We start from the raw sequence: 72089 nt of genomic DNA, 5'->3' as shown, positions 1-72089 counted from the left end.
ACTTCTAACAGCTGTATCATAGATAGGTCTCACTGATGCTAAAGCACATCTCTCTCTTTCTAGTCTCCAGGAGCTGTATCATGAAAAGAGAGATTCTAGCAGCTGTATCATGAAAAGAGAGATTGTGGATTTTCCCATTATAATTAAGATGGCCTATATTCCATAGATCCATTCAATCTTCATTCATTTAGATCTTAAAAAGAAGGAAGCTAAGGTATGTTTCTTATCTATCATTTTAAATCTTTATGCTGATTAACAATTTAACATTACAATAATGATTCCAATTCACATTTATATGTTGATTTCAACGGTAAATATTGTTTCACAAGATAAGCCAGATACATGACATTGCTCCTCTTTAACCAAGAACAAACATTTATACATCGGAAAAGTCTTAGCCACCATGATTGTTTGAGACTTTGTGCCTATCAGGCTACCATGCAACACTAGTTGACTTGATCATATATCTCCGGAATTCTATACACATGATATGGAAATAACGGAATTGTAAAACAACAGTGACATCAATCGGCATCATGTGTACCTTAAGGAGCTGACAGTAAGCATTAAACATGTATAAAATTGCTCTAAGATTATGTATAACAATTGGCCCTAAGGCATCAGGTGTCCTGCCCCCTAATTGTTCTGTTGAACTCATCATCGATTAGGCTATTATCTAAGTTCTCAACTAGCAAATAGAGCATGAACACAAATCAAAAGATTAATGGACAATGCTGCTGTGATTAACAAAGGGCACAAACATGAACATACTTAGATAACTCAAACTGATAGTAGCTAAAGGAACTGAATCAGTATCAACATCATACATAAACAAAATTAACAAGCCTCCTCTGAACCACAATAGCTCTGAACCACAAGCTTAAATTCTATTGTACTTAGATAAAAGGCCCAATCTCAATACAACTACTCATCACAGAGCAATACCCGCAAGCAACTCACGGCACGAAGGCCGGCAGAAGTCATCGTAGCCGGGACAAAGTTGGACTGAATTGGAGAAGTCCTAGGAAGATTTGCTTCACCGAATGGTCTGATGCTATGGATGTTGAACTCACCAAAGCATATTTGACAAATGGGAGAGAGGCCTGAAGACCTCACTGGAAGGTCTGATGATTAGAGAAGATACACATCGGAGCATTTTGTCCAGAGAAGGTTGCAGCCATTGAAGTTGAAGATCAAAGCATCGAATTGTCCGGTGATCAATGTGTTGCACACACCGGACAATGACAATGCAAAGAGGCAGAACAAAGATCAATGCATCGAATGGTCCGGTGATGAATGCTGTGCACACCGGAGTATTATTTTCAAAGAGGGTTGCATTGGCTCAGTTGGTTGAAGTCAACTCACCGGATAGTCCGATGATGAAGTGATGTGCACCAGATGCTTTCACCGGAGCAGTTTACACAGAGAAGAAGGAAAAACTCTGATGGCTTCGGATAACTCACTGGATAGTCTGGTGATGGAGATGAAGTATACACCGGAATGTCTGGTATTCATAGAGGCTTGAGTGGGGTTCCAATGTCTAGTTTGTGAGAGTGTACTCACCGGATGATCCAGTGTTAGTACTATTTTTATCACTAGATCATCCAGTATTAACAACTTTTCTGAGTCGTTGGGTTAATAGCTAGTGCACAGGTTTGAGGCTATAAATACCCCTCCACTCAGTCATTTGAAGGTGTGGCATGCTGCTATAGTCCAGAGAAGTTTATGTACACCTGAGAAGACATCTAAGCCACCAAAGTGCTTAATGTGATTATCCAAGGCGATTAAGCACAAGATTGATGAGTGATTAGTGCTTATAGGCCGAGAGAGTGTTGCTAGCTGATTGCTTCCTAGAGAGTGGATCAAGGAGTGATCCAACCATGTACCAAGTGGTACGCCAGCACCTTAGAGTCTTGCTGACTCACTGGAAAGCTTGTTGACCCTCTGACTTGGTGTGGAGCGGCGACGAGAAGCATGTACAGGGACACGAAAACCCTTGCCTTTGTAGCTTAAGCTCCAAAGTGATCACAGCAGTAAGGAACCGGAAGAGAGGCTAGTGGTGAGACCTTGCCTTGGTGGCTTGGTGGCTCATTCGTATGGAGGTCTTGTCTTTGTGACTTAGTGGCTCAAGAGCCGTGACCAGGTGCCAACCGGGGGTATATCCTTTATGGAGCTCTAACGTGGACTAGAGGTGATATTCATGCCATCGATACCATAGGAAAAAAAATCCTTGTGCCGAGTTTGCTCTCTCTACCTTATTTTACGTTTCCGTATTTACATTCTTACAATTTACCTTCTTAGATAGGTTGTAAGTGTTTTAATCGGTAGAGTAGACACACTAGATAAATCTAGAGCACATCTAAATAGAATTTGATATATATTTATCTTGTGTTGTTTTTGATCCGAAATAGTTCTAAGTGTCCTAATTCAACCCCCTTCTTAGGACGTCACACTAAGCAAGCCGTTTGGCCCCGATCTTCCCGCCGTCGGCAGCCAAGTTGCATCCATCGTCTGCACATCACGAGACAAGCACACAAATATCTCCAAATCCATTATCAATTAGTCCATAATCAAAATCCTCAGTTAAAGCACATCTTAGAAATATCATGAACGCTGGATGTCTGGCATTGTCACCTACTCAGTGCCGGATCATCCGGCATGTTCAATCCAGCAGACCGACCATTTTGCAATCTCTCTGTAAGAAATGCTCCAACAAAGTATCCAACATTTATCCCTTTGAACGCTGAACCATCAGGTTAGTACAAGTCCACCAAAACCAATTTACCACCTATCTACAAGAAAAGCTCTATTTGAAGGGGTAAGGCATTATTAGCCCTTGGGTATCATAACACACGCTCATATACCTATTCTTCGAAGGGTATTGATACTGTTAGATTTATCGATGGTGACATATCCGATGATATGTTAGAACGTCTTTTTAGATAATGGAATAAATTATATCACAACCTCTGTATCCGAAGATGTATGCAGCCGGTAAAGCTTGAGCTATAGGCTAGAAAAAGAATATGTAACAAACAGCCAAAGTTCATAATAAAATCAAAGGTATATGGCGACATCAGCCCGTAAAGTTTTGTTTGAACCGAATCATATATTTTGTATGTTTGTATGTGAGTTTCAATTCTGGTACGCCAATCAAGGTACCAAGAGTCGATGATAACCAGTCGGTTACAGACTTACAGTAGATAACTGGAAATCATGGAGGGTACCAAGTTTAGAAACCAATCGCGACTCCATTTAGAGAACTTCAACGATACCTGAATTTAAATACCAGTGCGATGATGTCTCCCGATGATGCAGTTTGACCCGAATTTTGATCTGACCATGCGACCGAGAGGCCGGAGCGGAGGAAGCAAGTGGTTCAACCTTCAACGGAGCACGTGAGCCCTCCAACTTTGATGCCGGCCGCGGCCGGGCAGGGCTGGCCAGTCTACTCTCCATCGCCGTGCTCCCACTGACTGCTGACCGGCAAGCAGAGAGCACCACAGGGCTGGCTTGACCACACCATGAGGATTTGTACTGTAACCCCAAACATAACCTTGCTGCCTAGATTAAGAGTAAATGCAATGATTCATCACCATAACATGTCATATGGCTATAAAGCCTACAATAATAGGATTATTACAATATGAAAAACGTACTTTAGGGGAGTAACGTAGATTTTTTCCAAAAACACCTAAAGCTTGAAACCATATCAAAAGCTTCGTCTTTCTACGGCAGTCCTTTTGTTTTTGGCCTAAAGCTTCGCCAGAAGGAGTAGAAAGACTGCAGTATGGTCTTCGGGATAATTTAGTTTTGCATGGCCCACCACAAGAATTAAGCAGCTTACTTCCTAAGCGAAGGACCAGCATTTCCAATCATGTCATTATCACTCTTCAGTCTAAGTTTAAGCATCCTAGTGGCATAAGCCGTTCTGAAACAGAAACACATAGCAGATAACCTGCCGCTGCGGCAAATGTAGAAAAAGAAACGATAATAGTGCATCCTAGGTGACAAACATACAGTACTGGAATAATAATAATATTTCGTTCGATCATAAATATTTACACTTTGGTCAAGATTTAGCCGTTAATGACTTCTAAAATATTTAGTTTAAAAATATAAAAATTATATGTGTAGATTTGTTTTAAAAAATATTTTTATAATATTATATTTGTGTTAGATATCTTTATAATCTAAATCCTCTTGGATTCTCGACTCGTGATTAAGCCACATCAGTAGAGAAACATCGACCATCAGACGAAGCTACCAAGGAAGCATCACTGTCGCTTTGTGGTCTGTGAGCGTCGGTGTTCGAAGTCTTTGTGGAAAGCAAATTTTATAGAATCTTATCATACGAAAGATCTTCTCTCATGTGATGATATATGTTCATTTATTTTCTCTTTTCTTAAAACTAATCATTAAATCATGAGATAGATAATATGAATAAAATTTATAATATATTATATAATTTGCTTGCGTCTTCATGGGTCCTTGCTGGTCATCTTTTCTTCCCTGATGCGGCTGCCACCTTCTCCGTCCCCATGCGCGACGGCAATCTCCACCACCGCTGTCATCGCTTTTGGCATCCCTGCACGCGATGGCCATCTCCGGCGCCGTAGGTTTCTTCTACCCTGCACGCGCAACCCTGGGACTCTCCGCTTCCAATGTCTCGCCCCCGCGCGGCATCCCCAAGGATCTATCTGAGCTCACAGGCACCCTAGCGAACCACTTCCAGTGCCTCACCTCCTTCCTCGCGCCCGCCGCTCCGGGCGGCGCTCCACATGGTCCTCTCCCACGGCCTGCGGGAGGACCTCTGCCTCATCCGTGTTGGGTCCGACCACTGGATGACGAGCACAACAACTTCCAGATTCGCGACAACACAAGCGACTAGGCTCCTCGACCACCCGAGCGACCAGAAGAGTGACCAGTCGTACGTGCTCTGACCACAAGTAGTCTGGCTATCCGCCGTGTACGTACTGCTCTCGATCACGCCGATCGACTAGCAACGTTCAACAACTCCAGAGTCGCGTGCTACTCAGCGAGAACGAAGATCAACAGGAACAAAAAAACATGTGAGGCTCTCTAGAGGAATTTTCGACTCTATTAACTTGTGACTTGCAAAACTCTACGTCTTACTTACAAATTAGAGATTACAACTCATATTTATAGCGACCTACTAACTCCGAATCCTAACACGAATCGTGCCATCCCACGATCCGACTCCGACTCGAACTCTAATCTACTCCAGTGTATAACGTACGATCGAACCTTGCAAGTTACGACCAGGACTCTAGACTTCAATTGAGTCCCAGAGGCCCGTAACAAGGATTAAGTCCAACAATCCGCGCACGGGCCGCGGAGCTCGAGACCCTCCTCAACATGCCGGTCCTAGAGCCTGAGTTCTTCGAGGCTGATTGGCGCACGTACACCTCTTCCAGCTCATTGGCATGGACGCATCTAGATCAGTCCGCGATCGGCAAGGAATTCGAGGCTGAGTCATGGAGGGGCACGAGACAGCCATGTGGAGGTGGTCAGAGGAGACCGAGGAGTGGGAACCCGTGCGGATGGTCAAGGCATGGTTCAGGGAGCTCGAGCAGAGGAGGCAGGGACAATTAGCCAGCGACATGCTCTAGAAGGTCAAGCTAAGCTTGGTAAGCTCCCGAAACCTGGGATAGTATCATTGCTATGATAGTTAGTAACACTCTCCAAATCCAACACACAAATTGAGTGGGACGATGAACTGATGGTGTGAATAATTTGGTTCAATTGTATTTTGGATGTTGAATTGGAAATTTTGGTTCATTTTGAGATATTTTGCGGTTTCCTTGGGTCCCAACTGAAGTTTTATGCTTGCGGTTTGGAGGGAAAATGCCTATTGTGTGATTCGAATTGCGTTTCTTGGTGAACCAAAAGTTAATATGGAATCAGCCAGTTGAGACAACGAAGGTGTGAATAGTGGGGGCTGCGGAGGCCGGTTGCATGGTGCTCAACGGGTGCGGGCACGAAGAGCTCCAATATCCTCAACTTCATCTCCATCGACTTGCTGCTCCAAGTTACAGAGGTCAGCAACAAGGATTATGTCTTCGATGACAGTCGAAGGCATGCAGGTACCAAAAGTACCACCGCCGCAAGGCGCATGAGAAGAAGACAACAATTATTTCTTAGTTTCAATGCTGGACAACAATTAGCAATAGTATATTATTAGTTTGCCAATATTCGATGACAATTAGAGAAGCATATGCAAGCTTTTGAGAAATATTCCAAATCTTAGGATACTAGTATTTGGAATTTAACTTGACCTTTTTCTTCCTTGCAGTTTACTACTGAACGTTGCACCAAACATCAAGCAATGTCCACTTTTACTTGATTTCTTTTGATGGAAACTTGAAGATCCTTGAGTTAATAAGAAACATTTTGGAACTGAAAGAGCTGCAACAAAGAAGGCTGACTTGACGGTAAAGTCGAAATTTATTTGGTTAATATTTAATCAAGTAGTCATTGCTGCGCGTATGCACTATATACAGAGAATAAATGTTTAAAATAATCTGTAGTATTAGTGACAACTAAATCCTAAGGCAAATATATATTAATGTTAATTCTATCCCATTACTGATCCTTTTAGCTGATTTTTCTACACTCTTCAGACTAGGCACTTGATGATAGCTTTGTGGGTGGTAATTTAATATATTGGAGTGAGGAATTATTCAACTTACAGGACATTTATTGTCACGCCTGATCTTCCCCTCCCCTCCTTAATCTCTCCCTTTCTCTGTCTCTCTCCGTTGTGTGGGACCCAGCCGTCAGCTGCTTCCTCTTCCGCCGCTCTTTCCTCCTTTGCCACCCTCCCGTTTCAATTCCACCGAGCCCGCGCGTATTCAAGACGAATCATTGCTGAGAAATGCTGCCAAAAGGAAACCGTCGACCCTCCATCAAGGCAAGATCATTGTGGCGAAGGAAATCGACAGGAGAAAAGGAAATTGAGCCGTATTTTTTACCACCGTATCAAGACTCCGCCAATCGATTCAATTCTTCCTTCCCCCTCTATAAAACCTCAATTGACCCCTCGACCGAGCATCTTCGCACTCCACCATGTCCAATTCCGCAAACCTCGTCGAGTTTCCTCAAACCGTGAGCTTTAGCGCCATTGTCGGACCATTTCTGGACCCCGCCTGTCACACCCGGTTTTAAGACCAAAACCAGATGTAAACTATATGTATGTCAGGATCAGTTATTCATACATATAGCGACTTCATTAGTGTAACAGACACAGTGATTCTTATTACATCGCTAAATTATTACAAAATGACCACACACGGGTCTAAAGAAAAGAACACCACAGCGGGAAAAGGAACGGTGCAGCTCCAAGCCAACAGGCAACCGACCGAGAGTTCCACAAGCCTAGAACTCGGCATCATCCTCGGGGAAGTCATCCTCAGAAAATTCTTCAAAGGTTTCACCTTCTGAAACATCAAACGTGAGTATTTTCAATACTCAACAAGTGGGGGAAAAAATGAATTTAATATGGTGGCTTGAAACAAGGTTTCCTAATCTAGGGTTTCATTTGCATTAAAAGCCGATTTTTAACCCTGAACTATGGAAAACGAATTTTATTTTAACCGAGAAAAGATGTACCAAAGATTTTCTTTAACCTCCGGGAATTCAACCCAATTCCCAAAGATCTTCTTTAACCTCCGGGAATTCAACCCAATTCCCAAACCAAGAGAAACACCCACCCGACTAATCATGCGAGGGTCCATGCTGCTCATAACCGTGAGCACGGCTGAATATTCAGTTTGACACTCTGCAGAGTTTGCACACTTTACCCACGAGTCGTGATCTTCTCTATTGCTGGCACCTGAAGGTGCCTTACACACTTCTGGGGTGTGCGCCAAGAGATCACTACGAGACTTTTCCAAAGAGTCTCCCAGTTATGCACTTGCCCACTGAGGTTTCACCGCCGTACATAAGTGGAGTAACCCTCCACCCCAGAAGCCCCCTCTTGTGCCGGGTAGAATCGGGAAGTAACCCTTCCTTATCTACACATCCGATTGGCTCATACAACACTGGGAGAACATCTAGTTACTAGGCCAAGCCGTACCATATTGATCTCGTGGTTGCTTTGTTTGCCATGGATGTTCGCTCCATGAACCGGTCCTTAAAATGGTCTGGGCAAGACCTCCAATAACCCCATAAGGGTATACTACCAAACAACCAATGATGCTGGGAAAAGTAGCCCTTTCTTGCCCAAAACCCCAATTATCTTTGTTGTTAACTCCCTTAACAACATTAGTTTCCATAATATTCTTCCTATATCAATTTTTAGTTCATAACTCAAGATTCATCACCTACACGCTACATGTTCATCTAAAGCATGGCTAAGCATAAACATGATAATCTTGTATGGATAAAGCATATATATCTAACACTAGTATTTGCTATACTACCCATTTTTGTAAAACAGCATGCATATTTTGACAAAGACTAGCTTTATGTAAAAACTGGGTTTGTAACATGGTCAAGACACTTGCCTTCGTCAAAGTGTTGCACAGGTCCTTCAAAATCTTCCTCTTGAAAGTTGCCGAACTCCTGAACTGAACCGTCTACATGAGCACACAATCTAACATAAGAACAGTACACCAAACATTCCTAAAACTAGATGAAAACCCTATAAACAGATTCTACGCGACGCTACGATCGTTTGAGCGCGAAAATCGCCTAAATCGGAGCCACGAACAAAAAGTTATGATTATTTGAAGTTCCAGGGGTGTTTCTGCAAAATTTCGTTATTATCAGAGAAAATCCGAATTGTTTTTATACTGGAAATTGGATTTATGACTTCATAAAGCGAAACAGATTTATTCCTCAAAACAAAATCGTATGGAAAAGGTCTACGGGACCATGGACCATGGTCCATGCCTACGGTGCACCGGATTCAAAAGGGGTTTGCACCAAATAATCTGGGCCGTTGGATCTTGATCGGGCGGCCGAGGTTGAAGGGGACTTGGCTGGTGGCACAGGGACGCACGGGCGGCAACCGGCGGCGGCGGGGATCGCCGGACCTTCACCGGAATGGCGCAAACGAGCACGGACCTCGGCGGGGAATGGCGCAAAAGATAGAGGAGGCAAAGGGGAGTCTTACGGTGGGCTTCTTGCCGGCGGAGAGGATCCGAAGGTGGCCGGCGGCGAAGAACGGCGGTCGACGACCTCGGAGCTCGGTGCGACGGCATTCCGGTGACGGGGAGAAGCCGAGGAATCGTCGGGAGACTTCACTGAGGGCCCTGCGACGTCCAAGAGCAAGAGCCATGGTCAAAAGAGGGCTCGGACAAGAAGAACAAGGGTGGCGGTGAGCTCTCACTGGCGGCGAAGAAGAAGACCAGTGTCGGGGTTGATTCCGTGCGGGAGAGAAAGAGGAGATGGGTGGACGGGGTGCTCGAAAGGATGGAGAACTTGGTGGCACGGATTTTATAGAAGGGAAGGGTGAGAGAGAGAGCTGCATGGCCGGTCGAACCTTCAATGCCGGAGCTACACCGTGCGGCCGGAAATGGCATCGGGCGGCCGTTTCACAAAATTGATGAGGGGGAAAAGGAGGGGAAGAGCATGCGCATGCGACGGTTTGGCGCTCGGGCGGAGAGACGAGCGGGGCGGCTCCAATTGAAACGGCAGCGGCGGCGGCGTTAATTGGGCAGGCGGGCGGACTGAGGTTGGAGAAGGGGAGCCGATCAGGCGGCGGCTCGGCTCGCTGCTTGGTGGGTCCCACACGGCAGCGAGAGCGGGGGCGACGGGCCGGCTGGAGTGGTCGGCTCGGCGGGCGCTCGGCGGACTTGGGCTGGAGCTCGGTGGACTTGGGCTGGCGCGGGGAGAGAGGTCGGCCCACGCGGGAGGGGAAAGGAGGGAGGGGAGGAAGGTAAAATGGGCCGGAAGAAAGAAATCGGCCCAAGCGCATTTTCTTAATTTCCAAAACCTTTTCCATTAGAATTTTCAACATGTGAGCCCTGGTGGTCATCGGAGCAGCTGCGCGTCCGCGGGGTTTGAAGAAGAATTAGCCCGTTTCCCCATGGATGACATCGCAGAAAGCAAGGTGTGCAAGCTTGTCGTGCCCACCATGAACATTACCATCACGGTGGCTATGGGGTAGGTCGACCAATGTGTCGAAGGAGCTCTCTTCAACGATCTCCCGATACCATGGGGATACGCTAAGGTCCACGTGGACTCCGTGCGAAAGTCGTACCGTAAGCTTGACATGGATTACCTCGGAGAGACGGGTTCCAAGAGGCTCGGATCAAACGTGGGTGGCTTCGTTCTGTGGCACAAGCACTACATATTGTTTGAAGATGAGATAGACGAGTCGTCTAATGCGGAGTCAGACCCAGCACACAGAAGAGATCCAACTCCTCCACGGTCGCCGCCAGTGCCACCATCACCAGGAAGAGATCCAACTTCTCCACTGTCACTGCCACTGCCACTGTCACTGAGAAAAGAGCCGACTCCTCCCCCATGCAAGTCGCCAACAAGAGAGTCAACTCTTCCCCCTTCAAAGTCAGCAATAGTGCCACCAAGGGAGCCAATACCTCCCCCTCTGAAGTCAGCACCAGTGCCTCCAAGAGAGTTGACTCCTCCTCCTCCGAAGTCAGCAACAGTGCCACCAAAATTGCCAACTCCTCCTCCGAAGTTGACAACACGCTCTCAGTCTAAGAAGGTGGCAGCACCTGAGAAGTTGCCTTATGAAAGAACTGCAGAGGAAAACAGAGCGATAGTGAACGCCGAAGTCGAGAAATTTTTTAAAAAGCGAGAGCCTGAGAAGAAAAAACCACTCACTGCAGAAACGAAAAAGTTTCTCTTGACGCTGAGCAAACCTGCTGTGGCTAAGCATCAATCAGACTACGATCATATCAAAGGAAAGAAATCCTTGAGGCAGGCTTCTATTGACCAGGTACGGGAAGAACAACAACTAGAAAGATTCCTTAAGGATGCCAATATGACAAGAGAGCAAGTTTTTAGCGAGTCCGTGGCACCCAAAGTAGCCGAGAGATGGCAATTTAAGCTGGGCGAACTGTTGGTCGCACCGGACGAGTGGGCTAAACTGACATATCAACTTCGGAAATTTCATGCGTGGTACATGAATGAGTCGAAGGAGGGTAGGGAAAGTTTCGAGGCCAGAGTCAAGGAACAAGATCTCCTCCACGGGGATGGCAGTATTTTTATATTCTTCTTCGAGGAAATGTATCGACTGTACTAGCATGATGCCCTCGACGTGTCTATCTTGAGTTGTTGGACTCTGTAAGTGTCGTATACGTATAATTCACAATATACATTTCTGTACCATTGTATTGAATATCTTAACTTATTCCTTGTGTAGAATGGACGTACAAAGATGCAGGAAGGAGTGCATCATGCATGTGGGATTCATCGACCCATATCTTGTCAACTCGACAATGATGAAATCTGCTAACCTAAAAAAACCGAGGACTATGTATTGAAGTGTCTTCTGGAGCTACAATTGAAGAAATACATACTTTTATCCTACCACTGGGGGTATGTGTTTCTACTCTTTTTGAGCAATACATCGTTAGAAATTAGGACCAACTAACCTATGGTGACCTATGTACAGTTTTCACTGGATCCTCCTTGTCATCCAGTCAGATATTAGCAAGATCTTTATTTTTAACTCACAAAATAATTTGAAAGAAACCTACCAACCCATCATTGACTTGCTACAAAGGTAAAAACCGACCATTTCGTTACTGCTCTTGTAATATTTGATTTGATTGAATCTAAGTCTACTTACGGTAATAATCACACACATACAGAGTGTACCCGCGATACACCAAGAAGAGCATTAGATACAGGCCACACATAAAAGAATGGACAGTCCGACATGGCTTTCCTTGTAGGAAGCAGGGTCTGGGCAATAATTTATGTGGTTTTTATGTAATGGAATTCATGCACAGCTTCAACACAGAGGATTCGATCTTGCCGGAAGATCCTGAGGTAGGCGGTATACACATTGATGACTAATTTTCAAGTTTGATACGCCAAAATCATATGTATTGATTTCTTCAATTCTTGAAATTGCAGATCCTCGAGCTGTCCAAAGAACGTCTCATGCCTCATGAAATCAACGCACTTCAAGAACAACTTGTCGGGTTCATCAATGATGAAATCATCAATCCAACCGGCGAGTTCCATGAAATTGGATCATCTTTCTCGTTACCTTCAACCCATAAAAAGGGCAGAGTTCAGACCCATCGGTTCACAAGAAATCTTAAACTCCATAAGATTATTGTAATGAAACTTGATAAGTATGCGGTGTATATATATATTGTGACGAGACTTGATGTTTTATAAATAAAATTTATATGTGCTTGTGTATATATGCTGTGATGAAACTTGATATGTATGCGTGTCTATTGCCGGCAACGTCCAAAATTTGAAAATGGTACGGTACTGGCGGCAACCGCCACATTTTTAAAAAAAAGGCGGGAAACACCTATCAGTGCCGGTTGGTAACAAACAACCGTCACTGATAGCACCCATATCAGTGCCGGTTGGTAATACTAACCGGCACTGATAGGTGCACTATCAGTGCCGGTTCTCACTTAGAACTGGCACTGATAGTGATTTTCAGTGCCGGTTCCATACCAGGCACTGATAGTCACTGACTATCAGTGCCGATTAATCAATGCCGGTTCATAAACCGACTCTGATCACGTTTTTTGAACCGGCACTGATCACCTGTTCTGCAGTAGTGTTGGGTTGGTTCTTCGTCCAAGGCCTCATGCAGAACGGGCTCGAGCTGTACTTGGGAATACGGTAAAAACAGCAATATACTACCAATTGATGAACACTTGCACATATACATTGCAACTCACGTAAAACTCACATATAATAGAACTCGATCAAATTGCATTTTGGCCAAAGGTATGTATTACACCTCCTCTTTCTTTATTTCAAGTTTTTGTTTTATCTTGCTTGGTTGAAAAATAGACCCCTCTGCTCTGCTTATATACATGCAGGTTGAACTTAATATGATCAGACTAGAATACGTACTTGACTCCTACTTTAACTAGAAAATCCAAATATATTTTGTTTAGGACTCTAATTCCTAACCAAAAGTAACTAGATTAACTCAACAATCTCCTCCTTAACCTTATTGTCATTCGTCGATGATCCGTTCACCGATCTTTTTTGTCATCTCCACGAACTTCAATTGTCCCAAGGACTTAAATAAGATATCAACAAGTTGGTCTTTTGTGCAAACATGTCTAGCCTCTATCATCCCTAAATCCAGACATTCTCTAATGTAGTGGAACCGCGTATCAATGTGTTTACTAATTTTATGGTGGGCTGAATTTTTGCTCATATAAATTTATGACTGGTTATTAATCTTTAGGGTAACTTTCTTTTCCTCTGTAGTTATCACATCTACCAATAATCATCCCAACAACACCCCTTGATGAGGACATGGCTCCTTTAGGTACAAGCAATACTAGTAATAATCCTCAAATCCTACAAGGGCCAATTTACAAGAGCACTTACATGACAATTAAACCACCAGGTGAACTCGTTCCTCGCTGTTCATATTTTCTTGGATGGATTACTACCAAATTCTCATGATGTTTTAATAATTAGGACTATAGGAGAAGAATAACAAGCTCACCTCGACATCATGACTCGAAGGCCAAGTCGACTCAGAGTCAAAGTCAAGTCTTAGTCAAACTCTAAATTCTGCTCAGAGTCCTAGGACATCACGTCAGTAAAATGGGTATAACTCTCTCATACGAAATCCAATTTATGCGATCTTGCACATTCTGGAAAGCTTATGAAGAGCCTTTTTCAATGGATCTGGGCTTGATCAAATATTCCTTACAGTTTAGTTAGGATCAATGAAATAAGATGTTGTGATACTGTTTTAGGCTCTGTCGGGTCTTGTAATCGTGTCGAGGTCAGAGTCCAAGTTGTGCACGCCCCTCTCCATGGCAGCATAACCTTAGGTCGACCTCCCCACGTCTGACCTATATATACATAGTAGCCATCATAGCTTAGGCTCGAGTTTTGCTTAAATTATTTTGTTTTAGACAGTTTCACTCTTTATCGGTTTGTAAAGCCCCAACTCAAGCGCTTCATTGGTAATTAGTAATATTTAGATTGCATCTACCTGTTCTTGCTTGTGTTCTTGATTCGATTGTAGGAAAAACCTTATTTGTGAGGTCAACCACGTATTGACACGGTTGATAACCACCGAGTAGTGGGGTAGTGGTTGCAAAGCTTTTTGATCTATTCTGGTTAGAACTTTTGGATAAACAGCAAAGTATCTAAAACAGAATAATCTAAGCAAAACACGAGCCTAAACTATGATGGCTACTATATATATAGGAGGGATGTGGGGAGGTTGATCTAGGGTTGTGCTGCCATGGGGAGGGGCGTACACAACTGGACTCAAATCTCGACACGATTACAAGACCCGATAGAGCCCAAAACGGTAGCACAACATCGTATTTCATCGACCCTGACTAAACTATAAAGAATATTTGCTCGGGCCTAGATCTATTGGAAAGGACTCATCATAAGCTTTCCAGAATATCCAAGATCATCTCAATTGGACTTCGTATGAGAGAGTTATACCTGTTTTACCAACGTGATATCCTAGGACTCCGAGCAGAATTTGAAGTTCAGCTAGGACTCAACTTTGACTCTGAGTAGACTTGGCCTTTGAGTGATGATGTCCAGGTGAGCATGTGATTCTTCTCCCATATTCCTAAGCATTAAAACATCACAATAATTTGGTACTAATCCATCCAAGAAAACATAAACAACGATGAATGAGTTTACCTGATGATTTAATTGTCACGCACGTGCACTTGTAATTGGCCCTTGTAGGATTTGAGGATTATTAACAGTGTTGCTCGTATCCAAAGGAGCCATGTCCTCATTACCCCTTGACATGCTGCTGCACAACCTGCAATGTATTATGCTTCACAAGAAGAAAGAGTGACTACCTTTTGCTTTTGTGATACCAACTATGGGGTTCGACCTAAGGAAAAATACCATGCCCGAAGTGCTCTTACTGTCATTGGTATCACCGGCTAGAACACTATTAAAATAATAAATCAGTTCCATGTCTCCTTCCTTCTTTTGGTAGACACAACCGAAGTTTAGAGTTCCTTTCATGTATACAATATGTGCTTCTCGGCTGTCATGTGCCCCATCGTGTGCTTCCCCATATATCTTGTCAACATGCTAACTGAGAAAGCTAAGTCTAGGCATGTGTGTAGCAGATATCTCAGGCTACCGATAATACTTTGGTATAGAGTGCAATACCGTAAATATGAAGGAAATAAATCACGAATAATTTGGAAATAAAGTGTTTGGCCCAGCGAAGTTCCCATAGGGCAAAATTTTGACTTTTTGATCTGTAACTTAGATGGACGATCAGAGACTGCAGATATGTTGAGGCCGTCGAAACGAATCCATTTGACTATTCAAACACCCCATTTGGACAATGGGTGAATCTATAGCGAGCCCAATAAATTTATATCTCGAATTGAAGAAAAAGCCCAACTGCCCGACTGGGTCTTACTCCACTCCATCGGCCGCCACTGCTTAAATATGCCCCACGCCTATGCCTAAGCCTGAGGCACCCAAACCCTAGTGCCGTGTTGTCACTCATCGCACTACGCTGCTGCCACTACGTGAAAAAGGGATATGGGTGACGGGTGATAACATTCATGGGTGACGGGTACTGTACCCGTCACCCCGAACGCGTCACTAATGACTAGTCATTGGTGACGGTTCTGTACCCGTCACCAATGATGAACAAAGGTGACGGGTAATAACTGTTACCCGTCACCTATGACCGTCTCCTATGTGCTGGGGAGAAATTTATAGGTGACAGGTGAGCTCTTCACCCGTCACTTATACCCGTCACCTATGGATTATTTATAGGTGACGGGTGACTTCTACACCCGTCACTTATGTTCTTTATAAGTGACAGGTAATACCCGTCACTTATGGCTGACATAAGTGACGGGTAGATATTTTACTCATCACTTATGTTTCTCTTGCTTGGTAGGAATGAGTTGTTTCCTGGCTGCATCCTGGAACGTAGCCAGGATTTGGCAGCTGTCTTCTCCCTGCAAACAATAGCAACGCATCCAAATACGTATCGACAAACACAATTGTAGGAGTACTCGCTTCATCACAGAATTGCAAACATTACAAATTTCAAATGTATTCATTATAGAATCACAAATGTTACAAAGTTTCGATCAACTCATAATTACTTAAGACTTCACAACTTAAGGCTTCTGTAGTGGAACTCGCCCTGTGGGCTGATAACGTCAGACACCATAAACTCAGCGATTCGTCGTCGAATATACGGGAGTGCACCGGCGTCGAGAAACATACACTTGTATTGCTGCATAATTTAACACGTAACCAGTGTCATGTTACCATGGAATTAAACTAATTACTGAAATTAGTTATGAATAATCTTGTATTGAACTTACATCGGGGGATTTGATATTCTTTGCTCGGAGCGTGAGGAGCATGTTCCACGCAACATAGAATCTACAGGTGTTGCTTGATGGTTGTTGGTGGTACTGCTGAAAAGAAACTTTACTGTTAGATGAAAAAAGAAAAAAATAGCAACTGAGAATATTTGGTATTTTTTTGGTAGCACTTACCGCGTACCTGGTCTTGTGTGTCAGCCTACGACCGGCTTTTGCGTCGTAGTCAGGTTGTGCTCAAAGGTACTTGTCGAAAGCCCTGCATAAAGAGGGATCGATTATGGAGCCTTTGAATGTTAGAAAAGTTTAATATGTTAACTAAGACAGGCAGAACTTACGTGTCAAGGAGTTGTTTTACAACGCTATAATCACACGATCTAAGTTTGCCTTTTGCAGATGTTGGTCTTGACGAGTCGACGTAGAACACCAAGTCCCACTCGAGGAAAATGTTAAGTAAGATCCAATGGCCACCAGTGTTGTGGGTGCCCATTAGGTACTTCACTTTTGAGTATTGTTGCATTGCCCTGGCCACATGATTCGCAGCGTAGTCGGGTGAAGTTGGATGACCGATATTGTAATGGCCTCAGGGTTAAGAAATGCGACGAGATCCTTGTTCTTGTTTCTTTCATCAAGTGTCTACAGACAAGGACACAGTTAGATTCAAGTCTTAATGGTATTAATTAATGAATATCTAGTATCATGGGACTTACAATGTGAAGACCCGTAATAACGATACATCCAGGCCATCAAGGTTGAAGAGGTCGTATAAGTCATTGAAACCCACAATGAAGTAGCCGTCTTGATCACTTAAGAAGTGTCGTCGTTTGTACTGTACGACTATGGACTGATCATTGTTGTCTCTACAAGCCTGTTCGTAATAATTATGCAGGTCGATACATGCTTTTCCTGCCCTTGCTAGCTCATCTACCATCATCAAGGGCTTCCCATAGTTGAATTTCGTGTTGGCCTGAGTCCACACTGGTGCAATGTCCGTGGACTTCTTCATCGGTACAATGGACTTCGACTTCGCCTGTACAATGGCCTTTGACATCTCCAGCAGGGGCTTCTTAGAGTCTTTCTTCTCAACCTCTTTTCCTTCTTTTTTGGGCTCTCTAGGGGAGACGGTATTAGGTCTGGAAGCGAGGTTGTCGGATGTGGAGGAGAATGCAGTGAAGCCGACTTCTCTGGGGGAGGAGAAGGCAGTGAAGCTACCTTCTCAGGAGGTGATCGATGCGGTGGTGGTGCACTTGGAGCTTATCCAGATTGGGATGCACTAGAGACCACGATGTCACCTGTCTTCCACTGGATCCATTGATGAAGAGCTTCACCGAGAGTTATGACTTCCTCATTGGGGGGACCTCCAACACGTGATCAGTGGCATTGCTATGTACCATATCCACCGTAACCACGGCATAACTTGCACGTATCGGGACCGTATGTAAGATACGGACGCCTGGAAGCACCTGGCCCCTTGCAACCTTGATGTGATATCTGCCAGGCCTGATTACAAGGTTGCAGGACGTGGGCCCTTCTAGCAAGTCGATTGTATCCAGCTCAGTCTCGGTAGCAGCTACTTGTTGCTCAACCTCCCTGGAGGCGCACCTACTCTTCCCTGCAGCTCCAGGGCTAAAATCCTGTGGCATGAAAATCTCTATTCCCTTTGCTGTAAGCTGCCCCATGATGCTTGAGTAAACTTTCTGGGTGATGTCCCGTGTCAATGCATCCACATCCACTGCATCCGACCTCTTCCTCTTCTTGAACATCCCGATGTCTTCGGGAAAGCCGTATTTCTAGCCCTGGGAACTTGATACACCTCGCACTCGACCTGGGTGCTCCGGGTTTCCTAGTGCCGCTGTGAGAACATCACTTTCCCTGACCCCGGTGAAAGAACGTTGGCTGGCTTTTCTTTGACTTTTTTTGCGACTGCCAGGGTTTCACTGTTTCTGAATGTGATTCCCCGCTATCGGACAGATCACCCCTTGCACGCAAATATGACTGCGATCGTCCCAAGAATTGGTTCCAAGGATTCTCGCGGCCTTCTCTGGCTAGTTTCTCGTCCTCTGCCTGCCATTTCACCCTTTTCCCATCGTAACCTGCTGCGCTGGTCCTGTGGTCATGCTTGTTCTTAGCTCGAAGTTGCTTCTTCTTCTCACTCTCCATCTTGAACTGCTCTGAGCTCTTCATCTGCACAAAAGCATCCCAATCTTCCGGTTTCAGGTGTTTGTAGCTCTCGTAGGGTGCAACCCCTTTTGCTAAGTAATGATTCACAAGCTTGCTCTTAAAGCTTCGGTGAAGTTTCGCGATTGCTTTCATTGCTGCATTGACCGCAGTGTTCTTTTGACGCTTGCTCATGTTTCCAGGGTACTCCAGATGCTCCATGATGACATTATTGAACAAGTCCCTCTAAGCTTCATCACTGAGGTCATTGAACTTAGTCATTATCGGCACCCTCTCCCGAGAAATGAGTTCTGCGACCCTCCGAAATCTTTTCAGGGCCTTTTCATCCGTAGGCATCCCATCAGCATCGATTCCTATGACGGTAACCTTGTCCGTCGGCCACTGTGTTTGTGTCCTTGGCTTTCGGGCGCGTGCAACACTACGAGCTGTCTGGCTTGGAGACTGCGTTGCCGCCATCTAGAGAGAAAAAATGGGAGCTGACATAAACAAAGAATATTCCTCCATTCAACAAGTATAAAATGTGTTGACTTGCTTGTATCAATACCTCTTCGGCGGGATTGTATTCTTCGTCACTTGCCCAACGTCGGCTCTCCTGATTCAGTGACAGGTCAGGGCTCGGGCTGTGATACTGGCTTTCGCTGCTGCTTGAGGAGGACATCGGGTGTGGACTTAGGCTCCTATCCACCCCATCTTGTGCCGGGATGGCCTCTAGTGCTAGCATCCTCTATGCTTTTGGTTTTTTAGGAGTGACAATCCTCTTCTTCCCCATGATTTCTTAGAGGAAAGAAAAGGAATCAAGGTTAACGATTATGATCCAAATTTCACCATTGGCTCCAACTAATACCTAACGAACCTTATCATGCAACTAACATATATAAGTAACCGAAAAGTAACACTAATAGCAGATATACCAACAGTCCACCAATATCCCATTTCTTAAGTCACAAAAGCACATATAGGCTTTTTTTGGGCAAGGAACTTTGAGGATCAAATAACATACACTAAAATGCCATTGCTGATCCCATCTAAAATTGGAGAAGGCATGAAATTTTAATTTTGAAACAATATGTAAAATGTGGCTAACTGGTGCCTAACTGCTAGCTTGAGTACTAGGCTGCATCCATTTTGTTGCAAAGAGGCATGGGGCATCTGCTCTCAATTCAACGCGTCCTGATGGAGGAAGTGTGATGTTGGGGTTTTATAATTGATAGTCAGTTAGGGGCGTACAATATGAAGCATAAATTGTATAGGATAATCAAATTTGTTGTCAATATACTGTCCAGGTGTGACTATTGCCTGTATTAGTTTGCTATTGAGTTATTCTTGTATTGTCTTACATCTTGTTTGTAGTTAAGATGTTTCTTCGTCCCACTCCCCTACTTTGTATAACCCTAGTTAACATGAGCATGCAGCAGCTGCAGTTTTATTTTTTTAGGTAGGTCCAAGAAGGCATGTAAGTTTATCAGCATTTAGGCATGATATATTTTGCTCTATTACTGTGCAGTATACACTGCCATTTTATGAGCTTCATTTGTGCACTAATTTGCGATAATATATGCAGGGAGGCATAAATGCTGCTCTTGGAAACATGTTCGAAGATGATTGGAGGTGGCATATGTATGACACTGTTAAGGGAAGTAGTATAATAGATTGGAAACATGTATACACTGCTCTACATGAACTGCATGAACTCAACCGCATGAACTGAACTGAGCACCATCTCCTTCTCCTTGTGCATCACACCTTGTGACTCCTCTCTATCTCCTAGAACTGAACTGCATGCAGCGAGGAGAGGGTGCAAACCTTAAAGAAGGCGACGGGGTCGGGGGGCGACGGCGCGTGGTGACGGGGTGACGGCGATGGGTCGGTGGCGACGGGGCGACGGCAATGGGTCGATGGCGACGGGTGGATGGCGACGGCTCGCGGTGGTGGGTGGAGGACGACGGCGATGACGAACCCTAGCTTTGCACGCATGGGGACTAGCTAGGGTTATATACAAAAAAGTTATCGGTGACGGGTGGTAATATTGCCCATCACCTTTTACTTCAACTTGTCCTGTACATATCAGTCATAGGTGACGAGTAATAATATTATTCGTCACCTGTAATTATAACCCGTCACTTATTATAAGTAAAAGGTGACGGGTTATAATATTATCCGTCACCTTTTACTTTGACTCGTCCTGTACATGTAAGTGATAGGTGACGGGTTATAAATGTCAACCGTCACTTATTGTGTCTAAAAGGTGATGGGTTATTAATATCACCTGTCACCTTTTACTTCGACTCGGCCTGTACATACAAGTGATAGGTCACGGTTTATAAATGTCACCCGTCACTTATTTACTGTAAAAGGTAACGGGTTATTAATATAACCCGTCACCTATTGGAAGTAAAAATTAAAATTTTACATTGATATTAAAAATTCAAATTTTAAATTAATATTACAAATTCAATAACTTTGAAACTTAAAATTCAATTTTGACATTAACATTAACAATTCAAATAACTTAAAAGTCAAATTTGCCATTAATATTACAAATTTGACATTAATATTACAAATATGTCATTAATATTACAAATTTCACACTGAAATTCAAATTCGTCATTTTCGTGCTTTCTTGACATTGATCCCTTCGTTATGGTTGGGGCGGATGTATGGAGTTTCCTCGATCGGCGAAAGGCGTGGCACGACTACAGTAGCAAAAGGGGGGATTTCATCGAATTGATTGAACTCCTCCTCATCAATGACGTTTGCAACTCCGACAATGCGTCTTTTCCGAGCGAGAACCACATGGCATTTCTTCTTTGTTGTGTCAGTCACATAAAAGACTTGGCGAACATCTTTAGCGAGTACGAAGGGTTCAAACTTGTATCCAATATGTGTGAGATCAATGCTAGTAAACCCATACTTGTCATTAGTGACGCCCTTTGCTCCACGTACCCAATGGCACCGAAATAGGGCTACCTTGAATCCCAAGTATTTCAGCTCCCAGATCTCCTCTATTTGACCGTAGTATGTGCCTCTCTGCATGTCATTGTCATAAGCTTCTATACGGACACCACTGTTCTGATATATGCTCTTCTCATCTTGGGCAACCGTGTAAAATATGTATCCATTTTTATATCGTACCTTTGATATGATATAATTGTGTATATAGGGCCCAATGCCAGTTTTTTTATCAGAGCACTTGTAGAAGTACTCAATTTTCTGATTCGATCTTGGAACCAAGTCGTAAACCTTCGCATATGTTGCCTCGCAACCCAAGCTTCAGTCTGCCCTGGATTCTCTTCAAGCAGCATCTGCTTGTGCTCATCGACATATCAGCACACTTTGCTCATTTGTTGCAGCACGAGGAAATGAGCTTGGTCGTAAGCCTTCGGATCAGGAGTTATTGCCATCTTCCCTAGAACTCCCACACCTGTGAGCCTCCCCTCATGGCGAGACTTAGGCACGCCAAATGGGTTATTTGGGTCAATGTAATTAAGAGACCACTCAAATGCCTCCTTTGTCGTGTAACCCTGCACGATGCATCCCTCAGGAAAGGCTCGATTCCTTACGTACGACTTGAGAATGCCCATATATCTCTCGTATGGAAATATGTGATGCAGGAACACGGGGCCAAGGTAGTGTATCTCCTTCACGAGGTGAGCAGTGAGATGTACCATGATATCAAAAAATGATGGTGGAAAATACACCTCAATAATACATAGAGTCTCAAAGTGTCTTGTTTTTAGCTCCTCCAGCGAGTCTGGATCAAGCACCTTTTGTTCAATTGCATTGAAGAAAAAGCACAGGCTCAGGATAGCCTTGCGAACCTTTATTAGGAGGATGTTCCTAATTGCTACCGCAAGCAGTGACGTCATCATCACATGGCAATCATGGGACTTCATCATAGCGAAATTCATTTTTAGCTCTTTCACCGAGAAAAGTCTTGCAATGTTGGACGAGTAACCGGAGGGAACTTTCACACTGTGCAAGAACTCGAAGATTTCTTTTTTCTCCTTTCTAGAGAGAGTGATAGCTGCTGGGGGTAGGTGTTTTCCTTTATTCGTATCTTGTGCATGGAGCTCCGGCCTTAATCCTATTTCTTCAAGGTCAGCTCGTGCGTTCTCATGATCCTTTCCTTTTCCCTTCATTTGGAGCAATGTACCGATCAGACTCTCACAGATATTCTTCTTTACATGCATGTTGTCGATAGAGTGATGAACATCTAATTTTCCTAATACTCTAGCTCGAATAGTATTGATTTCTTGTTCCACATTCCTAACTGTTCATCATCCTTAGAGGATTGATTTCGCTTGCCAAGGACAACATTGATATTCTTAACCTGATTGTGGACATCTTCCCTGCTAAAATGCCTTGGAGGTAACGCTTTCTCCCTTGTGCCATCGAACTGCTTGTCCAAGTTTCGGTATGAGTGTTTCCTGAGAAGGAAACGTCGATGCCGCATGTACACTATTTTCTTTGAGTTGTTCAACATCAAACTGCATGTGTCATCTAAGCAATAGGGGCAGGCTTCACCTTTTCTTTTACTTTGACCTGACAAATTACGAAGTGCTGGCAGATCATTGATGGTGACGAACAACATAGCGTGCAAGGTAAAGTACTCTTGCTTGTACTGATTCCAAACCTCGACGCCTTTCGACCAGAGTTTTTTAAGATCATCGACTAAAGGCCTGAGGTACACATCTATATCGTTGCCAGGTTATTTTAGTCCTGATATCAAGATCGACAACATAATATATTTTCCGCTTGTTACAAAGCCAGGATGGAAGGTTGTAGATTGACAATACAACAGACCAGGTGCTATGTGAGGTACTCATGTTACCGAATGGATTCATTCCATCCGTGCTCATAGCAAACCTAATATTTCTCAATTCTTCGGTGAACCAACCAAATGTGGAATCAACGATTCGCCACTGAGCGGAATCTGCCGAGTGCCGTGTCATTGTGTCGTTCTTACGACCATCCTTATGCCAACACACCAATTGGGCCTCCTTTCTGTTGGCAAACAGATGCTTCAAACAGGGAATTACAGGAAAATACCACACCACCATCCTTGGACCACCTTTACTTTTCTTACCTTTGTCCCTGTCACCACCGTCATTTCTACGCTTATATCGATGGGTTCCACACATGGGGCATTGATCCAGCTCTGCATACTCTCCACGAAACAAGATACAATCCTGCTTACATGCATGTATTTTTTCTATTTTCAGTCCTAAAGGACAAATTATCTTCTTCGCGTCGTAGACACCCTCGGGCACCAAGTTCCCCTCCGGTAGCATGTCCCTTAGCAGATCGAGCAATGCTTCGGAACTCTTGTCATTCCAACCATGGATTGCCTTCAACTGTAGAAGCTTTAGGTTTCCAAAGATCCGCGTGTACTTCTCCTTACCGTTGGGGTAAAGGGGCGTTTTGGAATACTGCATAAATTCCTAGAATTTAGCAAACTCACCATTGTTATACTCGTCATGCCGCTCAACATTCCGCACCATCTGGTCCACATTCTCCACAAAATCCTCGAGATCATTATCATTCAAACGTAGTATGTCCTCATCCTTGAGATCATGATCCATTTCATCGGGTGTAAGCCCTTGATCCACACTGTCGGCATGGAGGGCCCGATCCATCTCTCCCTCGTTAAGGCCTTCTTCGCCCTGTTTGTTCTAACATGTATAATTCTCTTTAAATCCACGCATGACCAAGTGTGCATGGATATTGTCTGGTTTCGGGAACTTCTTTTCATTCCTGCAGTCGCTACAGGGACAATACATTGCCGTTATACCATGATCTTTTATATTCTCCAAGGCAGCACTCATGAAATGCTTCACCCTGCTCAAATACTCCGTACAAGTCTGGGTCTCGAGGTACATCCAACTTCTGTCCATCATCTACAATTAATGTAAAAACATTCATTCTTCATTAATAATGACCTTAATTTTGTGGTTAAGCACGCGATTAAAATCTCCAGCAAATACACTAGATCTGTGGCATCTCTCGGTAGATCGGCCAAACCTAGTACCAAATCTAACATAAATACAATTCACTTGTACTAAGATTTTGGATAATAATGCAAAATGACCAATTACAACTTAAAGCACAACAAATCTACCAAATAGGGATTAGAGGAGAAGTAAAGGGGGAGATACAAACCTTCAAAGACCTAGCACCAATGCAAACTTCAAATTAACAAAATATTAGAGAGTCTCTAGTGGAACCGAAGAAAATCGCCAGAACTATCGCGCGGTATTGTTGACTACTGTTCGGCCCGCACAGTGGCTGTCAGCTAGTTTCATATTACGACCCGTCACTTATTACTGGACCAGGGAGACCCGTCACCTATGCCACGTCATAAGTGACGGGTTGTACCATGACCTGTCACTTATGACTGGTGCCGGGAGAACTGTCATTTATGACCAGGTTATAGGTGACGGTTTTAATCGTCACCCGTCACTTATGACTGGTGCCGGGAGAACCGTCACTTATGACCAGGTTATAGGTGATGATTTTAATCGTTACCCGTCACTTATGTTATATGTGATAGGTAATATTATTACCCGCCACCTATTACATGTTATAAGTGACGGGTATACACCCGGTCCCGACCAGAGACGACATAAGTGACAGGTACTGTAATGAACCATCACTAAATTATGTCTCTTTTGTCTATTTTTCACGTAGTGCGTGCTGCTACCTAGTCATCCGCCTGCGTGCCCTGGCCATCCATCGCCGGCCGAAGCACCCTGCCAGGCATTGCCCGCCTATGACGCCACTGCTGCCAGCCGAGTGCCCTACCCAGCCGCCACTATCGTCTTGTATTGTTGGTCACTGAAGCCGTTGTTGTCGCCTAACGCCATGGTGAGCTGAAGCTTTGTTGCTGTTAGTTCGTCAATAGAATAACAATGACTTATAAGTCATTGATGGAATAAAAAAATTGATGTCTTAGGCTCATATGCCGATGCTAAAATCGGTTTAGTAACTCATGGATGGATTACTAAAATCGAAAAACATGGCTGCTTTGTGAAATTCCACAACGAAGTTCTGGGTTTTGTTAGAAGATCTGAACTTGGTTTAGAGGCATGTAGTAAAGCTGAAAGTGTTTATCATGTTGGGCAAGTGGTCAAATGTAGAACTGTCAGTGTGGTCCCTGCTTCAAGGAAAATAAGCGTTAGTTTTGTCATATCTCCTAATAGTGTTATTGAAGCTGAAACTGCAAATTTGGGTAGTATTGTCTTTGGTGTTGTGGAGCGGCTTACACCTACAGCTACTGTTGTCAACGTCAATGACTTCTCCAAGGGAACAGTATTAAATGAACACTAGGCAGATCATAACGGTCAAGCTGCTTAGTGGAAGAATTAGCTGAATCTAGGGATAAGTTCAATCCACTCTTAGTTCTCGATTGATTAAAACATGAGCACAAACTAATCAAGGGAACGCCAAACCAACTGGAGCCTAGTATGGTGCCCAACTCACTTCAGTGAAGGAGAAGTTAAGTACTTCCCATTCAGGACGCATGTTAAAATAGAGGGAAAAGGTGGGGATTCAATACCTAGGTCATCCACGCAAGAAACTATTTCTTTCTTCCTTCCTTCCTTCTTCCTCCTTCTTTTCTTCTTCTCCTTCTCTTTCCTCCCCTTCTTCTTTCCCCATCTTCTCCTTCCTTCTCAGTAGGGGGAAGTAACAGGGAGCACCATGGGGAGAACCTAGGAGTAGGGGGGGGGGGAGAGAGAGAGAGGTGCAGGGTGGAGATCGGCGGCTGGTGGGGATTTGGCCAATAGGGGTGGCCTAGGGTTGGGGGGAAAGGGGGGGGGGGGGGTCGGCTAGGCCCTAGTTGGGCTGGCCTGGGCCCAGGTGGGGGTGGGAGGCCGGCCTCCCTCTCCGGACAGTCCATCCACTCTCCTCTTCTTCTTCTTTTTTTTCCTTTTTAAATAATTTAGCAACACGCACTCGCTTCTGTGATTCATCGACAAAAAAAGAGAAAAAAATCCGTGAATCCACCAAAACTTCTAGTAAACACTGAACTGACGTATAGGACATTACTAGAACTGCCATCATCAGAGGAGGAGGCAATGCATTACTCCTTCGATGGGTCCATCTCCCCTGATTACGTCTCGGCCTCCTCCCCAAGCATTGAGGTCTAGGAGCACTTCGTGGAGGGCACTTCAGCCCCCGCCACCTGGCAACAAGCTCGAAGGAGGCGGAGGTGGTCAGCACTGAGGATTCCTCCACCAATGATGAAGAGGAAGAAAAGGAGGACATGCTCAACCTCGAGGGCTCAACCGAGGAGGAGGCTGTCACTACTGGTGGTCTTGGTGACTCCATCATCATCAACAACAACAATGATGACAAGCTGGAGAAGTCATCATCATTTTAGTCGGTTGATTACAGCCCGCCACCATCGTAGAAGTGGTTGTCGTCTTCATCGAAAGATGATAATTCACCGGCAAAGTAGCCTAAGCTAGCATAGGAGGAGTTGGGTGGCTGTAGCATAGGCTTAATCGATCTTTTGCAATCCAGATATTGGTTTTTGTGTAATCCAGTTTTCTTTTGTAATGACAAGGACCTTAATTACCTAGGAGTATTTTGTAATCTATCGATCAAGACTTTAGTTATTAGTGTAATTATATATTTTTTGTGTATAATCATATTTCTTAGTGCAATTAAGAACTTATTTTGTAGTTAACTTCTTAGTCTAAATTTTTAACAAGCTTGCCTCAAAAGTAAACACAAGCTTTGGTCATTTTATTATCAAAATGACAGAAGAGTAGATATGCAAAAAGAATACAAATATAAAATAGAGAACTATACATACGAAGATAACTTTAGAAAAGAAGTACAACACAAAGATCTAAGTAAGGAAGAACGAATTAAGTACTAGATGTTTGAAAAGAAAACGCCATTCGTTCACATACCTCCCATTATCTGTACTCTCAATTGTGGCGGAGAGAAAATGACAGAGCCAGGAGGATTCAATAGAAGGAACAGGAGGGCATGCAACGGATGCGTGCAGTACACATGGAAATGATTTAAACCGATCAATTAAGAGCGCCTATTACGCCATAAATTGATTAAGGAAATGGTAACAATAGCCCCTCCCCCCTTTGCAACATATTTCAGTAGTTTCTTGTTGGAAACCCACTGTATCAGTCCAAATATTGTGGTCAGTTTGTGACATGAATTGACTGCAACATATTTCAATAGGTTTTAGCTATAAACCGAGTGTATTAGTGCAATTATTTTAGTCAGCTTGTGTATTAACTGACTATAATGTATTGTAGTTGGTTCTTATTATAAACCAACTGTAATAGGCTATTAGAGAGTTGGTTCTTTGTCAGGTGGCCAGTTTGAGTTGGTCTGAGCTAAGGAACCAATTGCAATACCTTTAATACTGTCTAGTCCAAAAATCTGACTGTAACACGTCTCTGGAAAAATCATTTTTGTAGTAGTGTCTTGTTAAATAGTCTCTTTGCATCATCTGATAATTATGCTACATGTTTGAGATTAAAAAATTATACCATAATACATATTTTTGCAGTAAAAAACATGTGTAATTTCTTATTTGTATGTGTGCAAGATAAATGATGTACAATATTTCGTACGAATATACCCATTGTTGTCTGTGGTTTTTGTCCTTTTCATTGTCCTAGTACTTTCATGGATATTTTTCCTTTGTCTTTTGCAGTAGTAAAAATAACTCCTTTTCATGGATATTTTTTCTTTGTATTTGGCAGTAGTGAAGATAAGTACTTTACTTGGATATTATTCAAGTACCTTGTGATTTTTTTTTAGTTCACCAAGCTTATATGTTGATTTGGTGTAGGTTAAAGCAATTTTGTCGTCTCTATTTTTCAGCATAGATAATTAGGGTTATAAATACTTTATTTTCTTCTAGGTGTATTGTGAGAAGTTTCTATTCTTAATCAAATATTTTCTGTATTTTTCTAATGTAAAAGGAGTTTATAATGTTATTTGATTTTTTTTTCTTATCGGGTGTGCATATTTAAGTTTTTTAATCATGCAGCCATGAAACTTGTTATTGTATTGTGAGTTGTTACTTTTTAATTGGATTATGCATGGCAATAATAAACTTGATTATGCATAGCAAGACTAAAAACAATTCTGCAGTGTTTTTAGTGAAAGACAAGGCCACTAAATAGGCCACAACGGAAAAAAAATGCCCACAGAGAGCTCTGTACCACAACACGCAACAAGTCCATACGACATATTAAAAAATGCGAGTTTTTTATTTTTATATTTTCTATTATTAATATTTAAATAAATAGACTTCTAATTACAATATTTGTATAAATAGGCGTATACTACCTTCTGAAAGAGCTGTGTCTACCGCTTTCTAAAAATGTTGCAGCCCTTTTAAAGAGCGGTAAGGATGTCATAATGATAACGCCACTCCTTACCACCCACTTTGAGGGCGGTTAGGGCCCACCTTCGAGTGTGCTGGTTACTACCCTCTGAGAGGGCGGGTATGCTCCACCCCCCACGTTCGTCAGCCGTATCGCTCCTTACTACCCACTGAGAGGACGGGTAGCCCCCTTGCTGCCCTCTCAAGGGGTAGTTAGCCCCTCGCACCCACCCCCTCCCACTACCCACACGCTATAAAAAGGCTAAAAATCAGCCAAAATAGCTATTTAAATCTAAAAAAAAAGAAAGAGAGAGGGAGGAGAGGACAGGGTGGTAGCGTGGCTAAGCATACTGTTTGTGATATGCACATTTTGAATCTCGGTTTTCGATAATTTTTCTAGACTTATGTTTTTATTAGTAATTAAAGTACTACTAGATTTAGGGTTTAGCGACATCACAGTAGTTACATTATATGAGACCTAGGGTTTAGAAAGGTAATCAGAAAATGATGCTTTTCTATCTTTTGTAGTATATTGTAAAGATCAATTTTAACATGGTAGGATAGTTATTAGATATATAGTAGTATTTAGAGTACAGTAGTTTCAATTATCTAGATTTTGCAGAATAATGATGTAGGTAATAATTATAGATAATTAGAAATTTTATTATGTAGACGGATGGTTAATTAGTTTAAATTGGTTAGTTTGCTTAGGAGCAATATTGATTGTAGTGAACTAAACATATTGTTAGGTGATGATCGGTTCCGATAATTTTGTTAGAGTTTTGATAATCAGAAGTATAGTTTTTTGGTATTAACATTAGACATATTTTTTGGATATTTTCAGGAATGTCCGATAAATTATATTTTCAGATATATTATGGTGAAGGTCAGATTGGTATGGTCCTAGCGGTGTAGATATCTCTAGATTTTAGCATGTCGTCAAGGGACTTAGTAGAGCCAATGAGAGGACTATAGTGGGCATGTGCAAGTGGATGATGCGCCATTTTCAACAGGATCCCCAGCAACATGAGCTTATGCTGAGAGTTGTGCTAAGCCATGCTACTCAGCGGTACTTTGGGGAGCTTGTCCCGATTAATGCGATAACTACTTGGAGGCAGTATGTAGATATATCATGTAAAGTGGTCTTCATCTAGCGCTGCTAGCTGAGGCATACCAGAAGGATCTAACAGAGATAAACATTGCGGAAGTAGTAGCAGGAACAAGTCAGGCAATGGTAGATGAAGTAGACCCGGCTACTATAGGGGACGAGCAAGATGTTGGGGATGTACGGGGGACATGCAACCGATGGGTGTAGCCAATGAGGAGGAGCGCATCCTTGGCATAATTGAAGAGATGGAGAGGGAGGATCAAGAGCTAGAGGAAGCCATTGCCGATGAAGATTCATCCGACAAGGAGGGAAATGCTCATGTTCCTGCAGAGTGGAGGAATCAGGAATTTCAAAGCTAGTGGTGAGTGAGGGTCATCAGGCACCATGGAAATATCATGAGAATGAGGTGTCCCATGGTGCTACGTACCCTAGTAAGGAGGTTGTTATTAATGTAGTGAAATTCTGGTCGACTATCTCTTTGGAAGTAATTCAAGGTTGTGAAGTCGAGCAGAAGGGAGCATAACGTCAAGTGTTTGGTGCCTGATTGTCCATGGTGGGTGCACGCACTCAAGGGGAAGTGGGTTGACTATTAGGAGTCCTCAATAGTTAGGGAGCATAACTATCACATTGAGGAAATAGAGTTCTCCCACCGGAACATGTCATCTGCTTTTGTTGCTAATGTTATTTAGGGAGAGATTGTGGACAACCTAAAGTATGAGTCATGATCAATAATCGTGCTATTGAGGAAAGGTTCTAGTACACAATAAACTATGCCAAGGCATGGAGGGTGAAACAGAAGGCTATTGAGATGAGGTTTGGGACATACGAAGATTCATATGACAACTTTACACATCAACTAGCCACAATATGTGCAAGAAACCCTAGAAGTTACTTTGACATCAAGCATTACCCCTCGACTGATTTGAAGTATAGAGGGAAGCAAGTATTGCAGCGTGATTTCTTTTCATTTGTGGCAAACATCAAGGCATTTAAGCACTGTCGACCCATCATTTGCTTGGACGTGACGTTCCTAACTAGGAAGTATAAAGGATAGATATTGTCTGCAATTGGGGTAGATAGGAACAATAAAGTCATGCCACTAGGGTTTGCCTTCATGGAGAGCGAGAACGGGAAGAGCTGGTATTGGTTCCTTGAGTGGGTCAAGCATGCTATTGTTCTAGACCGGCTTGATGTATGTTTGATTCATGATAGACATGCAGGACTGTTGCATACTTTGTTGGATATGCAATACAACAATGTTCGACGGTGTGTAAGAGCAAAGTGGCTCGACTTGAAGAGCAGGTGGTGCATTAGGCATATGGGTGCAAACTTTTATGGACAATTCAAAAACAAGGACTTGATGAATCTTTTCAAGAAATTGTGTAGCCAAAACCAGCAGAGAAAGTTCAACGCACTATGGGCAAGTGTCACACCCGGTTTTAATGGCCAAAACCAGATGCGGCTTATGTGTGCCCAGAATGTTCAACACACATAAGGACGTCACAGGTGAAGAAACAAAAGCAATACTTTTATTAAATAATGTTAAACTCTTACAGCAATTGACATATATCGTCTTCTATAAAGATATCTACAGCGGAACAGAAGCATTGGTGCCCAACAACACCGCAAGCAACCGACCGGGAGACACGTGCCTAGAACATCACAACCTCGTCTTGATAGTCTTCAACATCTTCACTCACCGAGCAGCAGCACACATGTCGCATGGGGTAGGAAAAATAGCAAGTGTGAGCACATAGAGTACTCAGCAAGTGGGGGAAAGTAATGATATGCAGACTTATACCAAGAATAGGCTAACACATGGTATATTTGCGTAAATGCGAGTAATGAAAACATATTTGGACTCAAAAGTATTAAGCAATTATTAAGTGAATGTAACCCATACAGTCCAACACACAGCATACAAGGCTCCCCACCTTGCATACCATAACCGTCTAGTACTCCTTGTACTATAACCAAAACCACGACCATCTAGTACTCCCTGTATCAGAACCATAACCACAACCATTTAGTACTCCCTGTACCAGAACCATAACCACAACCATCTAGTACTTCCTGTACTAGAACCATAAAAACAACCAAACTCATAACCACAACCATCTAGTACTCCCTGTATCAGAACCATAACCACAACCATCTAGTACTCCCTGTACCAGAACCATAACCACAACCAAACCCATAACCACAACCCACTAATCATGTGAGGATCCAAGTCTCTCATATCCGTGAGCACGGTTGTTATAACAGTTTTACACTCTACAGAGGTTGTCCATCTTTCCCCACGAGTCAATGAATTCTATATTGCCGTGTTGTGCAAACACTTAACACACGCTAGTGGTGTGCCGCAAAGAATCACTATATGACACTTTCCACTAATCAGAGACTAACCCAGTATGTGTCTACCCACTAGGTTTCACCGTCAGGCTTTACGCGAGTTCAACTCCTACCCAGAAGCCACCTTTTGCACTGACACAACACACACTTGATAGACTCTAATCAATATGTCACGCCTTACCTATATCAGCCTCGTGGTTGGTACGTTACTTCTTGGGTTGTCGCTCCACGAACCGGTCCTTACTTAGGTTACTTGAGCAAACACTAAACCAACATCATAACCATGACAACCATCAAAACCACTTTACTCAAGGCTTAAGGTTCCATGTTGCTAGACCATTAACACATTAACCACCATTGTTGCATATGTTCATTACTCAAGATTATGACACTTCCCAGTATTCCAAAGCATGGCTAAGCAATCTACCCATGAAAGACACCTAACCATAAACCATCTAGGTTCCAAGGGATGATAAGGGAAAATCTAGGAAAAATCCTAACATAGGTGACTACCCATCATATTGACACTGCATGCAATTTTGTAAAACAAAATATTTAAAAACATAGGTTCAAGATGATCAAGGACACTTGCCTTTTACCCAATACTGCTCAGTGTTGTTGAAATCTTAGTCTTGAAGTCCCTCGAACTGCTTCGGAACGTTATCGGCTAATTGCGAGAACTACCGACAAACAATACAAAGGAAAACACTAAGAACAACATACCAAATATCATCAAAACACTTTAAAAACACTATGGTTAGATAGGGATGATTTTAGAAATATTTAAATACAAGAATCACCTAAATTGGAGTTAAGATGGAAACAGAACAGCTTTCGAGAGATGGATTAGGCTGAAAAGGAAAAACTAGTTTACTGGAGTTGTCTTCCTGTAGGAAAAGAGTTTATTGTACAATCATTGTGTCAGGCTTGACAACATCATTGCACAAGATTCAAGAAGTGTAGAGCAGATTAGACTTCACTGACTAGGCTAAGGAGAATGATGGGACGCTGACTTGGCACGCTATGCAAGTAACATCTTGGATTAAAGAAGGGATACACTAAGATCTAGTCTCGACCACCTATGATGGATCAAAAAGGTCGAATGTTTCTTTTCTAGGTTAAGGATACTGGTGACTCTATATAACGGTGGTGGTTTGGATTTTGTCGAAGATGGCAATCGGGCATGTGGCCACAGACATTGATGTCGGCTGCAGTGGTGTTTTAGTAAAACGAGGGAAGCATGGCATAGAACACAGAAAGACTAACTTAGTTGTATGGTTGGTTTTGGAAGGAGTCATTCGAGGTAGCGGTAAAACAACGATAACTGCTTCTAGGTTTGGTGGTGACCGCAAACAGATTCAGGAACAAAGACGCTAGCGTTCCCAGAGATTGGCTATAAAATTTGAGAAACCGTTTGAACAAAGATGTTTATATATCCCGGGAATACAATGCTATGGCATAGTTTTGGGTAGATCATCCACTGAGAGGAAGAACGATCAGCAGAGATGAGACGGGTGATGGATGCGATGTGCTGTGGTTGGCAACGACGTCCTGGTCGTGACGCTGCACAAACGTGGATGGGCTCCTAGGGTCACGTATAAGACTCAATGGGACACGCCGTGACGTGGTTGGTGCATCCATACGGCCTTTGGATTGACGGGGAACGCGAACACAAATCTGGTGCACGCGCAGAACGCGTCCAGAAACCGGACAGCGGGTATGTCGACCTTGATTGCGGTGGTTTGGCTACTCTAATGGCCGACCTGGTTGGTGAGGGTGTGGGGAACATCATGGGACATGTACCGATGAAATGGCTTGGTGATTTTACCTCTGGTCGGTTGGGAACATCGATACCAATCGGCTACAGCACGGCTGTCCGCGACGGCGACGAGCGTGGCGGCGTAGATCGGGCTTTGGCCAGGGCTAGGGCTTAGCTAGGGATTTAGTATGATGCTAAAACGGTAGTAAGGGAGGAGAAGAAGGGGTCATCACCTTGCTTTGATGGTCGAGGAAGGAGGATTCGCGGAGAAGACGACGTAGCGCATCCCGGGCGACGGCGGCGGCGGCTCCGGCGAACGGCGGCGCTCCGGCGATGCACGGACATGGCAGCAGCAACTTCTAGAGCTTGGGGGCATGGAATAGGGGTAAGTGAGCATTCAACTCATATTTATAGGGCTAGGGGCGGCTGGTTGAGGTGGAGTCCAAACTGAACACGAATCGGATTCGAGTTCGAGTCGGTTACGGTTTCTTTTTTCGTAGCTCTGCATTCCGAGGATGATATCTCTATTGTCCGGACTCCAAATTGGATATTTCTTTATTCTAAATTATACTACTCGAAAAGATCTACAACTTCTAAAAACGCCATCTTGATTTCTAAAAATGCACCACAAGATAAACTATTTGAACTCATACTTATCTGCGCAGCACTGCTTTCGTGGGCCATAACTCCTAGCTCCATTATCCAAAAGAGGACTTCCATAGGTTCAAATCGAACATCTCGACGAGACCTACAACTTTGGTATTGTCAAGATTTGCTTTTGAGGCCGTTTTGAACTCCGAAACTTCATGAGAAGATGAGTCTGTCCAGCACTCCACGAAAATTTACAGATTTCGTGGATCCTTTGTTGGGCCATCTAGAAGACTTGGCTAAGGGTTTGGACTTGAGCAAGATTGAGCCCAAAGACACTTTAGGTATATCTAGGGTTTAGAAAAGAAACTTTTGCAGAGAAATTTGAATAGAATTTGAATTTTAATTGAGTTTGGAGTGAATTTGAGAGAAACGAAAAAGATGAGGTTGAACAAGAATAGGAGTAAATAAGGAATTTGAATTTGGATTTGGGTAGAATTTGAGAAAGAGAAGAGATTGACTTTAAATAAGGATTTGGATAAGATTTGAATTGAACTGGAGAAGGATCAGGTATGATCAAGGCTTGAATAGATGATGAATTCAAGGATTTTGAATTCCAACCATTAAGATCCTTAACTTATTCACTACTGAGTTTTGTAAAAATCTTTTCAAAATCTTTTTCACTCGAAACACCAAACAGAAAGGAAAAAAAGAACTTTAATACATTTACCTGGCTCCTAACAAAACTCAGCATGCAATACATAAGAAATAATAACCTATATTGATTAATTGATTAAGAAAATAGGTTTTAAACCTATACTACTGGTGAAGCTATTCAATAATCTTGGAAAATTTTAGAAATTTAAGAAATCTGAAAATCAGGGTGTTACAGTAAGACTAGACGAACTAACCACAAAGCAGACGGCTGAGCTAGCAGACACAAGAGATGACCCGGTTGCTCTTGGGCCCATCCCAACAGATACTCCCCAGATAGTAAGGAGGTCAGGGTCAGCTATTAGGAACTTTTCACAGTGGATACAAAATGAACCAAGAGAGAAATGAGCATTGATGTACGATATTGGAGGGGCAAGGTATGGGATAATGAAAACTAATCTTGCTGAGATCTACAACTAGGTTATGCAGGGTATGAGGTCCCTCCCACTTGTTGGAATTGTTGAAGGTATTGTGCATGGAACTTGCAGATATTTCATTAATCGCTACGCAGCTGCTTCAAAGGAAATGGCAGATAACCATATACTGTATGGATCGATGCTATGTGAGTACATGGAGAAGGCCACAAAGAAGGTACATATGTACCGCGCCAATGAGGTAGAACTACAGAGCACAAGTTCAGTGTCTTGTGCTATGGTAAGGGTCGTAGGGGTAGCAGCCGTCAGTGCCATGTGCAAGAGTGCGTGCTTAGGATTGGAACATGCATCTATACATGCCAGAAGCCACAATTGCTGAACATGTCGTGTACACACGTCATAGCTACATGTGGAGAGCACAATATGCTACTCAAACAATATGTTTCCCACTACTTTATGAAGGATCATATACTGAACATATGGAACCATGAGCTTTATAGCTACAACATTGTTAATACATTGACAAGTAATTCAGGTCCCTCACGAATCTATGTGCCAAACTTTGAGAGGATGAAGTACATGCTGGGATGTCGACAAACTCAACGGATTCAAAACGATATGGATGAATCTTAGGTAGGTCCAAGGGTGAAGCGATACAGTAAGTGCGATGAAACATGTCACACATACAAGTACTGTCCAAAAAATACACCTGGTGTGTAGATGGGGTCCTGATGCCAGTCAAGTGTGAATGTGTTTAGCATATCTTGATGTTATATTTGCAAGGTTTTTTCCTTACACATGTATGTTTTATTTGGACCATACATTTGTATTTGATTGTGTACCTATATGTTGTAATATGTTCATGTAACTTTGTGTACCTATATGTTATATTATGTTCACATAACTGTGTGTATATGTTCACGTAATAGACTGTTTATATTTGGTTTCAATGTATATATGACGCACACACCGATCCCCGAGCTTCTTGACCCTATAGTGGAAAGAAGCACCACAGCTTATTGTCTGCCATTCACCAGACCGAGTTAGGAGTTTTTCGACCACGTGGCCCCGGGGAGCTACTTATGATCGATGATCATTGGAAGCACCTGTGTCATGAATTAGTGGCGTATGTGCCTGATTATTTATTTATTGCATGCTCTACATTCACTTAATATTCCAAATAGTACAGGTCGATAGCATCTCGACTCCTACCGTTGGGTCATTTGGTGGAGGCTCAAGTGACAAAGAACCCTGAGGCAGCCGCAACATGATTCTATTTTGATCGCTTGCTGATCGCTGCATTGGTCGACTGGTGGAGGCCTGAGACCCACACTTTCCACCTCCCCTGCGATGAGATGGCTCCAACATTGCAGGATGTAGCCTACCTGTTAGGCTTACCTTGCGCCGAAGCCACCGTTAGAGTCGTTGACTTGGATGTAGACTAGATGAACGTCATGCTCCAGCGGTTTCACTCCTCTTCAGCGGATGGATGATGCACCCGCCTACATGTCCGAGTTCCTGTCGGATCCACGAGGGCCCGCGAAGAAGTGGATCCTCTAGTTCTAGGTACCTTGCAATTTACCTTACCATTTACTTTATGATTTTAAAGATATTTTATTCATCATCATTTACATTACTTCAAGTCTGCATACATCCACCCAGACGCCAGTTTGTACTCAATCTCAAGGCACTTGGAGGCCTAATTGCTTTGGTTGTTCAGCTAGGTTATGTTCACCATCAGCCAAGGTCACCTGGTGTCGAGGAACCTTGTTCTGTATGCGAGGGGGTTCGCAGATGCGGAGCCCGATGATGTCCCCATGTTGAGCTAGGCCTCCACTATCCTGGCGGTGATGTATCGGGCCTTGTGCAATGCGTGCATGAAGAAGAAGCCACAACCCATATTTGTAGGGTGCCCACTATTGCTGCAGTTGTGGTCATAAAAGTGGTTTACGATCGGCCGGCCTATTGTAGACCAGTCCCTGTACCCTGAGGAATGGTATAGGGAACCAGAGGAGGACAGGCCCACCATAGGCTCGTTGTGGTGTCGACGTCGGGTACGTATGAAACATAGCTCTGCTTCACTTGCCACATATTTTAGTTCCGGTTTCTTACTATTGTTCTCCACAACCACACTAGGCGCATGAGTAGGCCCACCGTGCGTACGATCTTTTTAGGTCGCAGTTCGACCGTTTGTGTCCAAAGGACATGGTTTGGACCCCCTACAGCCACTTTATGATACAAGCCCGTGCACCTTTTGGTCTATCTCCGTTGTGCAGCAGCGATGAGGACTACTGGCTTATGAAGAAGCCGCTCGCCTTCGACATCTACGTCGAGGAGTACTCACCCCATCGCTTGATGAGGCAGTTCGGATGCTTCCAGGCGTGCCACCTCATCAACATTCGCACGGTTTCGGGCCATATTCATAGGTAATTGATATCAAATATATAATCCATAGCATTCGTCTCATTTATAGTCTATCTAACATGGTTGACTTGCAGGTATACACGAAAGGGCCAACCGGGTGGCAACATATAGGCAGATCGCTTAGCATAATACATCTTGACATGGGCCCATGCCCTTGAGGATGTTGTCAAGGAGCCTCATCCTTTTGCCGACCTGAGCTTCAAGGAGTACCTGCGATGGTACGTCCCACGTACACGTACACAGCTAACCTACACCCTAGATACTATCTGGCAGCACGTTGCTTTGACTACGGTGGCCTACCCAGACCATTGGGACGAGGACGCTGCATTAATGTCTTGTTTATTTATCATATAATCCTATAAGAACCGCTATAAACTGAAATTCTCATTTCATATTTGTTTCAACAAGCCGATATCATATACGATATCCATAGGGACACGACTGGAACCATGGAGCGCCTTAGGAAAGGGATGCAGCTTAGTGCGACGGATGTAGCTAGATTTGTCAAGCGGGTTTTTGACAAGACTGTGTGGGCCCTGAAGCTTACCTCATGTTGATCCACCGCAGGCATCGCCTGTGCTCCTTCCAGGTCGAGTGGGGTCCGCGTAGAGTCATCTAGGAGGTATGATGTGTAATGACCTCCACCAGGACCCACATCCACACTGCTACGTCGACCACGACCTCCAAGGCCAGACACAATAGGTACACATTTTTCATACGCATGGTGGTTAGCGATATTCTTTTGTTACTGATGCATTAATTTTAAAAAAAATATTAGGTGCACCTACATACTTATCGACGCTGACACCTAGACCATGGTCAGTGTTGACACCTTCACCCTGTTTTCATGTATTTCAATGAGACTATTCCAAATATCATATACATTAGTGAGCGAATAAACATGATTAAATGCATCAACATTTAAAGATGATAAAAAGGATACTCTTCACCAATTCATCTAATTACCTCTCCTTATTGGTGATGTCAGGTCTCATCTCTTCCTTGGTGACTCTCCAAACATCTAAACCTTTGGCTTGCAAAAAAACAAGACATTAGAATTTTCCAATAGAGAAAATTTGTGCCATCAAAAAGTGGAGCACTATAGGTATCCATCCCAACCTCTGATGTCACAACTCTAAGTTGTTAAGCCTATCACGAGCACAAGGCTCTGATACCAAGTGTGAGGAACAGTGATGTCATAAGAGGGGGTGAATTAGGACACTTAGAAACTATTATACTCCAAAAACTTCACAAGATAAATCTATCTCAATTTCTATTTAAATATGTTCTTGTTTATCTAGTGTATCTACTCTACTGTATAAGAGGATTGCAACCTAGTCTAGCAAGGTAAATTGCAAGTATGTAAATGTGGAAATATAAATAAGGTAGAGAGACAAACTCGACCTAAGAGATTTTTATCCCATGATATCGATGGCATGAATATCACCCCTAGTCCATGTTGAATCTCCACAAAGGATATGCTCCCAGTTGGCACGACTCTTCTGGTCACGGCTCTTGAGCTACCAAGTCACCAAGACAAGGTCTCAAGCACGATGATCCACAAAGCCACCAAGAAAAGGCCACACCACTAGCCCCTCTTATGGTCACTTGCCACTGTGATCACTTCAGAGCATGAGCTACCAAGGAAAGGGTCCCCGCGTCCCCGTACACATCTTACCACCGCTCCACACCAAGTCGGAGGGTCAACAAGCTTGAGCCACCAAGGCCCAAGGTGCCGGCGAGTCACAAAGACTCCAAGGCACCAAAATACCACTCGGTACAAGTTAGGATCACTCCTTGATCCCTTCTTCAAGCTATAGCACCTAGCTACAACTCACTCTAGGCCTATAAGCTCTAAACACTCTCTAATCTCGTGCTTAATTGCCTTGGATGATCACTTTAAGCACTTTGGTGGCTTGGATATCTTCTCAAGTGTGTAGGAGCTTCCTCTAGACTCCAGCAGCATGCCACACATCAAATGACTAAGTGGAGGGGTATTTATAGCCTCAAACCTGCCAACTAGTCGTATTCCCAATGACTCAGAAAGCTGTTAACACTGGATGATCTGATGAAAACTAGTATAAACACCGAACCATTCGACGAGTACAAACTCAGAAACTAACCGTTGGAACTAAACTCAAAGCCTCTATGGACACCAGACATTCCGATGTGCCTTCAAATTCATCACCGGACCTTCCGGTGAGTTATCCTGAGCCAGACTGCGCCACTTCTTCTCTATGTAAAATGCTTTGATGTATTGATCTTCAGAACACGGGACCTTTCGGTGGGTTGTTCTTCATTCTTCAACACTTACAATCACCTCTGCAAAAAATGCTCTGTTACTATAATCCGGTGAGCATAAACCAAACACCGGACCTTCTAGTAGGTTGATCTTTAGTATTTACACTTTCATTCTTCTCTGTAAGAAATACTTTAGTGCTATCCAGTGCAGATCACCGGACTATCCGGTAAGGTCCTCAGCCTTCTCCCATTTATCATAAATGCTCTGGTGAGTTCAACACACAGAGCTCCAGACGTTCTGGTGAGGCTAACAGTCTCTGAACACAAACCTCCGGTGAGTGCAAACTTCTCTGCACCGAACTATCCAATGAGGTCAATTCTCCTACGACTTCTCCAATTCAATCAAACTTTATCCTGACTACGGTGTCTTCTTGATGTATTGCATTAATGAGACCTACTAACATATATTCTTGATAAATATGTTAGTCCCAATGACTATGTTGTCATTAATCATCATGGCCTAATAGGGCCTTTTTCGCTACAGCATGCTGCTCTACTGCGTAGTGTGCTTGTGCCATGTGTGTAGCTCTGTGTTTGTGGATGTTTGTATGTATGTAGGTGAAGGGAGAGGAGAGGAGCATAGGACATGAAGTTGGCTTTTGCTGCTGGTGAGAAGATCAGAGAGGCACTGTGAACAAGAGGGGAAAGTGGTGGGAGCACTCTAAGCGGACGAACAATACTTGTGACTTTCAAATGATGAACAGTAACCGACGATGAACACAGAGAGGAAAGATCTGTGAGGTAGAGAACAGAGAGAGATTAAGAGAGAACACAGAGTGAGAGGAAAGTTAGAGAGAAAGAGAGATCTAAGAGTGAGAAACTTGAATGATAAATCCATAAAAATGTATTTGAATTTGAATTGAGATGAATGATGATTTAAAAATGAATAACTTGAATTTGAATTGAGTTGGGGTAATTCAAATGAATTTGAATTTGAAATTATTTTTGCACGAGGATTTAAATATGAGATCCAAACATTAACCTTGATTCGAATCGAATTGAATTGAATTTGGAAATGATTAAACTGGAATGTATTTGATTGTACCTCAAACAATTCGAATTTACATTCGAATACGAAACCAACGACGATTCGACTGAGTCTGGATTTGAGATAGGATTTGAAATAAAGGAAAAGTCGGGAGATTATTCTCGTGTTCAATATAAATTCAAATAGAATATTTGAATTTGAAACCAATTTGAAATGAGCCATGATATCAAATTAAGAGTTGAATTTGGATTTGGTATCAATTCAAATAAGAGTATTTGAATTAGGATTTAATTTTGAAACCCTGGCTTCGGTAGAGGATTTGAATTCAAAATATTTCAATTAATTTTGATTTTAGTTGAATTGAATCTAACGAATATATTCGAATTTGAGAGACCTTCAAATTGAAATCTCCACTCAAAAAACCATTAAAGCAATAAACCAAAATGCATATGATTCAAATTATTGCAAGAATTAAATTAGAAATTAATTTGGTGCTCTTTTGAATACTTAGCCAAAATAATATATTTTAATATATATATTCAAATATATATTCCCTTGATTTTATGTTGTTCTAAATAATTAGATTTTTTTTTTAAAAAAAGGAGTGAACTTTTGCTATTTTCTAAATGCTAAAACTCAAGATGCTATACACGAAGCGTCCAAGCCTGGCTCTACATGCTTCTGATGAGCATCAATAGTAGATGTCAGTGCAGTCTCTTCAGGGACAATTGTAGGTTTGTCCTTCGCTGTAGGCTTCTCACTCTCTTTAGTTACAATTATGAAAGAAGGTTGAGGTAGCTCGACCCTATGCTGTTGCGCGACAGGCCACATTGAAATAGGGGTAAAGCCAGCATCTTGAGCTTGACACGGTCTTGAAGCCAAGCACTCTAATAGGAAGTTATATCTCAGGTTCTGCTCAAGGTTCGGCGTTAGCTGAACACCCATTCTGCCATCCTCCAAGTGCACTTGGCCATCTGCCCGAATACGGACTTGCACATGACGTAACACGAAGTCTTGCAATTCTTGGAACCAGGCTTGCTAGTTTCTCTTCCTTCGCTCGTGCCTCCGCTAATTCTCATTGAGAGTATATGGGGCTCGGTATCTCATAGGTGAGAAGGGACGACGCGCCGATCACGTGGGGGCCTCACGCCTCAAGGCCTCATGACTGGAGGAAACTGCTTCATAGGGGGGCCAATCGCACCCAAAAGATCTCCTCGGATATGAGTAGTCTCGATGACATAGCTCTTGATCCCATCGAGTAGGCGGCCGCATTTGGCGTGGCCAATAAGACGAAGGCAAAGGACCTCTTTGTCAAGGAGCCTTGGCGTGTCAATCTTCCTGTGAATGAGGATTTGCAGGACAGGAACTGCCCCAATCCGCGAAGTCTCCAATGCAGTAGTACTATGAAGCTGTCTCTCAAGACCATTCATTTGGTCTCTAAGCTGTTGTAGTTGTTGTTGAACCTCATCCAACGAGGTGCCAGCACTTCGCTTGAAGGCTTGATGAACTGGTTGGTGTTGGTGTTAGATGAAAATGGGTCGAGCATCATGCCGACGTGAAGGCAAGGTACCCAGTGCTGAAAGCTAGCTAGACTGGGGTTGTGGAGCCTGCGCCTCCTTCCGAGACGTTGAGATAGGAACTCTTTAACGATAGCTTCTAGGGCAGCAAGACGGGATCGCTACGTATGACAAGTCCATGCACTGGGAATGGCTTCACTTGGAGCCGCTTCCTCTTGTGAGTGTTAGCTGGAGTGAGGCGAGAGACAATCTGATGCCAAAGTTTCTTGACCTTGACGAACTTCCGCCAGCAGTTCCAGTGCGTGTGACGGCTTCCGGCTTGATGGGCAAGGGTCATGCTTTGACGCATGCTCTCACAAACCGCATCTAAAGCCACTACTATCTTAGCTTTGGTCTTCTTGGTGAGGATGGACTCCTCTAGCATGGCAATAGCCTCAACAATAACGTTGCGGCACTCTACCTCTCTGCAAAAGTTTGCTTCTAAGCCTTCTTCATTATATGAGCTTGCATTAGCTCTTGCGTCAAGAGAGTCTAGACTTCACCCTCATGCTCGAAAATGACCACGGGCAGAAAGGCTCCGAGCTAGAGGGTCATCGGTGTTGAGTCGGGGGCAGGGATGAATTCACCTGCAACAACAACGTCTCTAATTAGTACTTTACCAATGACCTATTCGCAAGTAGCACGTGGAGACTCGAGCGACCATTGTGATGACCAATACAGCGCAGCAAATATGGGAGGAGAATCATATCCCACCGGACATGCCAATCTGTTTCATGGACTCGAAACTCGCGTCGAATTGTACATAAGCTTGAATATAATGAGTGCTGGCGTGCTAGTAAATACAAGGTATACAAAGAACAGGCTCGATAACAATTTGCTGCAGTGGCCACAAAATGTCTGATTCAGTCACCTGATGCGTCCACATCTCCTAATTTTAACGGTTATTCTAAATAGCAGTCAGCTAGTATAATTCGCGATTTCGATCAAAATTTGTTCCATCCGATCAGTTCCACGATTCATGCATCTTCCTCAGTTGTGCCAGTTCATTTCCGTTCACAGGCTTCCTTTCCCTTTTCGGCGCAGTTATTTTCTTTGCTGTTTTTGTTTGTGGTCTGGTTTTGACGGCTAGGGTGGCCCAATTTGTAATTTGGTTTATCTTTTGTCCCTTTGGGGTTCACCAATCATAATTTCTCTTTTCTAACTCATAGTGTCCAGTTTTTTCTTTCTTTCTTTCTTTATTTATTTCTTTTTTGGTTTTTGAGAGAGTAATCGTTCTTCATGTATTTGGGTTCATTTGTGAAGTTGGAGGCGAACTAATCGCAACCACTGAGTTTTTTTTTTTCATTGGAAGCCTTGGGGAACTAAAAATGCGACGGACCTCGAGTGACAGGGGAGCTGGATTTGCAATGCATCACTCAGCAGCCAGCAGCCGCGGCTGTGCCTGTGTTGTGTACAGTCATTTCGGGTGCGCATTTGGTTAATATAGGTAGTTTGATTCAAATGTCTCCTTAGTTAAAAATCTGTTGGGCAATTGTCTTTGTAGGTTCACTAAACATCAAAATTTTGTACTAAATGTCAAATTTGTCTTATTGTGTCTATATTTCTGTTAGTTGACCTTATAGTTAAAAGAGCATGTGAATTATCTTTATAGCCACTTCATATTTTTATTTTTCACTTTCTATGTGTTTATCTAAGGCAACTAAATGGATTTTTCAGGTTTTAGGCGTAACTTATTTTCAGTACTTGTTGTCTATGTTTCAGAGTCAGTGCGGATTTGCAGTTGTTTCCTAGTTTTTTTTCCTTAGTGCTTTTGAATTTCCCTTCCAAGAAGTTGTTTCTGTGTACAATATAATACCCTAAAGAAATTTTGTATTACACTTTTCTGAGCTACGTTTTGGGTTACCCAGAATGAATGCATGATTTTTTTTTCTACAATACTAAACAAACTCGGTTCTTGTGTTTGTTGTCTGCCAAAAATTTGACTTGAATTCAAATATGTTGCGGTCGATTTTTTACTTGTTGTTTGGGTTCCAAAAGGTGGCTGAAATGACAAAGAAGATTAGTTGATTTTTCTGGTTCCAAAAATGTGTTAGACTTTGCTACTGGCCAAAAAAATTGACTGCGATCCGAAAGAAAAATAGCTGAATACTAAGCAGTCAGTCCCTTTTATTTTTAAAACAACAACTTATTGCTCGCGTTGCAAAAAATATCTTTATGTACTATCTTCATTCTGTTTTATTTGTCGTCTAAGACATCGATATGATCTCCAACAAATATGTTTAACCATTATTTTTGACAACTATTATTGAAAAAAGTTGATAAAAATTAGATGATGTTAAAGTATTTTTTATTACAAATTTAACTACTATCATTTTTATATGTTAAATTCTAATAATTTTATATATATTAGTGATCTAAGCTTTTAAACTTTAATCATCACAGAGGTAATATTACCACTACCTTTGCCATAAAGAAATACGTGTCTAGGTTTCCACTAGCAACTGAAGCCCAATATATTTAACAAAAATATATCTAACTATATTTTTCAAGTTTATTGAAAAGAATGCAAGTGAAATTTAGGGTTATTATCTGTCCGATGAAAAAAGAGGATGGTCACAAAATCGAAACTTTCCACTGAGAGAGTAGTAACCACGAAAATGCAAACAAAAACAACCCGTCAGATTGCACAGTTGCGCAATCCCACAACAATTTTATTGGAACAAACGAAGCGCATAGCCGCATACAAAGCTGCTTACATTATTGAACGATATACAGACCACACCAAGTCCCGTCCAGATCAAATTCGACAACGTGAGCGTGTGCCATCAAGCCGTCATAACCATGTTGGCGCTGAGCTTCTTCACCGACGGCCGCGCCATGAGGCTCTCCCACCACGCCTTCACGCGCGGGTACGAGTCGAAGATCGACGCGTGTGGCGACGCCATGAAGTAGAACGTGTAGGGGAAGTGGTTGAGGTCCGCGAAGCTGACGAAGTCGCCGGCGAGGAACTTGTTCTTCGACAGGTGCACCTCGTAGACGTCGAGCACCTTCTTGAGCTTCTCCAGGCTCTCGTCCACGACCTTCTGGTTGGGCGGGATGCCGCGCATGGCCGGGTTGATGACGCACTCGTACACGACGGGCGAGATGGCCGGGTTGTACTGGTGTGCCTCCACCTCCGTCCAGACGTCCACCATCGCGGCCTCCGTCAGGTTGCCTTCTCGCAGGAGGTCGGCCTGGCTTGACTTGTACTGGCGGAGCACGTACTTTGAGATGGCTCGGGACTCTGAAAATGCAGAGTCGACAACACATGAACCTAAATTGGAAAAACAGAGCAAGCCTTTCTGCACCAGATTAAATTGGATTCTGAGAATGACAGGTCAAATCAAGAAGCCGCATACCGAAGAGCACGACGTCACCGTCCTGGAAAGCTGGGATTTGGCCGAACGGCTGAAAGCGAACATCAGAACGCACAGTATCAGTTGCTACTACTGCTCATGGAGAGGAAGAGGAAGCAGAGCAAATGCAGTGAAGTGATCGGGTAATACGTACGTTTCTGGCGAGGTGCTCGGGGCTCTTGTGCTCCATGGCCAGGAAGTCGATGTTGACGACCTCGTACTCGGCGCCGACCTCCTCCAGGCACACCAGCACCCGCGCCACGTTCGTGGACATCGCCGGCCCGAACACCTTCACCGGCGCCATCTTTGCTGCTGATCTGTTGATCCCCTGCAAGTGACTGAGGAGAGAGAGCACGATGCCAGCGGCGTTGCTCTCTAAACTGGGTGAGGTTGCGGTATGCGATGCCAATGGCGTTTCCTTGGCTTTATTGCCCCTGGCGTGGCGTGGGAGATGCAGCTCGGCTGTGGGTGCTCGTGTCTGGTGGAGTGTCTGGTCGAGAACGTGTGGTGGTGTGGCGCTGTCGGAAAGAAGAGGGCACCAGAAGGTCCCGGTTCCGGAAGGTGCGGTGTGTCCAAATGACGGATGCAACTACGTGCCTTGACGTCAGCGGTGATGCGTGAGCTTCATCTGCTCAAACGTGTGCTAGGATCATATACGGACAGGATTACCGACTCTTCACTATAATTTTTTTAGACCTCCACTCTTTGTAACAAGCTATAGTATCTAACTGTATATCTTAATGTACATTACATATCTCTTATACATCAACTCACATCTCTAAAACGTATGCTACACCTACACCTATACACACGTACATGTCTGTTGAAGAGATTCACAAGGCCTCGAGCTTCGCAAATAAGCACATCGTTATTTTATTATGGTCCAAAGACGCTAGAGGTTATTTTGGGGATAAACCCTGATGATACATTAGAAAGCGATCTTGAAGATGGAACTCAGACCAACAACGTGCCTCACTGGCAACGCTACCACTACTCCTCTTCATCTAGATTTGGTTTCCAAGGGGGAAAATAGATCACTAACTCAACCTAACATTTCATAATTACACTTATATCTAATCAACAATTTGATTTATTTCCTATAGGTACGTGCAGACTTGATGCAACCTAATATTTAATTCTTATCCATCAAGATATATTAATACTTTGAGTTTCGTAAACTTTTGTAAAGAAAGGAGCACTGGGACCCCTATGTATTTATATTGTACCATTGTGCACTGGAGCCCCTATATATTGTACCATTGAGGGGCTCTACTTTAGGTCACTTTTGTAACAAGTGAGGCTACTCTCATCGTGCTCGTTATAAAAACACTCTAAATTTGTTGTAAGAATTGTAAGTAAAGAAAAATTAGTTAATCCTTTATATACTACTGTTTTAAGTTGTTATCACTTTTATGCCCATGTTTGAGCCAAAATTTCAATAACGTGTGCATGTTTATTCCCATGTCAACAAATGATTTCTACAGAAAAAAGGAAACCACCCGTGTCGACCTTCAACCCAACCTGCCCCCCCCCCTCCCAAAATCGTTGTCTCCTTCCCTCCTCCGACCCCCTCCACTTCATCCCCTTCCCTATAAAAAAAATAACGGAGAGGGTGAGACTTGCCGGCGACTAGAGGTCGCACGCTAGCCCATGAGAGAGGACACCATCCAAGTAATAAAATATCTCTCTCTGTTGTGAATCTTGGGGCAGCAACTAGGTAGTTGAGGGCAGTGTCGTCGCCAAGGTTTACAAAATTGATCGATCATCAGAAAATCGCTACCCAATGAATTTTTGAAATTCGTGGATATCAGAAAATTCGCTCAAAATTTGTTGAGAATTTGTTTAAATTCACTCGGTCAAATTTGTAAATCGGAGAAACATTCGGTCAAATTGACATTTGGTAACCGCTTGATTTGAATCGAAAACCTGTCGAATTGTGCCGAAAACGACCGTATTTTCCGCATTGACTGCACTTCGAACGATTTTGTCGAAAACCAATCGAATTTACCAATTTACCGAGCGCATTTCTCGAATTTCATTGAAGTTCAAGAAAAATAAAAAAATCACCAAAAAATAAGAAAAAGTAGAAACAAATATGGCATGAGATTTGCTAGGTTTTGTTTAATCATACCATCTACTTCATGAATATATCATACATAGGGAAAAAAATTTATCCTCTTGCCCTTATCCCATAGAGCTGGGTCGAAACAGGCCGTTTGCACTACGTATTCGGCCCGTTTCAGCCTTTTCTATTTTTTCAGCTTTTTTTCGAACAATCCATGTTTGAGCATATATTTCCTGATGCAAACATAACCCTAGAAAGTTGATGCGAATTGATCTGAAATTTTTTGAAAGACAATTTGAAAGTTTTTAAGTTTGACTTGAAAGATTTTCACAGTCATTTTGAAAGTTTTTCTTCTGAAGCAATGTCGGAACGGGAACATGATGAACAAAGTCCTTCAGGAAGATGACTTCCAGAAATAGGAAGATGGTGAGAGGGGAACTTACCAAAAAAAAGAAGGGGAAATTTGTCGCTGTAATCTCTAATGGCGCGTGTACGATATAGCCCCCCGGTTAGTCTAATTATTTTTTGCTAGCTAGCTATTAGGAAAATTTTGCCCTTTAGTAAGATTTCCTTTGCTTGCACTAAATATATTTAGAGCTTACACATATATGCCACTTAAAAACACGTGTGTCCCAACAAGAGCTCAATTGGAGAACATGTACAATTCACACTGATAGTCTCCTGGGCAGAAGCTCTCTTTTTTAGGATTTTTTTCTTCTTCTTCTCAATTCCAATTTCAGAAAAAAATATTACAACGATTCACTCGAAACTTCGACTATGTCTCATGGATCGGGAGACCTAAGACCAGCAACTGCTACTCAAGCAGGACGGCAAGCAAAAAATAGTGGATATGCATGGGAAAAGAAACAGATACATAAGGGATGGCAATTTATTACATGGGCATATGAGGGATAAAAAATCAGCTTTGAACTCAAATAATTTGAAACTGTCAACATGAAGTCATTGGCTTTGAACTAAAACTTTTACTATAATGCAACATTTAACACGAAAACATGGACTTCAAAGCCTAATTTCAAATCTATAGTAAAATGAATTGTAATTTTCAACTACAACTTGTTGATTGGAAATTTACAACTAAAATGAGTTCACGAATCTTCCACCTTCACGTGATCAATCGGTGAATATTCAACACATAAGCAAAACTACAAACATTCGCCCAAAAAAAGACAGAGAAAGAACAAGGGTTGGTGTGAGAGAGTAGAGCAAAACCTCTTTGTTCTGATTCACTTAGCAGTTGTGACTAACAGAGAATCTAATCAACAAGTTGCAGTTGAAAATTACAATTCATTTTACTATAGATTTGAAATTAGGCTTTCAAGTCGGTGTTTTCATGTTAAACGTTGCATTATAGTAAAAGTCTTAGTTCAAAGTCAATGACGTCATGTTGACAGTTTCAAATTATTTGAGTCTATGAAGCATTCATGTCTAGTTTTGAACTATGAAATGCTTTAGCCTAGTAACTGAGTTGTTAATGTTATCTTTAATTTTAGCTGATGTATACGACGTTTTTATTGAGGCTACCTTTAGCCTGAGCTCTACGTGATGTTCTTTTGATAATTGGGTGATGTTCTTTTGATAATTGGGTCACGATATGTTTAAACTAATGCTTAATCAATTTACAGTTTGAATAGCTTGTTATAGCAGTTTACTTGCTGAGATTTTTGAATCTCACTTTTGCTATCATTCTAGATGCGTTATGAGGAGTTGGCGAGCATGCGGGATAGGTAGTAGCACGTCATTTGTGCGATCACCCTTACATTACATTTAGTCTTCTTGTAATGTCGGTTGACGACTCTTAGTCGTTTTGTGGTATGTTTGCATCGTCGTGGTGTCGATGTATGATTGAAGCATGTTCTCATTTGTTAGGATATTTATTGCTGCTAGTGTGATGTTTTTTATGTATATCTCTCTGTTTCGTGATAGTCAGTTAAACCTCTAGTTACAGGGAGGTGCTGTTAAATTTTCTTGTTCGGCGGGCCTGTAGGTTAGTTTAGTAGCACTATAGGCTTGTGGTGGTTTCCAGGGTGTTACACTTGTTATTTTCATAAGAAATAAAATTGATGATGTTTCGGGTGTTGTTGCCAAAATTGGTATTAATCCTTCCTTTGACTATTACTAGTGTTGAGAGACAATTTTTGGCACTGAACCATGTGAAGACCGAGCAATAGCACGCGTGATCAATACTAAATGATTGCTTTATCATATTCATTGAGCGTGACTATTCATTGCATCTATTTTTGTCAATTGGTAGGTTGTTCGATTGTTTCACTTGAATTTGAGTGGATTGACATGCTTAAGTTCTCACACCCATCACTGTAATCCTAATTCCGCCACTGCATTCCTACCAAAATTTCAGTTATTTACAAATAAGATTTGTAATATCGGTTTCATGTAAAGGAATCCTAACCAGAAGCATTAATAAAATATTACAGATAGATGTCATCTGCACAATTTTCACTTATTCAGTAGATAAAATGTTACCGACAAGAAGTCCATAAGACAAACGATGCAACTATCATTTAATTGCATCTACGAACCGACATTAGAGACTGTTAATTCTGAACACAACCACTGTATTGCTCTTTAGGCGGATGGCATATTCATGAGCTCTGTGACCTTCTTCACGCTCGGCCTGGCCATAATGTCGGCGATACAAGTTTTCGCATTTGGATATGAATCAATCACACTGACGCATGGGGACCAGCAAGCAAATAGTAAACCGTTGCAGCATGGCTAATATCTGCTAGGCTGATGAAATCTCCAGCCAAGTACTTGAACTTGGACAAATGTGCCCCGTAGACCTCGAGAGCTTTCTTCAGCTTCTGTATGTTCTCCTCAACGATTTTCATGTCGGTTGTGCCTCCCATGAAAACAGGGATGACAAAGCACTGGAAGATGATCGGTGACATGGCGCTGTTAAGGCTGACTCCAGTAGCTCCCTCAAAAGAATTGTGCCTGCAATGCTATAGCACTTTTTGCTCATCGAGCGGATGGAAAACACCTCCAATGGACTCGGCTTGAAGTGCTATAGAGATGACAATCGGGTCAAGCGGGCAGCAAAGACGGAAAGAGGATCTCATAATACTGTTCACAGAAAATATCTGTAGGTTTAAAAGGAGAAAAAAATAAAAGGTAGAAAATAGAGTAGTCGATATAGATAAAAAAATAAAATATGTAATAGTATTAAGAGATATTATAATAATATTATATAAAATAAAATTTTAAAATATCTATTAAAGATGATCCAAATACCTGGACTCTACCTCCAGCCAAACATCCACCACTGCAGCCTAAAGAGGTTGCTTTCACGGAGAAGGTCTTACATGCCTTTGCGGAGTATGTACATGGAAATTGCACGTGACACTGTTAAGGAAAAAAACTTATTATGTGTGTATATCAATAGGAGAAAACAAAGGTGAGAAGTGAAATATCTCTATTATTGTTAAGTTATAGGCACATGATATACAAACTTAATTTACATAGTGATCGTGTTTTGAACTTATCCACAAGTAGATCATGTACGTATTTTGATCCCACACTACGTCATCTATGTCACCCCTAGTAGTTTTCACTCTCACTTCTATGTAAAATTACGAGTTCCATTGTTCCATTTCGCAATATTATTTGTCTAGCAGACATACACAGAAAGCACAAAAGATAAGTATTTTATATGGCATTGGACTATTTTTGCCCGTGTTATATTTAGACACACTATTGGTCTATTTAATGGATATTAATGGATATAATTTGATACCACTGCTACAAAAAATATCATCACTGCCAACTCAAAACTAGGATCAATGCCGGTTTTTGAATCAACAGTGAATTAGAGATAGTAAGTATTACTATCGGTTCAAGCCTTATACCTGCAATGATAATCCAACAATCACTGTCAGTTCTAGGTTTAAAGCTAGAACCAGCAGTGATAATCTATTCACATGTACAAAAATACTTTATCGTGAACTCTTTAGCATAGGGATATATCTCAAATTTGAGATCAAACTTGAGACATAGATCTCATGTCAAAATATTCAAGGTAGAGTATTTTATATAAAGAAATGTCTATTTTACATCTTGCGGTATTCAAGTGAAAATAGTACATCTAAATGAATGGCAAAAACATCACTACTATAGAAAAGTTCATCACTGCTGGTTCAAAAATGACATCACTACTAGTTTCACTACTAGTTTTAGAATAGACAGTAATAGAGTTATCACTGTCAGTTTGTGTTACAAACTAGGAATGATATTCGGTCCCAGATCTAATATTTTTGAGACCAATTTTTTTGCACTCGAGGAACAAACCCCGGCCCCCTCCTCGTGGCTTTTGTCAGAGTCGTACCCGTAAATAAGAAATTTACATGCCTATACAATTTGTGAGAGTCAATCCGCGACCTCATCTCTCGCACGAAACTTCCTTACTAGATCACCTTTCAGTCTTTCCTAATTGCCATAGGGTAATATATTATTTTGACCTTTTCTGCTCAAATAATTGAATGATTATTTGGGTATCTATATTACTTCAAAGGAAAATATTGTCAACTATAAAGTTATACATCTCATTGAGATCTATAGTTTTCATATAAAGTTTGTCTCCATCCGACTCCGTATAAAAAATTTGTCTCCAATCTGTGTACCGTTCGATAAAATAGCCATAATTTTTACATACGGAATCTGATTTTGATATTTGACCTCTACTTTTGAAGCTACTGAGGAGGCAAATTTGACCTCTACTTGTACCTTTTCTGACCCAAAAAAGGCTCAGAAAACCCTCGACAGGATCTTTAAAGTTTTTGCCATAAATTGACCTTCTCCAATTTGCTTGAATTTTTTTGAAGATGTAGTGCTACATTTAAAAGTTAGAGTTATCACTGTCAGTTTGTGTTACAAACCAGGAATGATATTCGGACCCAGATCTAATGTTTTTGAGACCGATTTTTTTTTTTGCACTCGAGGAACAAACCCCGGCCCCCTCCTCGCGGCTTATGTGGGAGTCGCACCCGTAAATAAGAAATTTACATGCCTGTACAATTTGTGAGAGTCAACCCGTGACCTCATCCCGCGCACGAAACTTCCTTACTATATCACCTTACAGTCTTTCCTAATGGCCATAGGGTAATCTATTATTTTGACCTTTCCTGCTCAAATAGTTGAATCATTATTTGAGTATCTAGATTACTTCAAAGGAAAATATGTCAACTATAAAGTTTTACATCTCATTGAGATCTATAGTTTTCATATAAAGTTTGTCTCCATCCGACTCCGTATGAAATTTTTTGTCTCCAATCTGTGTACCATTCGATAAAATAGCCATAACTTTTGCATACGAAATCTGATTTTAATATTTGACCTCTACTTTTGAAGCTACTGAGGAGGCAAATTTGACCTCTACCTGTACCTTTTCTGACCCAAAAAAGGCTCAGAAAACCCTTGATAGAATCTTTAAAAAATTTTGTCATAAATTGACCTTCTCCAATTTGCTTGAAAATTTTTGAAGATGTAGTGCTACATTTAAAAGTCAGTGCTACGCAGACGTTTCATCAATTCAAGTTACCAAACTCGCAACAATAATCTTTGAAGTTACAGTTTTTAACTTTGTAGCCCTGTATGTGGCTTAATCATTCTTACTAGGCTTACACCAGATCTGGTAGTCAACTTTATGGTCTAGTGAGTGGTTTCATTCGATAGTATTTAGATACTTATTTGGGCATTTATATTGCTTCGAATAATAAAGTTATCAGCTACAAAGTTGTAGATCTCGTCGAGTGCTATAATTTTCATATAAAGTTTATATTCATCCGATCCCGTATGAAAATATTATGAATTTCTAAAACGAGCTGCATTTTATTATCACTGCTGGTTAATATAACAAACCGGCAATGATATATCTCCATTATTATTGTCGGTTCATGGCTAGAACCGGTAGTGATAAGCAAGTATCACTGTCGGATCATACATTGAACCGATAATGATACTTGATTATCGCTGCCAATTTTTACCGGATGAGCTATTACTACCGGTTTTTTTTAAGAACCGGTAGTGATAATTTATCACTTTTGGTTGTTTTTGAACCAACAGTTAAAATAGAGCACTAATGAAATTTTCTGTACTAGTATACAATCATCTTGAAGAAAATGTATTTTTTGTCACTCATTTAGATGTACCTATTGCCACAATCTAGCTTGAACGAATGGCAACAACAAAATCTACATTTGCAATGACAATATATAGTAAGCCTAAAGGAATGCCAAAAATGCAATCATTTTCAACATATTTGTATTTTTTGCTATTCATTTATATCTACATATTGCGAGACGACGTGGGCTCAGGGGGAACGAGGGTAGCCGTGAGGTGGCTCAGGAGATGGTGAGGTGGCTATGTGGAAGCCGGACACAAGGGGTAGAAGCAGCCGCAGTGTGCCACTGCACCACTTTGATCACCACTGCCTCTCGAGAGCGGCTTTAGGAGATTGGAAGCGAAGTGAGATGGGAGCGGCTGAGGGAGACGAACTCTATTTATAGAAGAATTATCACTACCAGTTTGGAATACGAACTAGCAAACATAAATATTATCACTACTGGTTCGTAATGGCTTAATTATTGCTCTGTCCTCAAGCTTTTGAACCGGCAGTGATAGTTAATATCACTGCCTGTTATTAAAGGCACATCTTTTTATGAACTGGTAGTAATAAATCACTGTCGGTTCTTGCTGATCTAGCTTTTTATGTGCACCTTGAACTTACGAACCGGCAGTGATATATTATCACAGTTGGTTATTACTGAACCGACAGTAAAGGGGGATAGGAATGACCCTTTCTATTGTAGTGTACAAGTTTATTTTATATTACCCAAACAATATGTTGTCTAAGTATGCAAACCGGTAATTAATATACATGTAGTGATGCCCTAGATTGCGTGCTTGAAAACTGTTAGTTTTAATAAACATATCTGTATCAATATTTGGGTGGGCCATATGAAACTAGTATCTAAAATTTTCTTTTCCAACATAGTTAATTTAATCTTTCTAAAATCTAAACTGTTAATCATATAATTTGGTGGTCAAAATTATTTCATGTTTTTAATTGAGAAACCAAGTTGAGATGTGCCTTGGTTTATCTTGTGTGATGAGTGATTGACAATTGTGTGGTTTTTGTTGGTTAGTATATGCATGGTTATATACTGTAATATTGATTTTGTCTAACCAAAGTTGAAAAGAATTGGAGTTTGTATCGTTGTCTCAGTGAAGGAAGCTTACACTCACCGGATAGTCCGGTGTGAGGGTTTTTGACCTCACCAGATAGTCCGGTGTGTGGTAGATGAGAACCAGAGTATTTCAGCATAGAGGTAGAGAAAAAGTCATTCACCAAAGGTCCGGTGTGGGTGAGAATGAGCACCGGACTAATTTTTCCAGAGAATGGTGCAAATATGAAAGTTTGGTGCGGTAGCCTCACCGGATAGTCCAGTGTGTGCACAGGTGACTACCGGAGGCTTCACCGGACAAAGGTTTCTAGGAAGGTTGAAAAACTAAGTTCCAATGAAGATGTATTCATTGGATGGTCCAGCGATAGGTATGTGAACACCGGAGAGTATCATCGAAGCTTTTCAGTTCTAAGGCAAATGTTAAGGTGTTCACAGGATTGTCCAGTGTTGGGATTTTATGATCACCGAACTAATTGTTCCAGAGGAGAATGCAAACCGGGTTCCAGTAGAGTTGTACTCACCGGATGATCCGGTGTTGCACTAGTGTAAACGTCGAACCATCCGGTGTTCATATTTTCGTTACGTCTAATATTTTTCATCTTGATTTCGATTTGGGCTAACATATGATGATGTTATATGGTTCTGGAGATGCATATTTGCTGGTCTCATGGTGTGCAGGTGATGAATGCAACTTGGCGGTTGACGAAGAGTGATCAGGGCTAAGCGGGGTGCTTGGTGCAAGGAGGCTAGGCGGAGTGAAGGATGATCCTAGCGGTACACGTGGATGTCAAGCAAGGCAAGACATGAAGATTGATGAAAGCGACGTGTTGATAAAGTCAAGCGAAGTGGATACCAGTGCAAGTGACAAGGCGGTCAGAGGGATCGGGAGCGGGAGAGACTTACCGGCGATCAAGATTGCAAGACGGAGGACACACGTCAATATCGGAAGACTTGCTTGAGGTCAAAGTAAGCAGCTATGAGTCACGCCTTAAGAAGCGTGTAAGTCGGTTTCCTAGTTTAGCCACAAAACCATAGGTGGATGGAGTGCAGGTGGCATCATCGCGAAGCTTGCGTCGAGACAAAGCTAAGTCATGAAGGCGCCACGGTCGTCCGATGGATGGAGGTGAAAATAGACCAAAATACCTACAGTGGTAGTTAAAAATGTACTACAAGAGAGGGGTATTTTGGGAACAGTCAAGAAAACTTGGACGTCAAGTTTCCTAGGTTATAAATAGTAGGGTTTGGCTGGTTGGGAAGACCACCCCTTGAGCCATCCACATGAGAGCCTTGTGCTAGGGTTTTAGAGGAGAGAGATGAGTGCTTAGCCTATGTAATAGGTGAGAATTTTAAGAGATAAATGTTTGTAATCTGCATAAAATAGGACTATCCTCTTTGAGTAATGAAATTTATGTTCTTGCATATTCTTGAATTCTCCTCCTACTAGTTTCCTTCTATTGGTTCCCTTGCATGTTTGCAAATTCTTGGTGTTTTGTTGTTAATTTTCGTTTTTCTTTTTAAGCTGAAATTTCAATACCTTGGGAAGTTATTTTTCTTATTGCTAGAGGCATATAATTCAGATACATATGCATATATGATAGGGCCTTGAATTTCCTTGTCTTTAGACTATCAACTTGAAGAGTTTACTTGCCCGGTGATCTCATCTCTATTTCGTTTATCTTTAAAGTTGCGAGCTTTTGGGCACAAAGACACATAAAATGATTTAAATAGAACTTATGGTTCATAGTTTATCTGTGGAGTCATATTGCCTTAAGACTTACCATCTCGTTTTGTCTCTTTGAGTATTTTGCTTCCGCTCCAACTTTGAGGTGCGTTGGGTGATTAAAAATAGGAGAAGCTCATCTATTTCGTAAAAAATTATTGAGGCGTCTATTCATCTCCCCTCTAGTCGCCACTTTCAGGTCATACATTAATACTCCACTGCTTCAAAATATTTGTTCAGCATGCAACTTATTGGAATTAGACAGTGCTTAGTGCTTCAAATTAAAGGATTGCTTAAAACCATGAACATCTGCTGATCTCATACTTAAATGACTAGTGAGAAAGGAGCTATAGCGGCCTTGTTTGACTTCCTCATCAAATAATGGTTCTAACTAATCATCTTCCATACTACCTGATGCAAGCAATGACACCTATAAAATCTTCAACAACACCACACCAGATCAAGCAAGAAACGATCGTTGTCGTTTAGTTCATTTAGTTGCAACCTCACCGGAAAGAATCAGATCACCATCCTTGAAAGCCGGGACCTGACCAAAGGGCTGCGAAAGCAAGTAGAGAAAGAACGATTTGAGACTTAGAGCTGAGGTATATATATATGTACGGTGTCGCACAGGGCTGGCGATTGGAAAAAACATTCACCGAAACGCGATTACCCAGTTTTAAGAAATTTGTGATTGCAGGTGTGGTCATGGACACCGTTGTATTGACCTCCGCTAATCAGGGATTAAAAATTCGTTGAAATTTTACAAATTTCGGAGGAGAATAAAATATTTAATTTTGAAATTTTCTTTTATACTGACATGTGAGATCCATAGATCAGAGGATGAAAAATAAACAAAATTTTGATAAAATTTTACAAATATCAGTTTTTACTGATGAAAAAAAATTATAAAACGAAATTAAAATCCCTGCCGCTTACTACCCTCCACAGAAGTTACCCTATACTACCAAAGTGCTTACTTATTTTCATAATACAGGGGTTCCACACATAAAACTTAGTGAGAAACTGAAAATCGACAAGTATGCATTGGTTAGGTCGCGAAGTTAATACGATTAGGTCCAGATTTAAAAACCCGGCTGTAATTTTGCAGTTGCTAGTAATCAGTCAAAATATATATGCACTAACTGCTAACGTTTAGTTCTATATAATGCAACTGTAAAGGAACTCAACCATATATCGTGAACCGGGAGGATTACAATACAGGGAGCGATGAAGGAAAAGAGGTGACATACATTGAGAGCAACATGCGTCAGGCTCTTGTGCTCGCCGGTGGTCATGTCGACGGGCACTAGCTCATACTCTGCGCCGACCTCCTCCAGGCACACTAGAACTCGTGCGATGTTCGTCGACGCTGCCGGCCCGTACACCTTCATCCCCATTTCCTCTAGTAGCTAGTGTAATCTCCGGTTTGGTGCAAGATGATGGTAGGAGGTTATGGATGGTGTGCCGTTTGTTGGAGACGAAGGGTCTGACTCGCTTTATGGAGATTTATGCTCATATGGGGGTAACGCATGGGGGTTTGCATTAACTAAATGATCATGTGAACGATGTCGTTATAGAGATTTGTGCTCATATGATCATGTGAACGATCTCTTTCTTCGCGACTAGTCATGTTGAAAACTTTGACACGTTTACCTACTCCCTCATATGTCCATTCAAATATACTATCCATCATTTCTTTTTAAATGCGCACACGTTCAAACTAGCATCATTAACAACCACCACCACTCTTAACTCTTGCCAACGAGAGGTAGCTATCTAAACTCAGCTAAAAGAAAGAGTGACTATTTTTGTCCATTTCGGTATTAGTTTAAATATTACTAATTATTGATTCAAACTGCGTCAAACATGGCAGAATCGTAGCTCAAAGAAATATGCTGCAAAAAGTTTCCTGATTCTAACAACATTTGACCCCTAAAACTATCCATCCATCGAGAATAGGCACCTCTGATTCAATTGTAAATTGAATTGACAAAACATCTCTAAATAATCAGGCTCTAGTCAAACAATACTTAAACCAACAAATCAAATCGACAATTCGACATACTCTGTGCCACCGTTTGTAGATCAAGTTCACCAGTTTTGGTGCTGATCTAAACCATGTTTAAGCATTCGGCCACAAGATTGAAGATGACCAGTCGGGAACTACCAAAATGGACAGGGCATTTCCTCTCCTCTTTGGAATATTCCATTCTTGTAGCAGCCACCCCTTTGGATCCTACTTCTCAGCAATTTCTAGGCTGTCGACGATTGGTGAATTGTTGATCTTACGAACTTGTAGAAAAGGAGGTAGATACTTCCTGTAGACGAATCATACAATACACACAAAGTTTTATACAGATTAATACCTCCCTTAGGATAATGCCCTACATCCTATTAGCATCGTATTGATCTCCAAGACTATTTATAAGTGGGTTCTTAGCTAGCCTAGATAGATCTAAACTTAGTTGAAGGGCTCCGTTGTGTGTAGTTGGGGAGGATTGCTAATGTAGATCGAAAATACAAAAGACTCGAGGGTTTATAGCTCATATAGGCTTGAATGGCTTCAATTGTCTTGTCCTCTACAAGGTCCCATAGCTCCATATGCATAAGGGGTCATCGTACGGCTCTTGAAGTCATTCCTTATTATTCTTAGAGATAAACTTCTCTATTTACGAGATGTCCTATGCATCTATGGGCAATTTCTATACGTCTAGGGATTCTCTTCCTAGGGATAAAGATATGCCTCTAGAATATAGGTGTTGATGATTGGTAAACCGTCAATCTAACAAGCTTGTTGAAGAATAGGGGGATGCTTTGAGTAGACGAATCACAAGAGAAACATATAGGAATTTTTAGATAGGTTCAAGCCTTCATAAGTATAATAACTCTACATTTTGTTTGTATTTTATTGATCAGAGCCTGTTATAAGGGGATGTAGCTAGCCTAAATGGATCTAAACCTAATTGGTGATTTCTTCTTTATCTTCGATTGGCTTGTATTGGTTGTAATGACTTGGTGGTCGCCCCCTCCCCCTCCGCAGGGCCCTCAGCTCCGTATATATATGGGGGAGTCGTACGTCCTCTGGAATCTTTCTTTGTATTCTTGAAGATAGACCTTCCCAATTACAAGACACCTTGGATTCCTGCGGGTAGTTTCCATTCTTCCAGGGGTCATCTTCCCAGAGATAAAGATATGCCCCGAGAATTACGGGAGACCTGAGGGCACCCGAATATGATAACTATCCTTTATTCATCGTCAAGCCCCCCGTTAGTACGAGAAATAAGGCTTCGATGGTTCAAGTATATAGTCAGCAAAGATAAGCTTTTTGTCTGACCATATCATCAAGCAGACTTGGGGTTTTCAATATGGATAAAACATCTAACCGGGTTTCCTCGATTTTAAGATCACCTACTTGGGATTTTGAACACCTCCAAGCTCTTAAAAAAGTTCTTGAGAAGGTATTCCCTTCGAATGGATCGTTGGGAAGCCCAACTCTTTGGAAGGAAAAAGTTTGTTACTGGTGAACTTTGAGTTTTGAAATGTTGTAGCAGAGATTTTAGATAGTGGTGAGAATCTTTCCCTGCTATAGTGTCACAATTACGATAGCTGCACAAGGAGGCGAACTCCTTGAGGTACGGCGCCAACTACCTCGCATGCGTCAGATATTGTATGCGACGTGACAATAAAGAGGGAGGTCATGGCTTTGAGTCGTGTGACATCATCAGTTGGACCATCATTTCCAGGAGCCTCCTCTCTCATAAAGGCAAAGGAAGATCCACTTCAACATCCATTCCTCCGTCATTGGCTGCTTTCTGTCACCCTCATCGTTCTTTGTGCCTCCGCTCCAAGAACCCTCGAAAAACCTTCTTCCCCCAATCTCTCTGCCACCATGGGCAAGAAGAGGATCGAGAAAGAGAGCTCATCTGCCGATAAGATAGCGAGTGCAATCTTGGAATGATAGGAGTTAGAGATCATGGAGGAGGCCTTGGAGAAGGCCGAGATTGAGGAGGTGATTCCTTCACGGGTTCTGATCCCCTACACACTAGCAGAGCGGTAGATGATCTTGATCCCAAATAACCACAACTCGGTGGTCTTCCTCGACTTCTTCTACTACGGGTTTGGCTTCCCTCCATCCAGTTTCTTCCTCGAGGTACTGGCCTTCTATTACCTGGAGCTTATTCATCTAAACCCCAACTCCATCATCATTCAGAGTGTCTTCGTGCATCTATGCGAGGCCTATCTCGGCTTTCATCCCTCCCTCGACCTCTTTCGGTATTTCTACATCCTGAAGAGGCTCCAGAACAAGGTCACTAGTGGTATTGGATTCTAGATCCAAGAAGGCAAGTCAGCGGAGCACATCGACTTCACTGCCAAGTTCTCCTAGTCAGATTGGCACAAGAAGTGGTTCTATTTCCAGAGTAGCTCGAAGGGACTTCCTTACCGAGGCCTAGCGCCACTATCAAGGGTCGCTTGGATAGAGGAGCCAGTCATGACCACCCTTCGTCGAAATCTTATCAAGGAGGTCTTGTTCATGAAGAAGAGGAATCTAATGGAGTACGATGTTGCCATGGACTTCATGAAGCGCTACCTTAGTCCTCTAAAGTTGAGGATTATCGAGGCTTGGCTTTTTCTAGCTAGATTGGATCCATCCCAAAATAGTGAGATAGATACTTCCCGATCCTGAGTAGTCATATGTAAGGGGTCCGTAAGATCTATCCTTATTCACAGTTGCTTTTTCTTACAGTATACTCATTGAAGGTTATTGATACTAAGGTTATGATGCTTTTCGAAGCCATCCCTCCTTCCATTCGCAAGGACATCCCGGGTCCCATCGTATATTTGGACCCCGAAGCTCAGGAAAGAATTTGTTGGTAAGTACTATAAAAAGCCCCCTCGATTCTTGTCTTTCGTTTCAAGTAGACTCACTCATAATGATAGTTTATTACTGACTTGGGCAGCTCCCTGGACGTGGGGGTCCTGATCTGTAGGCCAAGAATGCATGAGCCCTTGCTGAAGACCCAAATGATTTTTTTATCAAGGGGAGCAGGGGTCTGAGTGAGACCGGAAGTGGTACACTTTAAATCATACCCTTCGATAGCGGCATGGTGTTATCATGTCACCGACTCCAACTGCTCCTGCTCCTTCTACCCCCACTGACCTTATGCCACCTTCGACAACAACATCGACCTTGGTAACTTAAGCATTTACCCCGATCCTTTGCAACCATGCTGGTTCTTTAGTTTCTTAAGTATGTCATAGCCCTCAACTCAGGAGTGCAAGAAGACAGTAATCCCTATGAGCCTGTCTGGTGAAACTCCTTTTACCTAGCTAGCATCAGGGAGCAAGAGATTGGCACATCTTCTGGTCCCGATGAAGCTTTTGGGGTCTAAGAAACGACTCAGGTATGTTGAGAATTGCTTCATATGCTTGGTGAAATGCATGTTTTGAATTTGTCTCTCCTACAGGCTAGCCAGAGTATCACCAATAGTGCTCAAGCCTTGACTTCCCCAACCTCCAATGCCTCCCTCCTCTGAAGGAGATGGAAACAAGCCTAGTGAGCCCCGACATCAGTGGCTACCAGACAAGAACTGGAAGTAGCCAGCACTAAGGCCAATGTTGCCTCTCCGCAAAAGGAGTATGGGGTTGCGCTAAATTTATCTTGGGGGGACATACTTGAAGGGTGAGCAGGCCATCAATAGGATTCAGTGCTTAATGCCTTCTTTGTGGTAAGATCCTTCCTGCAAGTTAAAAACCAAATTAAAAAATGACTAGTACTGACCTTGTCATTCTTTGAAGTTTGTCGTGCGCCACTTGGAGAAGTCCCATTGCAACGCTGAGAAGGCCTCCGCCTGAGTTGCTAAGCTCAAGAAGGAGAACTCTGGGCTACACCAGCAACTTTCTCGGGTGACAACTAAGTAGGAGAAGGCAAATGCTATGTTTGAGGGCTAGATGAAGGGTGAGCCTCCCATATCCTGACAAGTTATTTATTCTCCTCCGTCTTCCTAACATATTGCCTTGCAGAACTTTCCACGGCCCTAGAAATTGTTTCTCAAGAAAGGGCTAAAATGTTAGTCACCTGCTAACAACTTATCGTGGCGCTTGACATCCTCCAAGAAAGTGCTTGCCGGGGTTGGAATCTAGACAGAAACTACCGATAGAGAGGATGCTACCAGACTTGCTGTCTAGGTTACCAAGCTTATTGAGGCACTTGGTGGGTTCCAAGAGGCGATCACTGATTACCTCTTGAGCTAGTCCTGACAATGCGTGGAGCTGACACTCACCTACGTGGTGGCTGTCGTGAAAACCCACCAATAGGACTTAAATGCGAATATTCTCCTAGAAGGATTCAGAGACAAGTCAGAAAAATCTTTGGCCAAAAAAGTTGAGGATGTGACGAAAGTGGCCAAGGCCTTCGTGGACTGTTGGATTCTTGCCCTCGGTGTAGTCTATTTTTTTTACCTTTACCCTACAGTCTGTAAGAAAACATGGTAGATTTTGTTAGTTTAAATTGTGAACTTGAAGTTTCTTCATGCCTGATGGGAGTACTTTATGCTAGACTCTTTCGACAGCATATCATGATCTCTTCTCGCTTCTTCCTTTATTAGTTTACGACACGTTGATCACTAGTTGGAGCGCTTATTATTATCGGCCTTTGGTCCACTTGAGTGGGAGACATCGTAGCCCCCGGTCACCTGTGGAACTAAAAAATTAGCCTTTTCGAAACACTGAGTTCGTAACACAATGGTTCTTCCCTTCTCATTAAAATTTTCTTTCAGGGAACACACAAGATGTTGCCTTTAGTTTCCAGCACATAGTACTTATTAAGCCCCCGACTGTCTACTAGGAAATGGAAATTCCGGGTGGGCAGTCCAGATAGTAAAAAACATCTTTAAAGTAAAAGGAGGTCATATTGCCCTTAGGTCAAGATAAACATTTCACCACCCTAGGTACACGTTTAGGATGCAGAATCCGAGAAGTATCTTACCCCGTTTGCCAGACATGAAGATGTGAGGAAAGGCAATTAAGGCAGAAAAAGAAAATTGATCAACTTCATAGGAAATATGATCTTTATTATTGTGAGAAGGTACACTATGGACTTACACTTAGAACTTACAGAAAACTTTTGATGATCCTTAAGCTATGCAGGCCCATTATCTTGAACCTAAATGATACAGACTAAATCAAGAAAATAAGCAGTGACCCTTATTGTTTCGAGGGTAGCATAGACGCTATTTCACGAGCCTTAGATGAATCGTGAAGCCAAACCCCTAAGTCTTTTGGGTGTGCATCTCGAGGTGTTGTCATCATGGTTGTGACTGAGGCTTCTTATCCACCTTAACCCTTGAGCTTTTTGGTTCCTCGTTTGGTTGATGTTGAGCCACCATGTAGAGACTTCGCTTATCGCAATGGAGACCAGCTTTAGGACAACCCCGGACAGTGATGACTCCTTCAGGTCAGGGGATTTTTATGCAATGATAAGCATAGTGTGTGGCTGCCATAAATTTGGCGAGAGTAGGTCTTCCTAAGATGACATTGTATGCCTTCTAGAAATCAACCACGTCAAATAGGATTTTTTTCTATTCAGAAATTATCTGGCTTGTCAAAGGTAACAGGTAGTGATATTTGGTCGATAGGAGTGGTCGAAGACTTGAGTACTATACTATAGAAGGCTTGAGTAACTGGCTTGATGGTAGATCGAGAGATCATCATTCTTCCGGGTGCATTAGTGAAGAGGATGTTTAGAGAACTCTCTCTATCGATAATAGTTCGGGTTACCCTGTATTTTTTTTTTATCATAGGCTCAACCACTATTGAAAAGCGACTCAGTCATACGAAGTTATCAGGGCTGTCTTCTTGACTAAAGGAGATTTTGGTGTCCGACCACTTAACGACGTTGAGGAATTGATGCATGTTTGTTCGATCTTCCGAAAGTTAATATGATAAGTTGATTGGTGGAGTTTCGACATTGATGATCCAAAGGCTCCGAACAGAACAGATCGAGAACCCTCTCAACCACTACACCACTACTCTATGGTTATCAACCGTGCCAAGACGCAGTTGACCTCGCCAGTGAATCAAGAACACAAGAAAGAACAGATAGATGCAATCTGAATATTGCTAATTACCAATGAAGCACTCGAGTTGGGGTTCAGCAAACCAATAAATCACAAAACTATCTAAAATGGAATAATCTAAAATAAACCTAAGCCTAAACTATGACGGCTACTATGTATATATAGGGAGGACGTGAGGATGTCAACCTTGGGTTGTGCAGCTATGGAAAGAGGCATACACAACCTGGACTCCAACCTCGACATGATTACAAGACCTAACTAGGTCCAAAATAGTAGCACATCACCTTATTTCTTTGACTCTGACTAAACTATAAGAAATATTTGATCAAGCTCATATCCATTGGAAAGGACTCATCGTAAGCTTTCCAGAATGTCCAACATTTCCTAAAATGGACTTCACATGAGAGAGTTATGCCTGTTTTATTGACGTGCTGTCCTGCAACTCGACCATGATCATGACTTCAACAACGACCACGTCTAGAGCTCAGCCTCAAGTCCGAGTAGACTTGGCCTTCAAGGGTGACGCTTGGGTAAGGTTGTGGTGCTTCTCCCACGTTCCTAAGCAATAAAATATCACAATAATTTAGTGGGAATCCAACTAAGGAAGCATAAATAGAGAGAAATGAGTTCACCTAATTGTCTAATTGTCATGCACATGCTCTTGTAATTGGACCTTGTATGATTCGAGGATTATTGGTGGTATTGATCATATCCGAAGGAGCCATGGGCTCATCAAGAATAGTGACTAGGACTTCTTGGGCCACTGTCTTGTACTACAGCTTGGACTCGTAGGACATGGAACCAACGAACATGTGGTCAATCATTCTTTCATCTGGCTGAAAAGATATTGTGCCCATGTCATCCTCGCTGTCATCCGAGTTGGAGTCTTTGCTATAGGTTGCGACCTTGACCTTCTTTCCCTTGGGTACTATTTTGACTTTCACCTTGACCAACCTTTTCCAGAGGCAACACTTGTAAATGTTGTGATTGTCAATTTGGTGGAAGTCGCACCAAGGCTTCCTACCTCGTCCACCGGAGATTGTGCAAAGCTTTTGCATTGAGAATGACTGGAGCACTGATCGGGATGAACATCGGGTAGATCTACAAAAACTTCGTGAGATTTAGCTTTCATACCCTTACCTTACTTGGTATACCTCTTGCGCTTGCTCTAGACCTTGTCGCCTTTGAGCTCGGGTTGGGGACACTTGATGCTCTGAGTCTTTTTCTTAACGTAAAGGAGTGCGTTCTCGACCCCAACAGACTTGACGACGATCTGCCTGAGCTCCTTAATCATTTTGGGCTCCTTTCTGATAGTGTCCTCAATGCAACATCTACTCTTAACCCTCTGATTGAACACATGGGTAACGCCGTAGTCGCTAATCTTGGCGATGGTGTTCCCGGTGTTGCTGAAGTGTAACACGAACTCACACAAGGTTTCGTCACCATCTGCTCATAGTGGTGGAGAGTGTTCTTCATGCCGGGGCAAATGTACATACCCTGGAAGTTAGCTCGGAACACGTCACAGAGCTACTCTGATGAGTAGATTGTTCCTGGGGATAAATATGTCACCATGTCCCAGCTGCCCCTTCATGGGCCGTCGGGAGGTAATTCGCTATTACCTTCTCGTTTTCATTAGCTGCTTGGATGGTTATGGTATAGACCTGGAGAAACTCAACAGGGTTTGTTGTTCCATCATATTTCTCCATAGAGTTGGAGAAAAGGCCAAACATCCATTGATGGTGCCTTGCTTGGTTCTAGAGCCTTCGACAGTCTTTTCCACAGTAATCGGAGATTGGTCCCAATTTGTTTGATGTCAGGACGTCTCTCAATTAGATCGATGAAGGGTAGAGGAAGCCTTCTTGGAAGCCCTCAGGCATCTTCGCTAGCTGTTGATGACCTGAAGCAAGTCATCACTATAACAGAAATGGTCATCAGTGTCGGCTCAAAAGTGCCATCACTGGCAGTTTTTGATCCGACACTGATTACTCGGCACTGATAATAAGTATTAGTGCCTACTGACGAATGAAAACCGGCACTGATACGAATATCAATGCCGGTTTTTTGTAAAAGTTGGCACTGATATTATACATATCAGTGCCAATTTTTTATATTGAGCCAGCACTGATAGCCCCTCCCCCTGTACAATGTGTAGCCTTTGCTGACAACAACACAAATAATATCACATAAAGCACATGCACATATAATCATCTCAGCACATAATGTATCACACACATACATAATTCATACTCATCTCATCTCATTCATGCATACGTAACCATGTTAGTTCACATCCAATTGACTACAGATCATAACTAATAATAGTTAGCAACAAAAGTTTGTAATTAACAAAAGTATATAACAAAAGAGTAAGAAACGATGTCATTCAATTGTTCTTGTTGACCGAGCACCCTGAACTATGTTTTTTTCCTTTTGAACAATCAGGTAACGAACTCCACAGGTCTTGTGAAGGGACGTCTTTGGCCGAAATACACCATTTAGAAACATGGTACCACCCGGACTCTGGAATGACTTGGTCATTGATGAACCCGCAGAGTTGTTGCTGAATTGCGTTGATTGTCTGCGGCGTGAGGGTACCTTTTTCCAGCTCGAGGTCCTGTAATTACCAGAATTGAAGAAATCAATCTATATGAACACTAGTAGGAACTGAAAATTAATCATCAATATCCATTCCACTTACCTCAGCTTTGAGAATGTCACTATAGTTGCTTTCAGTCCATCCATGCATGAATTCACATACATAGTAGCCACATAAATTGTTGCCCTGGGTCTGAAGCCTACAAGGAAAGTCTATTACGATTTTCTATTCCTTCCAGAACGGAAAGTGACATCCTTTCCTCTTGACATAGCACACGTACACCTTGTACGAGTGTGATTATTGACCGTAACTAGACTTAGATTCAATCAATTCGAAGTTTACTAAAGTGTTAATGAAATAATTAGTTTACAGTTGTAGCAAGTCTATGATGGGTTGATATTCGGCTACTGGATTTCTTTTCCCGTCGAGGACAATGATAGTGTTGTAGTTAGTCTGGATGACAAAGAGGGCCCAATGAAATCTGCACATATGTCACCATAGGTAATTAGTCTTAAGTCCTAACGTTGTGATGCTCAAAAAGAGTAGTACAAACATGGAGGAAAACACGTACCCAAAGTTGTATGGTTGAAGTATGTATCTCTTTAATTGGTACGTTTGAATATAATATAATCAAGTGCATAATTATCGGTTTCCTATGGCTTGATGGCGACCATCGTCTGGTTTATCTTTATTTGGTCGAGGAATCCTACTTCAGTGATTTCCTTTTGACCGCATGTATGTATCTCCATTCTACATACACAAGAAGTTAAGACATTCAATCTAATGGCACAAGAATATATATTGTGAATTATACATCTGAGACACTTATAGAGTCCACAAACTTATGAGTTGAACGCCGAGGGCGTCTTGGTGGTACATTTGATACATTTCATCGAAATGAATCCAGACTTTGCCGTCCCCATGGAGGAAATCACAATGTCTATATTGGAATGCGAACATTTTTCTACCGGCCTTCGACTATTCCAAGTACCAGGCATGGAATCTCCGCATTTGGGTTGTTAGCTCCAAGAGGGACTCAACTAGTGGTTCGCCAAGCTTAAATTGCCATATAGTTTTTCTCTTTTCAACCTTGGACTCGTCATAAAGCGCTTCTTTTGTCAATCCAGATGACATTAGAAAGTTTCTTTCTAATTCTTCATGTTGTTGTAGAGCTCTTTGTTTTTGTACCTTCTCAATCGACATCTTCCTCAACTATTTTTTGCCCATGATGCACGCATAGTTAGATTTTTGCAGTGGAGGCACAGGTCTTGTCAAAGACCAAAGAAACTTGGTGACCACTACTGGATCAAATGGAATCTTCTCTGGCTCAGTACGTTTGAAGTGTGCAGTGACATCGGCGCTCACTTTCCTTCTGGTTTCCTCCTCAGTTAAATCATAAGGCAGAGGAGATGCCGACTTCGGAGATCCTGACTACCGCTTCTTAGTTGCTGCTCGCTGCTATGACAAAGTTGATTTCTGATATGGCATCGACTTTTGAGCTTGTGTTGGTGCTACCGGCTTCTGGAGTTGGAGATCTTCTTGGTGGCTGTGGTGGCAAAGGGGTTGGAGATCTTCTTGGTGGCTGTGGTGGCAAAGGGGTTGGAGATCTTCTTGGTGGCTGTGGAGGCGGCGGTGGAGGTGGAGATCTTCAGGGTGGCTATGGAGGTGAAGGCGAAGGAGGAGTAGATCCTCTGAGTGGCTATGGAGATGAAGGCAGAGGAGGCGTAGATCCTATGGGTGCATCTGACAACTCCGAACTAGACCCAGACTCAGACTCGTCTGTGTCTTCGCCAAACAAAATGTCACTCTTGTGCCACATGATGTAATGGCCTACATTTTTTGAGAGCCTCATTTCCCCCGCCTCTCCAGGGTAATCCAGCTTGCTTTTACAATACTTATGTGTTACAGTGTCCACATGTACCCTGGCGTATCCTTGTGGTATCAGACTACCGTTGAAGAGGGTCCCTTCCACCCATTGCTCAGCCAGACCCCTAGCCACCGTGGTGGGAACACCCAAGACTGGCATGACAAGCTTGCATGGTGTGCTTTTTGTGATGTCGTCCACGGGGTGACGGATTGAGGCTTCTCCTAGAAGCCCCATGGACGAGCAGCTGCTCCGGGGATCACCAGGGCTCGGCACCAAAGCATTATCTGTGATGACTAATAGCTCATGCCTTGCTTGCTGTCTGGCTTGCTGCATAGCTGCTTCTATCTTCGCGTCTGTCATCTGCCTCTCCTCTGCAAGTTGTTCTTTTAGTATGGTCATCAATTCTGAAATATTTTCTTTTCTTCATTTCTTGTAAGTGTCGGCGTTTTTTTCGAATCCGACCTTCCAAGGCCTCAAACCCTTCACGCGTGTTTGACCAATGTGCTCCTTGTTTCCACGTGCTAATGTTAGCTCGTCATTCTCCCTGTCTGCCTGGAAAGAGCCCTAGGAACACTAGGCGTGGGCATCTATAATCTTCTGCGTGACTTCCAGTTCTCATTCGCTTTTGAGGCATAAGGTTCCATCAGGCATAAGAGTCACCCCTCACCCATACATGTAGTTCTTCGCTCGTGGAATCAACTCAGCCGTCACAGGTGTGACATCGCTTTTAGTTACATCTTCTTCCATCTTCTCCCATTGGTCAAATTTCCTAATGTACCCACGTGAGCTGGTTCTGTGGGGGTATATGTTCTTTTGGGAGTTAGTCTTGTTTGCTTCACTTATCTTTTTTGCTTCCTCCGAATCCCTGGATTCCACGAAATCTTTCACTGTTGGATAATCATCCAAGTCTGGCGTTCGACCCTTCAAGTGATAATCTCTGTACAATTTACCCTTAAAATTCTTAAAAAAAATTGCCAATTATGACTAGGGCCTGATGCTTCGCTATGGCCATCTTGCATCCTTCAGGGTACTCAAACTTTTGTGTCAACCTGCCCCACATGAAATCCTTGATGGTATCGGGAACCGCCCACTTGCCACCTAGTTTGCCTCTCCAAGTTCTATATGTGATTGCGACGTGGTCCCTTACGAGACACCTGCATGACGTCTTGAATAGCCCGAGTACGTGTAGAGGTTTTATGGGCTACCCAGCTGACTCCGTGATGACCAATTGGCCTTCAGGCATCTTGCTGGGACCTCAGCCACGCCTCGGTCCTTCGGACGACTGTCCATCCGGCGCAGAATCAGTGGTCGGACCCTCCGGAGAAGCATCAGTGGTTGGAACCTCTAGAGCATCATTGTCAGGTTGATTAAGGTTGAGGTATGCACTTGGGCTTCGCTCCTAAGCATTAGCCGTGACTGGATCCTAGTCAGAGGAGGGGCCTTGTATCGTGGGGGCACGTCTGTGGGCGACGACTTGATTTTGTACGAGTCATTCCTACATAAATTATATTGATTACGCTAGTAGAATTTAAGGAAACAAAGAATAAGTGCACAGAACATTGAAGCTATAGGATTTGAGAACATTACTTCCTTGGAGCGAAATTGTATGCCTTATTTTCTAAACTATATACCTATGAGTTAGTTCAATCATCTATTGCCAAAGCATATGCATAAGTTAATGTTGGTTGCTAATTTCTTTTTAAATCACAAACTTTTTATTTGTACATTTGCCAATACAGATGTTATCTGGACATATATGCAAGTACATGCTGTAACTAGCTTGGTGTGGTACGTGTTTTTAGGCAACTCGTTGCCCTCTAGAAGCAAGTCTCTCAAGAATCGTAACAACTTGTTGAAGCCCTTATCAGACAAACCATTGCTAGACTTCCCTTGCAGCAATGTCAGCACAACATGCAACTTGTTGCGCTCTTACTTACAGCCCAGGAACACAGGGGTTTTAATGTCCTCCATTAT

At 42.5% G+C, this 72089-nt stretch overlaps 1 protein-coding gene and 1 pseudogene across 1 annotated transcript; both read right to left on the bottom strand.

Annotated features, from left to right (window-relative positions):
* Window positions 1-45832: 45832 nt before the first annotated feature.
* On the bottom strand, window positions 45833-47046 carry LOC133901521 (probable glutathione S-transferase GSTF1). The gene is made up of 3 exons (XM_062342872.1): window positions 46724-47046; window positions 46573-46621; window positions 45833-46457 (listed from the first exon to the last, which is right to left on the bottom strand). The coding sequence occupies exons 1-3, from the start codon at window positions 46871-46873 to the stop codon at window positions 46000-46002; spliced, it is 657 nt and encodes a 218-aa protein (XP_062198856.1). The 5' UTR covers window positions 46874-47046; the 3' UTR covers window positions 45833-45999.
* Window positions 47047-51238: 4192 nt separating this feature from the next.
* LOC133909912 (probable glutathione S-transferase GSTF1) lies at window positions 51239-59104 on the bottom strand (annotated as a pseudogene).
* Window positions 59105-72089: the final 12985 nt, after the last annotated feature.

This window comes from Phragmites australis, chromosome 2 (assembly GCF_958298935.1).
Source record: "Phragmites australis chromosome 2, lpPhrAust1.1, whole genome shotgun sequence".
Taxonomy (NCBI): Eukaryota; Viridiplantae; Streptophyta; class Magnoliopsida; order Poales; family Poaceae; genus Phragmites; species Phragmites australis.
The sequence above is the reverse complement of the archived record's forward strand: the minus strand, read 5'-3'. Positions and strand labels throughout refer to the sequence as shown.

Excerpts from the sequence above, each read along its gene's own strand:
- LOC133901521 (XM_062342872.1), bottom strand. The coding sequence starts at position 46,873 with ATGGCGCCGGTGAAGGTGTTCGGGCCGGCGATGTCCACGAACGTGGCG. Across the intron at positions 46,622-46,723 it reads CCGAGCACCTCGCCAGAAAC|CCGTTCGGCCAAATCCCAGC; the intron begins GTACGTATTACC and ends GTTCGCTTTCAG. Across the intron at positions 46,458-46,572 it reads CGGTGACGTCGTGCTCTTCG|AGTCCCGAGCCATCTCAAAG; the intron begins GTATGCGGCTTC and ends CTGCATTTTCAG.